General features: G+C 41.5%; 2 protein-coding genes across 2 annotated transcripts; both read left to right on the top strand.

Moving 5' to 3' along the window:
- Positions 1 to 21,066: 21,066 nt before the first annotated feature.
- LOC113081296 (deleted in malignant brain tumors 1 protein-like) lies at positions 21,067 to 48,023 on the top strand. The gene is made up of 6 exons (XM_026253370.1): positions 21,067 to 21,195; positions 21,336 to 21,650; positions 24,526 to 24,822; positions 36,894 to 37,208; positions 42,916 to 43,284; positions 47,995 to 48,023. The coding sequence occupies exons 1-6, from the start codon at positions 21,078 to 21,080 to the stop codon at positions 48,021 to 48,023; spliced, it is 1,443 nt and encodes a 480-aa protein (XP_026109155.1). The 5' UTR covers positions 21,067 to 21,077.
- A 1,573-nt stretch (positions 48,024 to 49,596) lies between these two features.
- Positions 49,597 to 59,700, top strand: LOC113081288 (antigen WC1.1-like). Its single transcript, XM_026253365.1, has 10 exons — positions 49,597 to 49,733; positions 49,930 to 50,232; positions 50,375 to 50,440; positions 50,565 to 50,879; positions 50,980 to 51,174; positions 51,273 to 51,368; positions 54,868 to 54,927; positions 58,714 to 58,782; positions 58,881 to 58,943; positions 59,472 to 59,700. Exons 2-10 carry the CDS (start codon positions 50,019 to 50,021, stop codon positions 59,519 to 59,521), a joined length of 1,128 nt encoding a protein of 375 aa, XP_026109150.1. The 5' UTR covers positions 49,597 to 49,733; positions 49,930 to 50,018; the 3' UTR covers positions 59,522 to 59,700.
- The last annotated feature ends 12,389 nt before the right edge of the window (positions 59,701 to 72,089 follow it).

Genomic DNA, 72,089 nt, shown 5'->3' with positions numbered 1-72,089 from the left:
ACGAGAGCTCGCCTTGAAAAAGCAGGGAGTCTGCATTCGTGTAAGTGATTGCAAAAGGATGAGGAATTTTTTGAGGATGAGAGGATCAAGGAAGGCCATTTTTCATCATCCATGATCTCTGTCAGCATGAGCCAGATGTGGCGCTCCAACACCACCAGGCTGGCACCGTTCGCTTGAGCTGTGGCCTTTATAGTGCGCAGAGCTAGATCTGTTGCTGTGCGCAGCTCTTCCCAGATAAGTTTTGTGTATGGCTTCAGCCTCTGCACCTGAGGAGGAATTCTTCTGTTTCTGATGCCACCAAGGACACAGAGTCATTGGCGGTGATGTCATCAATGATGATGTACTCCTAGGACATGCCGAGACCAGTCCGCTTGCAGCTGAAAAGGGGCTCTGGTCCTCATTCGCAAAGCACACCAGCTTAAGAGGACACTTACAATTTATTTACTCAAACATTGACTGAACTGCTGTGAAGAAAGAAATGAAGATGAACTCAGAGCCGAGCCAGATAATGAACAAAAGATTGACTCGTTCTCGAGTCAAGAACCGGTTGCATCGATTTTCAATAAATCAGACATAGTGAGTCAAGTTAACAATAAACAACTGTGCATTATAATGAAGGCTTTGTAAAACTGCACTATACTATACTATACTACACTACACTACATCAACTATACACACATTTCCTATCATGTATACAAATCAGGGGCGCGTTTCCCGTACAACTACGTAACTCACAGGCCACCATAGTACGATGCATCATTATGGAAACAAACTAGCTAGTCACGACTGTTTCCAAAAAAACCTTGGTACCTGTGTTGCAGACATAGGAATCCATCTTTCAAACTATGTTGGTTTAAGCCAGGGGGCAGGGTTTCATATTTTATTGAAGCTTCCCCGGGCACCGCCATTGCCACCCACCTGCTGTTAGCATTCCTTTGACTCCCATTCATTTTGCCAACACTTTGACAGCAAATAACTTTACATCTGAGGCATTTAAAGACTCCATTTGTCCATTAATTATTTCTAAAGAAACACGAAAATGTATAAAAGGCTCCATTACCTTGCATCTTACGTTATGGCCCTGCAGAAGCAGATTTTGTAAAAATAGGCCAATAATTGAGTCATAAACTCTGTCGCACAGTATAGAAATTACCGTATGGACAGGATGAAAAGCTCGCAGGCAATATTTACTGTCTATGAGGCTATTGGGGGGACATAGAGGCATAAAGTCAAGGGAGAAGCCCATAGAGATTCCATAAAAGCAACGGGACAAAATTGTTCAATGTTTTGAGGAATTGGAAATAAATCGGTATGTGGCAAGTATGAAGGCTTCTCTACATATGAAGTAACATTTATCCACGAACTTTAAATAATTTATCTACTTCATTAAATAATGAAGTATGGATTAAAGGGTATCTATATTAATGGGGTATGGGGAAATTATCATGAAATTATACATTATACATATAGGGGTGACAGACCTGGGTTCGAATCCACAGTGAGACACCAATGTGTCCCTGAGCAAGATACTTAACCCCTGGTTGGTCCAGAGGCATGCAACCTCTGACATATTTAGCAAGTGTAAGTCGCTTTGGATAAAAGTGTCAGATAAATGTAAACATCAGTTTTAGGGGTGGTGATGGCTGGCGCAGTGGATAAGACACATACCTTTGGTGTGAGAGACCCGGGTTTGAATCCACTGTGAGACACCAATGTGTCCCTGAGCAAGACACTTAACCCCTGGTTGGTCCAGAGGCATGCAACCTCTGACATATATAGCAAGTGTAAGTCGCTTTGGATAAAAGTGTCAGATAAATGTAAACATCGGTTTTAGGGGTGGTGTTGGTATCTTCATAAATGTCCACTTTTCAATTGTGCATATAGTTTGATTCATCATTATTTTCACAACATATTTTAATATTTTACATTTACATTTAATCATTTAGCAGACGCTTTTATCCAAAGCGACTTACAAATGAGAACAATAGAAGCAGTCAGGTCAACAAGAGAACAACAACAGAATACAAGTGCCATGACAAGTCTCAGTTAGTCTAGTATAGAACGTATAGCCAGGTGTATATAAATTTTTTTATACAAGAAAAGGAAAAGTACTGGTGTTAGTAGGTTAAGTGCAGGCGAAAAAGATGAGTCTTTAGATGTTTCTTGAAAGTGAGTAAAGACTCCGCTGTACGAATTGAAATTGGGAGGTCATTCCACCAGCTGGGCACAGTCCAGGAAAAGGTCCGTGAGAGTGATTTTGAATTTCTTTGGGATGGCACCACAAGGCGTTGTTCACTTGCAGAGCGCAAGCTTCTGGAGGGCACATAGGATTTAACCAGTGAGTTTAGGTAAGTTGGTGCCGTGCCAGTGGTTGTCTTGTAGGCAAGCATCAGTACCTTGAATTTGATGCGAGCAGCTACTGGTAGCCAGTGTAACCTGATGAGGAGGGGATCAACATGAGCTTTTTTTGGCTCATTGAAGACAACCCTCGCTGCTGCATTCTGGATCATTTGCAGAGGCTTGACAGTACATGCAGGAAGGCCCGCCAGGAGAGCATTACAATAGTCCAGTCTGGAGAGAACAAGAGCTTGGACAAGAAGTTGGGTTGCTTGCTCTGACAGGAAGGGTCTAATCTTCCTAATGTTGTATAAGGCAAACCTGCAGGACCGGGTCGTTGTAGCAATGTGGTCAGTGAAGCTTAACTGATGATCCATCACAACTCCTAGGTTTCTGGCTGTCCTCGAAGGAGTTATGGTTGACGAGCCCAGCTGTATAGAGAAGTTGTGATGAATCAATGGGTTAGCTGGAATCACCAGTAGTTCAGTCTTTGTAAGGTTAAGCTGAAGGTGATGTTCATTCATCCAGCGGGAAATGTCACTCAGACAGGCTGAAATGCGAGCAGCTACCGTCGGGTCATCAGGCTGGAATGAGAAGTAGAGTTGGGTGTCATCAGCATAGCAGTGATAAGAAAAGCCATGCTTCTGAATGACAGATCCTAAAGATGTCATGTAGATGGAGTAGAGAAGTGGTCCAAGTACTGATCCCTGAGGAACCCCAGTAGCAAGGTGGTGTGACTTTGAAACATCACCCCTCCAAGACACACTGAAGGATCTGTCAGAGAGGTAGGACTTAACCCACAGGAGAGTAGTTCCAGAGATCCCCATCTTTCTGAGGGTGGACAGGAGAATCTGGTGATTAATAGTATCAAAAGCAGCAGACAGGTCCAGTAAGATGAGTACCGAGGATTTTGAAGCTGCTCTTGCTAGTCGCAGGGCTTCAGTAACCGAGAGCAGAGCAGTCTCAGTTGAGTGGCCACTTTTGAAGCCAGATTGGTTGCTGTCCAGGAGGTTGTTCTGTCCAAGGAACATAGAAAGCTGGTTGAACACAGCCCGCTCAAGTGTCTTTGCAATGAATGGAAGAAGGGATACCGGTCTGTAGTTTTCAAGAAGCGCTGGATTTAGAGATGGTTTCTTGAGCAGTGGGCTTACCCGAGCCTGTTTGAATGCTAAGGGAAATGTTCCAGATTGAAGAGAGGAGTTGATAATGTGAGTAAGTGAAGGTATGACTGAAGAAGAGATCGCTTGAAGGAGGTGAGTGGGGATAGGATCAAGTGGACAAGTAGTAGGATGATTGGACAGGAGAATTTTGGAGACGTCCATCTCTGAGAGTGGGGAGAAGGAGGATAAAGAGTGTGCATCAGTCATTGTGAAGTTTTCCTCAGTCTGTGGTGTGGAGAATTGTTCACTGATGGATCTCGTCTTATTTGTGAAGAAAGTTGCAAAGTCGTCCGCTGTAAGAGTCGATGGAGGAGGTGGAGGCGGCGGATTTAGAAGAGAAGAGAAAGTCTTGAATAGCGTCCGAGCGTCACAGCAGCTGTTAATTTTGTTGTGGTAGTAGGATGTTTTAGCTGTTAAGACCTTTGCAGAGAAGGAAGAGAGGAGTGATTGATACACACTGAGGTCCATAGAGTTTTTTGATTTCTGCCATTTCCTCTCTGCAGCCCTGAGTTTAGAGCGATGTTCACGGAGAACCTCGGACAGCCAGGGGGCAGATGGGGCAGTGCGTGCTGGTCTAGACAACAGTGGGCAAAAGTTGTCCAAGCAAGATGTTAAAGTGGAGCAAAGAGTGTCCGTAGCACTGTTCGTGTCCAGAGCAGAAAACTGAGAGAATGGTGGAAGAGAGGATGAAACCACAGCAGATAGGCGAGATGGAGAGAGTGAGCGTAAGTTCTGTCGAAAGGTGACCTGCGTTGGAGTGTGTGCCACTTCAGGAGTAAGTGCTAGGTTAGCAGTAATGAGGAAGTGATCAGAGGTGTGCAGTGGAGCAACTGAAGAGGTGTCCACAGAGCAACCACGCGTGTAGATGAGGTCAAGTTGGTTGCCCGATTTGTGAGTCGCTGTAGTGGACATTAGCTTGAGATCAAATGAGGTGAGCAGAGTTTTGAAGTCAGCAGCCTGGGGTTTATCTAAGTAGATGTTGAAGTCGCCAAGCAGTACCAGAGGAGTACCATCTTCAGGAAAGCTTGATAGCAGCACATCCAACTCCTCCAAGAAGTTTCCCAGTTGACCTGGAGGACGATAAATGACCACAAAGTGGATTTTAACAGGGTGGGTTACAGTAATGGCATGTGATTCAAATGAACCAGTACCTGTAGGTGATGGCTGAAGTTCAAATTTCCATTCTTTGGATATAAGGAGACCCGTACCTCTACCCCTCCCAGTTGTACGAGATGTGTGGGAACAAGTGAAATTAGTAGAGAGGGCTGCAGGGGTGGCAGTATCTTCAGGTTTGATCCAAGTCTCTGTCAGTGCCATGAGGTTGAGACCGGAATGGGTAGCAATAGAGGAAATGAAGTCTGCTTTGTTAACTGCAGACTGGCAGTTCCAGAGACCAACTGGAATAGAGAGCATAGTAGTAGAGGTCAGAGGGACATGGCGTAGGTTTGTCAGACAGGCCTTCCTGCGACGTACATAGCGTGCTCTCCGAGTGTTAGTAGTGATAGTAGAGATCTGAAAGCACATAGTGACTACAAGTGTAAGATATATTTGAGAACAAACTATACAAAGAGTGCAAAAACAGAGAAAAGCAATACTCAGGTGCCCTGTCGGTGTCCTTGCTCGGTGGAGTCGCGCAGGTAGAGTCGATTGTCTTTACACTCGTCGGTCTTCACACGAGGAGGGTTCACACGAGGGTTGCCGCGACCGCTGCCGCGGTGAAACCTAGTGCTTTGTATTAGCCTGATTACCTGTGATAGAAGTCAGCTGGACACGCCTCACTATTTAGCAGATCGAAACCAGGCAGTCCCGCGATAGGCAAACGCAAAACCAAGCGCCACTTTCAGCTCGTATTAACCACGGTAAGACACACACAATTTAAACCAAAACAAAAACTTTCCTAGCAATGATGATCGCACACTAGTCTGATGAGAAAAACAAGACAAAACACTCACAAGCTGCTGTCCTTCTATGTTGCTCGACTGTTTCTTCTGACAAGTGCTTTCCAAACAGCTAATTAAGTACTTTCACTGGCTTTGGCCACGCCTCACTATTTAGCAGATCGAAACCAGGCAGTCCCGCGATAGGCAAACGCAAAACCAAGCGCCACTTTCAGCACGTATTAACCACGGTAAGACACACAATTTAAACCAAAACAAAAACTTTCCTAGCAATGATGATCGCACACTAGTCTGATGAGAAAAACAAGACAAAACACTCACAAGCTGCTGTCCTTCTATGTTGCTCGACTGTTTCTTCTGACAAGTGCTTTCCAAACAGCTAATTAAGTACTTTCACTGGCTTTGGCCACGCCTCACTATTTAGCAGATCGAAACCAGGCAGTCCCGCGATAGGCAAACGCAAAACCAAGCGCCACTTTCAGCACGTATTAACCACGGTAAGACACACAATTTAAACCAAAACAAAAACTTTCCTAGCAATGATGATCGCACACTAGTCTGATGAGAAAAACAAGACAAAACACTCACAAGCTGCTGTCCTTCTATGTTGCTCGACTGTTTTTTACACAGTTAAATTGGCATCAAGCATATTTTTTAAATGAGAAAAAATGGAAAAGAAAAGTGTAAAAATATACATGCGCTGCTTATAGAGAGATAATGATTTATGCAGCAGATCTTTCACAAAACAGATAAATATTGATAAAAACACATGAACACAAACACAGATCTTTTAATTAATGTAAACATACCATAATTAAATTATGTTAAATTGTACAGTTAAAGTTATAAGTTCTGTTATTAAAATAATAAAACTTACATGCTTTATCAGAAATCGGTCTTGTTTGACAGTCGGAAACCTTATGATCTTATAGATAACAGTCAGAACAAAATCAGCTTTCCGAAAATGTAAATTATTGCGATTTGAGTAGTCTGTGTTTTAATGAAAAGATCCCAGTGGACTGATTAACCTGACGCGGACTCTGATCCACATAATCAACAGAAGAAAGAATAAAACAATCTCCATGTAGACTCTTGATGAATTTCCACACAGAGCTATGCAACAATGTAGGGGGATGTTTTATTATGTCCTTTATATATATCACTATCCGCTGTTTAATTTGAAAACATTAATTATATACATCTAGCAAAGTTTTGTATGTATTTTTCCCTCACAGTAAATGCGTGTCGCAAGACCGGAAGTAAATTCGCACACACCATGACACTAAAAGAAATGGACACAGTGGATTCAACGGAGAAAAGTTAAGTTAAAACTTATTTCGGTCACTTGTAGTCACTATGTGCTTTCAGATCTCTACGATCACTACTAACACTCAATGTATGTCGCAGAGTGCACGCAATGTACGTCGCAGGAAGGCCTATCCAACAAATCTACGGCCTGTCCCTCTGACATCTACTGCTACGCTCTCTATTCCAGTTGGTCTCTGGAACTGCCAGTCAGCTGTTAACAAGGCAGACTTCATTTCTTCTATTGCTACTCATTCCGGTCTCAACCTCATGGCACTGACTTAGACTTGGATCAAACCATAAGACACTGCCACTCTTTCAACCCTCTCTACTAATTTCACTTGTTCCCACACTCCTCGTACCGCTGGGAGGGATGGAGGTGCTGGTCTCCTTATATCAAAATAATGGAAATTTGCTCTTCAGCCATCACCTACAGGTAACAGTTCATTTGAATCACATGCCATTACTGTAACCCACCCTGTTAAAATCCACTTTGTGGTCATTTATCGTCCCCCAGGTGAATTGGGAAACTTCTTGGAGGCGTTGGATGTGCTGCTATCAAACTTTGCTGAACATGTTACTCCTTGGTGACTGCTTGGTGATTTCAACATCCACCTAGAGAAACCCCAGGCTGCTGACTTCAAAACTCTGCTTTCCTCATTTGATCTCAAATGAGTGTCAACTACAGTGACTCATCAGGCAACCAACTGGACCTCATCTACATGTGCTGTTGCTCCATAGACAACTCTTCAGTTGCTCCACTGCACACCTCAGACCACTTCCTCATTACTGCTAACCTAGCACTTACTCCTGAGGTGGCACACGCTCCAACACCGGTCACCTTTAGATTGAACCTACGCTCACACTCTCCATCTCACCTATGTTCTGTGGTTTCATCCTCGCTTCCTGCACTCTCTCAGTTTTCAGCTCTGGACACGAACAGTGCTAAGGACACTCTTTGCTCCACTTTAACCTCTTGCTTGGACAACTTTTGCCCACTGTCGTCTAGACCCTGGATGTCCGAGGTTCTCCGTGAACATCGCTCTAAACTCAGGGCTGCAGAGAGGAAATGGCATAAATCAAGAAACTCTACTGACCCCAGTGTGTATCAGTCTCTTCTTTCTTCCTTCTCTGCAAATGTTTTCACTGCTAAAACATCCTACTACCACAACAAAATTAACAGCTGTTGTGACGCTCGGACACTCTTCAAAACTTTCTCTTCTCTTCTAAATCTGCCTCCACCACCTCCTCCATCGACTCTTACAGCAGAGACTTTGCAGTTTTCTTCACAAATAAGACAAGATCCATCTGTAACCAATTCTCCACACTGCAGACTGAGGATATTCACAATGACCGATGCACACTCATTCTCCTCCTTCTCCCCACTCTCAGAGATGGATGTTTCCAAACTTATAATGTCCAATCATCCTACTACTTGTCCACCTGATCTGATCCCCACTCACCTCCTTCAAGCGATCTCTTCTTCAGTCATACCGTCACTTACTCACATTATCAACTCCTCTCTTCACATTTCCCTCAGCATTTAAGCAGGCTTGGGTAAGCCAACTGCTTAAGAAACCATCTCTAAATCCAGCGCTTCTAGAAAACTACAGACAGTTATCCCTTCTGCCATTCATTGCAAAGAGCGAGCTGTGTTCATCCAGCTTTCTATGTTCCTTATACAGCAACTAATCTGGCTTCAAAAGTGGCCACTCAATTGAAACTGCCCTGCTCTCGGTTACTGAAGCCCTGCGACTGGCAAGAGCAGCTTCAAAATCCTCAGTACTCATCTTACTGGACCTGTCCGCTGCTTTTGACACTGTTAATCACCAGATTCTCCTGTCCACCCTCAGAAAGATGGGCATCTCTGGAACCGCACTCCTATGCTGTTGACACCCAACTCTACTCCTCATTCCAACCAGATGACCCAATGGTAGCAGCTCGCTTTTCAGCCTGTCTGAGTGACATTTCTAGCTGGATGAATGACCATCACTTTCAGCTCAACCTTACAAAGACAGAACTCCTGGTGATTCCAGTTAACCAATGGTTTCATCACAACTTCACTATACAGCTGGTTTCGTCAATCATAACTCCTTCCAGGACAGCCAGAAATCTAGGAGTTGTGATGGATCATCAGTTAAGCTTCACAGACCACATTGCTACAACGACCCGATCCTGCAGATTTGCCCTATACAACATTAGGAAGATTAGACCCTTCATGTCAGAGCAAGCCACCCAACTTCTTGTCTAAGCTCTTGTTCCCTCCAGACTGGACTATTGTAATGCTCTCCTGGCGGGCCTTCCTGCATGTACTATCAAGCCTCTGCAATTGATCCAGAATGCAGCAGCGTTCATACATACCTAAACTCACTGGTTAAATCTTATGTGCCCTCCAGAAGTTTGCGCTCTGCTAGTGAACAACGCTTTGTTTTGCCATCCCAAAAGTTCCAAATCACTCTCACGGAACTTTTCCTGGACTGTGCCCAGCTGGTGGAATGATCTCCCAATCTCAATTCGTACAGTCGAGTCTTTTCATGGTCTTTCATATTTAAAAAAAAAGAGAACCTAGCTATTCGTGCTGTACTAAGAAGACTTAACTGAGACTGGTCATGGCACTTGTATACTGTTGTTGTTCTCTTGTTGACCTGACTGCTTCTATTGTTCTCATTTGTAAGTCGCTTTGGATAAAAGCGTCTGCTAAATGATTAAATGGAAAATATAATGTAATGTAGGTCAATTAGAAGCACGCACTTCCTGGGGGTCAGATGTACTGTGCAGACTCAATCTGAGCTTAATGACATAGAGATCACTTGAGAAACCTGTCTGACAATTGTAAGTCTTCTAAATTGCTGTGCCAAGAGAAATCTGAATCACCCACCGAATCTTGCAGACGTTGTTGAACAAATTTGTCCCGTTGCTTTTGTGGATTCTCTATGTGTCAGGACAGATAAGGACCCAAGAGTGGATGAGGCTGAAAATGGTTCTTTATTGACAGAAGGAACGTCCAAACGTCCAAAAAACCCAACTTGGAAAAAAAAAGGCTCAGTTCTAACTTCCAACTGCACAGTGGGCAGGTCGTCCGCTCAGCCTCCATGAGCGCCAGGAGAGGAGGGGCAACAAATCCAAAACGGTAGGCAGGAGAGTGGTCAAACAGACAAGGGGTCAAGCGAGGTGCAGGCAGGCTGAGAACGGCGGGCAGCAACAAGGTCAAAAACAGTCCAGTTGGAGAACCAGAAGAGCAGTCCAAAATCCTCTGAGGGCAAAGCACACGTTATACCAACCGGGCAGACAAACCAACGAGCGTATTTACGAGGGAACAGGTGCGTCAGACAAGCTGCAGCCTTGATTGCTGAGCGAGATCAGCTGGCGCTAGAGCAAAGGGAAGAAAAAAAAAACTGAGAAAATATATTAAAAGTCAAAGAGAGAGAAAAAATGGAAACAAAATGAATACAAGGGTAGAAAACTGAGTAGAAATGAAAACAATATATAAAAAAATTAAAAAAAAGGAAGAAAAAAGGACAGATCATTCCCTAGTCCTGACACTATGGGCTTCTCCCTTGACTTTATGCCTCCACGTCCCCCCTGATAGCCTCATAGACAGTAAAAGATTGTCTGCGAGCTTCTCCTCCTGTCCATATGGTAATTTATCTACTGTGCGACAGAGAGTCACAGGTTATAATGGAATCGTTAGCCTATTTTTACAAAACCGCTTCTACAGGGCCATAACGTAAGATTTTTTTCTTTTTTCTTTTTTCTTTAGAAACAATAAATTGACAAATGGAGTCTTTAAATGCCTCAGATGTAAAGTTCTTTGCTGTCAAAGTGACGGCAAAATGAATGAGAGTCAATGGAATGCTAACAGCAGGTGGGGGTCTGTTTATCAATGGAGGCCCAGGGAAGCTTCAATAAAATTAATAACCCTGCCCCCTGGTTTGTAAATGGAATGCTAACAGCCACTATTCAATGGTGGCGGCCGGGGAAGCTTCAATATAATATGAAACCCTGCCCCCCTGGCATACTCTTGCGTTGCCAAAGGTCACCGGCTCCCTCTTGTGCACCAAGCCCATGGGGTTGCTGTGTCCATTTCTTTTACTGTCTATGGTTTGAGCTGTCATTCTTCTTCTTCGATCTAATGGCTGACTGGAGCCATGAGCACATACTGCCACCTACAGTAATTTAATAATAATAATTAATAATAATTCCTTACATTTATATAATGCTTTTATAGGCACTCAAAGTGCTTTACATAATCAGGGGGTATCTCCTCATCCACGACCAGTGTGCAGCATCCACCTGGATGATGCGACGGCAGCCATATTGCGCCAGAACGGCCACCACACACCAGCTTACTGGTGGAGAGGAGACAGAGTGATGAAGCCAATCAGCGGATATGGGGATTGTTAGAAGGCCATGATGGTCAGAGTCCAATGGGCTAATTTAGCCAGGATGCCAATGTCACTCCTCTACTCTTTTTGAAAGACATCCTGGGATTTTTAATTACTAGAGAGTCAGGACCTCGGTTTAACGTTTCGTCCAAAGGATGGTGCTTATTGACAGTATAGTGTCCCCATCACTACACTGGGGTGCTAGGATCCACACAGACCACAGGGTGAGCACCCCCTGCTGGCCTCACTAGCACCTCTTTCAGCAGCAACCTTGTTTTCCCATGAGGTCTCCCATCCAAGTATTGATCAGGCTCAGCCCTGCTTGGCTTCAGTGGGCAACCGGTCTTGGGCATGGTGATATGAATGCTGGCAATATTGGTTTTATTTTCTCTTTTCTTCGACTGAAATTATGCTTTTGAAATAACGTTACGTAGGAGTCAAGTAAGAACAAATCATTAAAGCTCCAATATGGAGGAAAATAACTTGCACAGTGTGATATATTTCCTCCAGTTGTGTACTTACAATATCTCAAAAGTCTCCAAAGATTATTTATTTCAGAGAAATTCAGATTTTAAATAACTGGCCGTCCCGGAAAAGAAATGTAGCCTCTCAGTGAAGCAACGTCCGCTCTATACGTTGTTTCCGGTGTAGACCATGTGATGTTCCACCACACGAGAATATCACATGGTCAAATGCGGAAGTGGTGGTTATGTTATAGCCACGCGTATGGTTTGGTTGTCATTGTTATGGATCACGATTACTCTTTGGCGAGTATTGAAGTGCCCGTAAAACGTAAGCATCCATATTCGGATACACGCAGACTGTGTGACAAATGGAGGAATAAAACCAGGATAAATATCGGCCAGGCGTTTACGAGATGGAGAGAGCTGCGCGAAAATCTTGGACTTGACAGAGACTCTGCTCTAGCGAGTGTATTGATAGACAGGTAAGCAAATAAATTATTTATTTTGTTATTGTACAAGTAACATAATAGTTACAGTAAAGATGATTTTAATAGATATGAATTACACCACATGCCTGTACATTCTGTCACTGTATCATTTTTTTTATCAATAACGTTACCTGTGAGAAAATAACATAACGTGGCAAATGGACTGTTTCAGTTTCAATAATAGCACTTATAAACAAAGTTATATTGCTCTTTGTACTAAGGTAAGGATTTTTATCACGTGTGGTGACCAAGATTGTGGCAGTACAATTAAATACAGTCTGATATGTGTTGTTAAAAATTTATTTAGCCATTACGTTAAACAACACTGCATTAACCATAAACACGTAGCCATTTAGCCTCGTTGTTAGTGCGTCTGCCTCCCATGCTGAAGACCCGGGTTCGAGCCCCACTTGGAGCGAGTGCGAGGAGCGTCAGAGAGGACCCGGGAGAGAGGGGTTTAACATAAATAATATGATCAGATATACAGGTAATACGAAAGCAAATAAATTACCTCATCCGTGATCATGATTCGTTTTTCCAATTTAGATACATTGCTATGGGGAAAACGCATTAAAAACGACATCTCCCATCGTCACCTGCTTCATAGCGTCATCAAGCTTCGCCTTTGTTATTGTTGGAAATGCGCCCTCTTGTGGTCAATTACAAAAATCAGCTTTAATTTGTTCTGCAATACTCTCTCTATATATATACACACACACAGAGTTAAAAATGTGCTCTTTTCTGATCCCAATGTCTAGAATTTCAAAATTTTATATAAATACCTTTTCTTATTATTTATATTTTTTTACAATCGCTATGACAGTTTTTCAATACATTTAACATGAACACACCTAAAACACACAATTGGCAAAACGGTTAATTTCATTCTCAAAATCACACATTGTAAACTAAACCCCAAAACTAATTTGCAAAATACAATAATAAACTAACACAATACACTATGTCTAACAAAACACTGCAGATATGTTTTAAAATCAAATTATTCAAAACACTAACACACGTTCTCTTTCAACAGGAACATTTAGTCAATCATAACACAATGACAAAAAACATTATCATCAGCTGAAATTACAGAAACTGCATTATTTTATGTGTCAGGTCTGTCCTTATACAATAGACAGTATATTGTATTGATCATAGATTGTGTTTTGCGCTGTAGTTTCTTTTGAAGCCTCTCTACATTTTTGTTTTGTTGGGTTTAGTAAATGCCTGCATTTTGTTTCTTTTGCTGCAGAAATTCAATACAAAAAATTAATAACCATTTCAGAGTAACTTTATAAAATGTACAGTTTACGTAAACTGCAAGATATAAAAACAGAAAAAGCATCGGAATTATCCTTAAAAAAACAACATTCATTTTAATCTGCCTGGTCTTCTGCATTTGGCCACATGTTCTCATCCACAACACACCTGGTATCTTCTCTGGCAAGGCATCATGGGAAGAATCTTTTGGCATGCCTTATCCACCCTGGCAGTATTCAGCTGTGATGACTTGGCAAGCAGCATCCATTGCATCCAGGAGGGACATTTGATCATTTGGGCGATTGTCAAAAACCTTCCATGTACACGCTGAGAAAAACTCCTCAGTGGGGTTCAGGAAAGGGGAGTAAGGGGCAAGGAAATGGGACATCATCCTTGGATGAGCATTAAACCAGGCAGTGACTGCACAGGAATGGTGGAATGCCACATTGTCCCATGTGATAACATATATTGGCAATTGGTCTCCTACCTGTCCCCTTTGTACCTCTGGGACCAGTCTTTCGTGCAAGCCTTCTGAAAACAAGAGAAGGAGGTCAATCTCACATTCATGCAGGAGTGCACCGTTGTTGGAGATTGTGGCGCACATAGTGATGTTGGCTCCTCTCTGACCCAGCCCAGTTACTGTGGCCCTTTTGCCAATTATGTTTCTCCCAAGGCGATGCCTTTTCATCGTTGACTGATGGGGGTATCAATTCAGTTCCTCCTCTCCCTACAGAAGAAGAGAAAGTTTTGGCCATCCTGGGGCCTGTTGCACGGAAGGATCCAAAGTTCAGCCCTCCAACACCAGGCCCTTTCCATCCTGGGACTCTAACATCAGGCCCTCTCCAGTCTGGCCCTTTAACATCAGGCCCTTGTACATTTACAGGAAGGGATATCAGTCACAAATGTTCAAATAGTGTGTGGTCACAAGGGGATGTTCAATATCATTGTAGCAAAATGCCTTGGAAGCACACATGACTTTTGAGTGTGGCACTTCTGCAGTTTGCAGGTGGCTGAAGAGGGTGGCTTTGGTGATAGCTGGCTGCTGGGAGACAGAAGATATACTCTTTGCCCATACCTCCTGCCACATGTGCAGCATCCAGTCAGCATTGCAGTTTAAACCATTTGTTTAATCTGTTAAATATTTTGTTTATTTGCCAGTATGCCCCCTGCACCGCAGATTTAAATGCACACCTAAAAAAAAAAAAAAAAAAAAAAAACTTTTGCAAACGTTGTATTTACTGTGTGTAAGTGTGTGTATGTACAGTATGTATGTGTGTGTGTGTATATATACATATACATACATACATACATACAGTATAATTTACATTCATGCCAATAAAGCCATTTTGAATTGAATATATATATATATATATATATATATATATATATATATATATATATATATATATATATATATATATATATTAGGGGTGTAACGGTTCACAAAATTCACGGTTCGGTTCGATGCGATACACTGTTGTCACGGTTCGGTTCGGTACATTTTAGATACAGCAAAATGTAAAAACATCTCAACTTTTCAGAAAGCCGCAAGCGCACTGCGGGTCATGTGACAAGAACTAACCAATCAGCTTCATCCTTTCCCGTAACAACGTTGAAAGCTCAGCCAAGATGAAGGAACAGCTGATCATAGCTGTATATGGATTGCAATTTTGAAATAAATTTAGTAGCAGAGCTACTGCAAGCGATTTTTAGAGCTGCAAATCCATTTATCCTTTGCTGAAATTTCCGCGTCTCATGGAGAGAGCACATCATTGTTGCTTAGCAAAGACAGACGCCTCATGAGCGCTTCTGCCCGAGCGCTTTGGAAAGGAGGAGAAAGCGGCGCGACTAGCGTTTTCCACGCCTTTTTAGGCGCGATATGTAGCAGATGCGACATACCGTTGTTTTTTTTATCCACCACTCTCTTGCCATCACCATTATAGCTTACAGGGAATCCAAAGTGCACCCAAACACCAGACCTGTTGGTTATTGGAGGATCTTCTATTTCTGGTCTGTTAAACGCATTGGCCACCGCGTACCGTGCATGAACTGCTCGCTCACTCAGCGCCAGAGTATGTGAGTGGAGTGGAGTGGCAACAATTTCCCCTCCGTGCTCAGCCCCTCTGTGCTGTAACTGTTTAAATCATGCTTCGACCCGAAAATATTCAGTAAAAGGAACAGACAAACTCCTTGAGAACTAACCTATAACTTCCCACTCGGCTATTGTCGTCATTGTAACCTTCTGATTTGAGAGATCCATCTGTATCAAGCTATAGTTAAATATGTTTAACGTGAATACTTGCTAAATATGCAGTTATATTATGGGCCATTGGCATGAATTGTACTCGTGATGGAGTGGTGGTGGAGCGCTCTTGGAGGGAGTGAAAACCACAACGCTCCGACTTTTAAAAAATCTGCTCCTCGCTCCTGTCAAAATCACACCGCTCCACTCCATGCTCCGCTCCCACTCCGCTCCGCTCACATACTCTGCTCAGCGCGTACTGAGTGAGCGAGCGCCTGACTGAGTAGCCTAACATAAACATATAAGTTGGTGTTTTTTTTCTTCTTCGGGAGTGTCAGGGGCGTTGCCTGTTACGTCGTTTGGGTTATTGGGCTACCTTGTTGAACGCATATCATTATAGTTCTATTTTTTTTTCTTTTTTTTTTTTCTCAAATATAATTAATTAGTCCAACGAACCTTTCGGTATACATAATGCATACCGCGTACCGAACTGAAAGCCTCGTACCGAACGGTTCAATACGAATACGTGTATCGTTACACCCCTAATATATATATATATATATATATATATATATATATATATATATATATATATATATATATATATATATATATTATATTAGTGTTGCACGGTGCACCGATACTTCAAAACTATCGCGATTCTCGGAAATTAAAAAACGTTACTATTCCTAAATTTATTAGTATCGATACTTCAAAGAATGACTGCGTTCCAGATTTGTAAGAGACTATTTCATATTGGTGTGTGCAACGCACGCTTAGTGCCTCCCTATGGACGTCTGTGTTTTTTCTACTCATGCAAGCAGCAAAAAAGCACTACAGTGATTTGTTTGGTCAGATAGTTCATATATAATATTCACATTAATCGGGGATTAAACGTGGAGTTATGTTCTGTATGCTAAATATGAGCGTATCTGCACAGCACCTATAACCAGGGGCGTGTCTAGAGCATTTTCAGTGGGGGGGGGGGCCATGCTGGGGCACTGCCTCCTAATGGGGTGGCCGCCAGTGCCCAAAAAATAATAATTCTACAGTGTATTACGTATATCCTATTGATTATATTATTATTTTTAACTTGAATAAGTTACTTGTAAACAAATGCAGTAATAAAGCACATTTTTGATTAATTTAGTTTTTGTCATCCCTGTATATATCCATTAAGTTAAATTTGAGAATACATATATTTATTTATTTATTTTTTTCATTGCAAGAAACTCCCTATATCTTTACTTCTTTTCATGGCTTGCCACTGCTTTCTTCCCTGCCTTCAAAAGAAACACTTATGTGTGTCTGTTTTTCTCAATCTCAAAAAAAAAAAAAAAAAAAAAATCAAATTGTAAATGAAATGCACAGAATGCATCCACAACATTTCATGTGTAAATGGCTAAGTTAGCCCTGACAATTTAACTGACTCTCTATGCATTAACAAGTAACGTGTCACCAGACAATTATTATTATGGAACATTCTGTGCATATTGTCATTTGGTGCAATCTTGCTATATGTGGTCACTGTCACAAAATAAACTGATACAAAATATGCAAATCAACATGACTGTTTATTGTTTGAAAGCCCCCAGCGTATTTTACTTTTATTGTGTTTTATTAAACGTTGACTGAACGTTCGATTGAAATCAACCACGACCAACGCGAGCAGAGCCTGACGGGGTAAAAACATTGATCTGAGAAAACCATACAAACATTTTAAACCATACATAAAGGTTACCTACCAGCTCTTTGTTTGGTGTCTTGTGATGTGTCGTTCTTGAATGACGAATCTTTAATGTGACTAGGGAAGAACGAGTCGTCTTTCTGACGGCGACATCACTTTTTCTTTCTTTTTATTCTTTTCTCTTTTTTTTTTACAGTGGATTCTAATCTTCAAAAATGACCGTGTTGTATGATTTATGTCTTTTGAGTTCACCCTTCAGATTAGACTATAGAACTGTAGTGTTACTTGTTTAGGATTCAAAATGTTGTTTGCTTTTAATTTATGTTATTAAGTCCTTTTTGAGCAAGCATCTAATACATGTATTATTAAAAAATGGATAAAAAATTAAACTAGGCTATAAATACTTGGATTATTATATTATTATATAGCCTAGTGTTTATTTACTGATAGACAGTCAAAAAGACAAATTAATCAATATTTTATTTATAAAAAGGTTTTATTTATTTATAAAATAATAGCACCACAGATCCTCAAGAAACAGTAACAAAAACACAGTGACAGAAATGTCAGAAATAGCGCATGGGTCTGTCAAGTGATTAAGGAATTATTTGAACCCGAAGACTTGTCAGACACGAGGTGAGTTAATCACAGACTGAAGTCCCAGTTCAAGAATTAATTAATTAAGTCCAAGATCGCGACGAGCGTTGTTTCTCTAAAGACGCTGCACTTCTTTGAATCGCGAACTTCAGTAGAGTCTATAGACTGATTTGCCATAAAATGAACCAATCACAAGACATCTTATAGGGGGGGGGGGGGGCACCTGGGGTGGCCAATCGAATTGCGTAGACCCGCCCCTGCCTATAACTGCGCTTTGTGTCTGCTGATTGCTGATCGAGATTTATGCTTGGCTCACTGACACTGTATACTAATTCATTTAATTCACAAACGAGATGTATCAGTTCATTCACTCTCACGAATGAGAAGATCTCTCGATCTCGTTCAGTGAAGGGCTTATACTTCATTCAACAAATCACATGCTCCGTCACATCTTGAGTAACTCTTTGACAGGATGAAACAGTTTACAGAGCTGTTCACGAGCTGCGCATGCGCCACTAATAGCGCCTTGCTCGAGCGCTACTGTGGAGGGAAGAACTTCAGTGAACGAGAAATATGAGTCTAGTAGCAACGTATCTTCCGTGATGTCCCCGATGCGCAGGTCAGGGTGGGTAGAGAAATGTTACTTTATTTGCGGGACTCACGGGTTGGAAAAAAACCAGACCCGCGCATCACTAGGCTGCATGTGCGAGCACAAGTGATACTGTGGCCGCCGGTCCACGACTGGTAGAAAAAGACGACGCTAATTAAAGCTCACTGGCTTTCTTTGAGTTTTCTCCTCTGAAAGAAAAGGTTGCACAACTGACAGAATAAGTTACAATATCTGAGATATTGCTGAGATTTTTATTTATTTATTTGAATGCCATTGCTTAAATTTATATTATTTATCTTTTGACATTTAATCTTCTGACTCCAGAAACATTGTTTAATATAATTGCTGTTCATATTTTTATTCAAAGTTCAGAATCAAGATAAATTTATTACTCTTATGTTTCTTATGATAACTAAATTTATTCTTTCTTTACCCTGAATATCATTGCTTTATTTTATTTTGTATATTTTGATATTTCATATTTTGTTCAAATGTTTAATATATCTGCTGTTCATATGTTCATTTATTAGTGTGTTATATGATTAGGATGTCCCAGTTTTAAAATAAAGCACAGCAATGATATTTGATTGTATTTTCCCTTTTGAGGAAAAGTATCGAAATTGCAATTTTTGACTAGGTATCGGTATCGAAACAATAATTTTAGTATCGTGACAACACTAATATATATATATATATATATATATATATATATATATATATATATATATAAACATAAATACACATAAACACTCATTTGTTGAGAATATTATATATTCCAATTCTGTAAAAACAACAAAATCCCTCACTTTTTTATAGGTACATTTTTGTTACTTTATTTGGGTACATTTATTTAAAATATTGTGATTTGAGTGTTAACATTTAATATAAGTGAAAACCTCTAACATACTCTTTTACCAATATTGTTATATGGGAAATATGCCTTTATGGGGGTTATTGCTGCAGTGCCTGCTCATTCATTATAGGCTGCATGGATGGGGGCAGGGATTTAATACCCAATACAGTACCATACCACCAATCTAAACTGTATTCCAAGTGTCAATCCTTTTGACGATAGTGGTCCTGACAGACCTATATAATTATTAATTAATTATGGGAAGTTGTGGCCTAACGGTTAGTGACTTGGACTTGCAATTGAAAGGTTGTGAGATCGAGTCTTGGGCTGGCAGGAATTGTAGGTGGGGGGAGTGCATGTACAGTTCTCTCTCCACCTTCAATACCACAACTTAGGTGCCCTTGAGCAAGGCATTGAACCCCCAGCTGCTCCCTGGGGGCCGCAGCATAAATGGCTGCCCACTGCTCTGGGTGTATGTTCACAGTGTGTGTGTGTGTGTGTTCACTGCTCTGTGTGTGTGTGCACTTTGGATGGGTTAAATGCAGCGCACAAATTCTGAGTATGGGTCACCATACTTGGCTGAATGTCACTTTCACTTCACTTTTCACTTTTTCACTTTTAATGTTCTTTCAGAAGTCCGGCTGGTTGGAGGTTCTCGCTGCTCTGGGAGGTTAGAGATCCTTCATAATCAGACGTGGATGTCGGTGTGTGACGCTGTCTTTGACCAGCTGGATGCAGAGGTTGTGTGTAGAGAGCTGGACTGTGGGGCTCCTGTACAGGTGCTGGGAGCAGCTGCTTTTGACAAAGGAGATGCTCAGATGTGGACACAAGAGATTCAGTGCAGAGGAAATGAATCTCAGATTCATATGTGTCAAACGTCAAATTCTTTCAAATTCACGCGCAAATACAACTGTTCTCACAAAAATAATGTTGGACTGCTTTGTAGAGGTATGTATTGACCATTTCAACAGGAAACATTTTATTTAATTTTGATAGATCTCTTCATATTTCTTTCTTTTACTGTGCACAGAAATAATAAATGTGCGTTTGGTTAATGGTAACAGTCCCTGCAGTGGGACAGTGGAGGTTCTTCATAGAGGTCAGTGGGGAACAGTGTGTGGTGATGGTTGGGATATGGCTGATGCTGCAGTGGTGTGTAGAGAGGTGGATTGTGGAGAACCTGTAGATGCTCTGAGCGATGCTCAGGTTGGACTCGGATCAGGACCAATCTGGATGAATAATGCAATGTGTATTGGATCTGAGTCCACACTGAAAAGGTGTGGATCTGTAATATGGGGTTTCCAAGGTGTATGTCAAAGCAAGAATGCTGGAGTCATCTGCTCAGGTAACCTCACAACTACATTTAGTTAAAACAGAGGTGTCCAAACTTGTTCCTTAAGGGCCACTGTCCTGCAGAGTTTAGCTCCAACCCTAGTTAAACACACCTGAACCTGCTAAGCAAGGTCTTCAGACTCAAAGAACTTCCAGGCAAGCAAGTTGGTGCTGGTTGGAACTAAAATCTGCAGACTGTTGGCCTTCCAGGAGCAGGATTGGACACCCCTGTCTTTAAAGAAAAACAAGAGTAGAATTTTTTTTTTTTCAGGAGTCAGGCTGGTTGGAGGTTCTCGCTGCTCTGGGAGGTTAGAGATACTTCATAATCAGACGTGGATGTCAGTGTGTGACACTGTCTTTGACCAGCAGGATGCAGAGGTTGTGTGTAGAGAGCTGGACTGTGGGGCTCCTGTACAGGTGCTGGGAGCAGCTGTTTTTGGCAAAGGATACACTCAGATGTGGACACAAGAGATTAAGTGCAGAGGAAATGAATCTCAGATGCACTTATGTCCAACATCACTGCCACACAAATACAACTGTTCACATGATAATGATGTTGGACTGGTGTGTGCAGGTGTGAGCAGATTTATTTTACTTCAATTAAATCTTATGTCAAATCTTCAAACTCTGTGTTTGAAATATTTTTTTCTCTCTATTTATGAGATTCTTCTTACTGTCTTGTTTGCTCTCTTGTTTTCTGTGTTCAATATACAGACAGTGTGAATGTGAGACTGGTAAATGGTAGCAGTCGCTGTGCTGGTAGAGTGGAGGTGTTTCACAGAGGTCAGTGGGGAACAGTGTGTGATGACAGCTGGGATATGGCTGATGCTGCAGTTGTGTGTAGAGAGCTGGACTGCGGAAAACCTGTAGATGCTCTGGGTAATGCTCATTTTGGACCAGGATCAGGACCAATCTGGACAAACTGTATGTTATGTACTGGATCAGAGACTACACTGAAAAACTGTGGATCGGCTGAGTTCTTTAATTATAACTGTAATCATGATACTGATGCTGGAGTCATCTGCTCAGGTAAGCTGTTCTTAAAATTAACATAGTACATCACTGTTGATCCACACATCTTTTATTTTAGTTCAAGTTTTATATTATTTATTTTTTTTACAACAAATTGTTTGCAACACCTAGATCATAGGGTCAAATTCTTAGGGAATGCATTAACTGATAAAATGTTCAACTTGAATGCATCTGTAAGTACTTTTTCTGTGCACTGTAAACCCTAATGTTGCCTTAACTTAAAAAATCAAGTAATGTCGACTAAACATTACTTAAAATTTTGCATTTTGGCCCTGTCACTTAAAAATATGAGTTAATTTAACTAATTTACCTTCAAAATGCATAAACTTAAGATTTCAAGTGTTGTGAGCTCAAAATCATGAGTAATCCTTTCGAAAAACTCAACGTCACTCTGTTCTTCCTTTAATGTGATTGGCCATGGGAGAAATTCTGCCTAGCAACAAGAGAACAAAAGCACTGATTGGTGGATTACAAAATTCGTCCTTTTGGTCTGTTTGGTTGCTGAACTACAATTCAAGAGGAAGTTTTTCTTTGTGTACTATGTTCGGTGACTAAAATTATGTAGACATAAAGTTGTTTTGCATGATTTCTACTGGTGAAATATGTTAATTTAAATCCTTGTGGTACGTGATTTTGAGATGATTATTGAAACGACAACTTAAGTATTTGATGAAGTGGCCCAATCGTTTTCCTTTGAGCGAAAGAACATGGCAGCCAAAGTTACTGCTTAACTCGTTAGATCGAAAACCCTAATAAGTTGAATGAACTAAATTGATTGAGTAAACTCATTGCCTCAATTTAATTGAGTAATGGAGTCTCCCAAAACTTACATTTTTAAGTTTATTTAACTTGACGGTTTTGTAGATTGTACTTAAATCACTCAGTTCACCAAACTTGATGCTTATTTAATGTACTTAAACAATTATGTTCACTTAACTTGGTACTAATTTCAAGTGTACTTATATATTTAAGTTAACTCAACATGTAAATTTAACTGAAAATGATGTTCTTATTTTTGACAGCACACTGAAGTAAAACAAATAACAGCATATTTAAACTTTGACCTTTTGACAAACTGTCACAATATTTATGAAAATACAGTAAACCCTATACTGCACTGTAAAAAAAAAAAGTATTTTTATGTCTTTGCAGACATTGAAAAGACATCCACTGAGGAGAGAATGTTTTTATGACGTCTTTTTTTTATGTTTTTTATGTCTTCTGTACATCCGATATAGATGTTCACATATCCTCCTTACAAGGTTCTGTGACTTTATTTCTGTCAGACACCTAGAGAAGCTCTTATTGAGAATTAACAGAGGTTTAAATGTGCATACTTGATTCATTTGAAGTCACCATTGTGGTGGAAAATGTTTGGTTTAGTTGGGATCTTGGTCCAGATACTTCTTATGTTCACTTGTCTCTTGCTGCTATAACAGTATATTTTAAAATGCTGTTTTTGTGGCGAAGAAAGACAAAGTTTAAAAGAGCTCAGGTGTTATCAGCTCTTTGTTGGTGTTAGCTTGTCTCTTGCTGCTGTAACTTGTGTGTTGTAAAACACTGTTACTGTGGCAAAGAGAGTTGAGATCTAACATACACATATCTTGCTTGTAATGGTGACTAATTATAGTAAAATAAAATGTATTGCTGCAACTATGGATATACTTTTATGGATATAAACTTTGTAGATAAAACAATGTACTTACTTTTAGAAAACCGATCATGTCGTCACAAACAGACATCAAGATTTTGGATATGCATCACATCAATGGTGACAATCAGAACAAAAAAGGCTGGAAAATAAGGAGGAGTTTGTGCTATGGAGCTCTTTTGTTTGTCACCATTATTGTGATGCATATGCTAAATCTAGAAGTCTGTGTGTGTGAGTACTTGATTGATTCTTTTACTCAAATTATTTCAAACACATTAATTTCGTCCATCTTTAAAATAAGTATTTTACTCCTGGTGCCTGTTAAAAATATCAAACAAAACTTATTTTATCTCAAATACGTATTATGTGATGACTTTCTCATCAACAAAAAACATCAAATAACACCTGAGCTCATTTAAATTTGTCTTTTTTCACCACAAAACAGCGTTTTAAAATACACCAATACAGCAGCAAGAGACAAATTAACACAAGAAGTAACTGGACCAAGATCCCAACTAAACCAAACACTTTCCACCACAATGGTGACTTCAAATGAATCATGTATCATGTATCATCATGTAAACATTTAAACCTCTGAGGGATTTAGGTAGTCTACAAAACCGTCAAGTTAAATAAACTTAAATATGTAAGTTTTGGGAGACTCCATTACTCAATGAAATTGAGGCAACAAGTTTACTCAAGAAATTTAGTTCAGTCAACTTATTAGGCTTTTCAGTGTGTGCATAAATGTCTGCCAAATGCATAAATGTACAATGTAAATGTAAATCCTAATTATGCAATGATCAGTTTTCCTCAGAAAATATTATTGTACCAGCACAGTGTATCATAAACACTTCTTAAAGCCAGCCAATCAGAAATGAGCTTACAGTCAAGTGTTTTCCAAGTGTTTGTTTCCTTCCAAAAAAGGCATTAAGTGAACCATCTGTGTTCCCCTGTGATATCTGAGGCTAAGACTAATGACAGTATTGGATAGTTCATGTGCATTCAAAAAACGAAATATATGTATCAGATTCATAACATTTGTAACAATTTGAATGTACATACAATAATAATCTGTCAACATTATCAAATAATTTGTACATTTTATTGCCAAAGTTATTATAAAGTCTTTTTTTTATAATAGATAAATGTGGATGTTTAGAAATCTATGATAACAAAGGTCATGTAACTTTTCTTAAGTTTATTTCCTCTCACTACTAGGAGTCCGGCTGGTTGGAGATTCTCACTGCTCTGGGAGATTGGAGATATATCATAATCAGACATGGATGTCAGTGTGTGATGCTGTCTTTGACCCGCAGGATGCAGAGGTTGTGTGTAGAGAGCTGGACTGTGGGGCTCCTGTACAGGTGCTGGGAGCAGCTGCTTTTCACAAAGGAGACGCTCAGATGTGGACAAAAGAGATTCAGTGCAGAGGAGATGAATCTCAGATTCAAATGTGTCCAGCATCACAGAAACACAACTGTTCTCATGATGATCACCAGGCGCTTCTGTGTGCTGGTAAGAAGATTATGAGAGCAATTAGTAGCATATGCGCCCCAGTGCTGTTATTTTATATTTTTACAATTGTAGCAAATTGATCATTTCCAATTTTGTCATTCAATAATAAATCTGTAGGGTCAGAAATGATAAACAATTATCAAATCACTTCTGTTTTCCTGTCCCAAACCTATCTTGAATAAAAAAAGGGCCATTTTGCATCCCAGAAGTGCTGATATAGATCAATGCTTTAGGCCAAAATGTGTATACATCGGGGGTCTGCTAATTGTCACCCCTTTTGCCCAGTGGGTGAAGCTGTAATCTGCTGATTGGTCTCTTTGCTCCCTTTTTTCTTTGCTGGCACTCTCTTTTTGGGGCTCTGCCCTCTCTCTCTCTCTCTCTCTCTATTTAAATTAAGTTCAATTTAGGTGAGCTTTATTAGCATTACAAAAACTGTACATTTGTATTGCCAAAGCAATTGCAGCTGGGCTGCTTAAAAATGATGCACATTCACTCTAAAAACTGCTGGGTTGAAAACAACCCAATTACCGGAGAAACCCTTACCTCTCCCGCTCTTAAGAGCCTCCTGCTGGCAGAAAATAAACTTGCGGAGTGCCGCCACCAATTGAGTGTAAGGCTGTGGGAAACACTGGAATGCTAGGCTAAATTGAACCCAAATTGAGCAAGGCATTAAACCTACAACTCTTGTTCATTTTAAAAATCACTGTTACATACAAATAATAACTATCAAAAGGTAAATATTTATATAAAAAAGAGAAAAGTCAAAGAGTAACATGTAAGAAGAAATGCAGAAAATTTATATTATATTATAACATTTAACAGACGCATGTTTGTGTGAAAGAATGTGAGCAGGTGTATGACAGAGTGTAAACTCTTCTATTAAACAACACCGAACAAGCATTTAACATTGTTTTTACAAATTTTACACTTACAGTTTGTTTCATAGTCCATGAATACAGATCATGCATCAATATCAACTCTCATGATCTCTTTAGCATTGTTGATGTAGTCATGAAGAAGCCCCATCAGCCCAGCATGTGACATTTTTTACATTATCCAGGACAGCATCCTCCTTTAAAACCACTGTTGAATCAGATTAGAGGAAAGGATGTTCTCTTCTTTGACCACCATTCATCCCATTCCCAGTCACCACCTTTTCTTCATCAGTGGCCTAAAAAGAGAAACACTTGTAAAAAAATAAAACATTTAATTAAACTATCCATTTTCAGATAGAGGTGTATTCACATCAATAAGGATAATAATCTGTTCCCTTTCGAAGGGAACTTCGACAATACGTCATCGACGCTATGGGGAACGCCTCAGGTGTGACAGGTGTCTGAAATCAAATATCAACTCACAGCAATCATGCTGACCGGCGACAGCCGTGAATCATCAGCTTGAATGATGAGCGTGCGACCTGGATATACAAAGGGCGCCTTGAAACCATGACAATATCCTTTTCGTCTTCAGGGACTGTTTTGTCTGATTTAAATGTCTGCTTACAGCGAAAATGAAACACACATCTAAGGCAAGCCCTAATTATTTTGTGAAATGTGCTGACCCGTGCCCAAGATATTTGTCGCCGGGTGACACTCACGATGTGTGTGTACTGTTTGGGTGAAGAGCACACACAGGATGCTCTTGAGGGAGCGTCCTGTGCAAATTGTGAGTGTTTTTCTATGAGAACGCTCCGCTCTCGTCGGGCTCTCTTCTCGAGGGAAGAGAGTTCAGCATCTGGTCCTCGCGGATCGGGTCCCGCTCGTGCCGAGGCAGAGTGGCGACGCGCTTCATGGGGCTCTCAGATGGAGCTCGCTGACAGTCTCGAGAGGGGCGTTAACCTCTCGGACGCGTCATCGGCTGACGAGAGTGAGCTGCAGGTGGATGACGGAGACTTTTCTCCTACTGATACTGCAGCGAGTGCTCTTCGGGCTGGGCAAGAGATGGCTGAGGAGGATGTTTTATTTCCTCAACCTCGTCAGCCATCCTGCCCCGTGTACGCAGAGTTGGTGGAAGTTATGGAGCGCGCCACTGACAAACTTCAGTTGCCATGGCGGCGCGCTCAGGGAGAGATCGTTCGCGGTCGTTTTGACGATCGTTTTTTCCCTGAACATAGACCACCAGCTCAGCAGAGCCTTGCATTCCTTCCTGATCTCCATTCAGAGATCGAGAGGGCATGGAAGAAACCATACTCTGTCCGCATTCATCGACATCAGCGGGGTAATTTCGCTGATGTTTAGGGGATCGGGGAGTATGGTTATGTGTCGATGCCGCCCATTGACGAGATGTTTGCGAACTATCTCGTATCTGGGCAGGTGTCAACACTAAAAGCTCCGATTCTGCCATCCAAGCCCCTTAAAACCACGGCTAGCTTGAATGGCAGAGCGTACACGGCAGCAGGTCAGGCTGGTGCTGCCCTTCATACCTTGGCAGTGCTCCAAGCCTACCAAGCTGACTTTCTGCAGGATTTCGACCAGGGGGCAGGGCTGTCCCCTGAGGCGGTCGCTGAGTTGCACCGGACCACAGATTTATCTCTCCGGGCCACTAAACAGACTGCTGCCGCGATCGGCGATTGATGGCGGCGATGGTGGCCACGGAAAGACATCTGTGGCTCAACTTGGCTGATATCGGGGAGAAAGAAAAAACCCTTCTCCTTAATTCACCAGTTTCGCCTGCTAAACTTTTTGGCACCTCCGTCGAGGCGGTGGTTGGAAAGTTTAGGGAAGCGAAGGCGTGCTCAGCCGCATTCAAGACCTGTATACCGCTGAGATCCAGGCCCCAGGAGGAGTAGGACAAAGAGGAGGCGAGCCTCCCGCAAGAAGAGGGATTTAAGGGAGGTCATTCAGCACAAGCGCAGCAACGCTCAGCGGAAGTAGGGTTTGATCTCCCTGGAGGGCCTTTTCTACCAGCCCTCTCCCTCTTCTTGACTCCCCAGGCGTTTACGTTACACCAGCCCTGGGGATGGGCCTTATAATGAGAACTATGTTCTGATGGCCCACCGTAGCAACTGGTTAATGTGAGCGCCTCTTTTAGGCATGTAAAAGTGGTGGACCCCAGATTCATTGAGAACTCTCTGGCGAGTCTTCACTCCGCACGCCGCAGGTGAACTTTTTGGTTTGTAAAATTCTGTGTATATAACTAACACTGATTTGTATTTCTCTACAGACCTTGTTCCCTGTATAGACCTAGGGGGTCATTCTTAGAGGAGCAATTAAAGTATGGACTTCAGGGCCCTGAAGCCTCCCCCAGTTGGTGGCTAGAACGAATTAGGAAGGAGCTCAAAGAAGATTTGGCTTCTGTGCTGAGTATGTGATGGCCTTCCTGTCATAACATTTTATATGCGTGCTGGGCCACTGCTCATTTCTGTTTAGCCTCAGGGCTATTAGCCACCCAGGGGTAGAGTAGTTGGTCTTCCTAAAAAAAAAAACTTTTTTGCTTTAGGTTTAGACTGACGCTGGCGCTTCAGATAGGTCTTCAGATAGATGTCCTGCCTATCAGTTTGTGACATTGGTATCCTGAGTACTCGCTCCCCTGAGCTCTGTAAGGTTTCAGTAGGTTGAGTGTTTCACAGCCTCTCAATCAAGTAGGCTGTGGCTCCTCCGAGCCCTTTTACTGGAGTAATTTTTTACTATACGTATCTGTACTTTTACTCAAGTACTTGATTTGTGTACTTCGTCCACCACTGATTAACATAAAGAAAAAGAATAATAGTAATAATAATAATAACAATATATAAAAAGTATTAAGCATGCAGTGCAACATGAGTTAGTGCATGTAAGTGTATAAGTTTGAAATAAAATAAAATAAAATTTACAGAGGCAAAATTTACATCCAAGTAATATGATAGAGTAATGTGGCATAACATAATCTACATGCGCTGGAAACATCAGATCAGGATAGGTTGAGTGTTTTCTCTTTCATGGTGTCAGACAGACACATATTGAGAAGCAAACGCAGCAGTTCTTGTGTTCTTCTAACAGATACTGCAATTTCTCCTGGTTTGAAAGAGTTTTAAATGTCTGATGGATCTGCTGTATTTTATCACAGAACACTGTTCGTATATCCGTGTATTTGGGGCATTCTGTTAGGAAGAGCAGTTCTGTTTCCATCTGATTCTGATCACAGTGTGAACACAATCTCTGCTCTGGTGGCAGCCATTTGTTTCTGTGTCTGCCCGTCTCTATCATCAGCTTGTGTCCAGTCTGTATCTGGTCAACGTGCTTCTCAGTTTCTTATCTGACACTGTATAGATTCCCTGCCATACTGTACTCTCTCTTTAGGGTCAAATAGCATTGCATTTGACTCTATTGTTGTGTTTGGGTATGCCAGTGAGTTCTCTTTGATTTGTGCAGTAATCTGATTCTGATGTTGTGATTCAGAGCATCAGTAGATGTTAGTGAAGCATCAGGACTGAAGCTCTGGATCAGCTGAGGAAGGGGCTTGCTTTATTTGCTCATCTCTTGGTATTGAAGGTCTTTATAATGATGTGATTGGGGTCACTGAGTTTCAGATGTTCCCAGAATTGAATTGCCCATTTTGTATCTTTATGATTAGAGGATATTTTCCTAATTCTGCTCTGCATGCATTATTTGTTGTGTGCCGATGCACAAGTAATATATTTTTACAGAGTTCTGCATGCAGGGTCTCAATTGGATGTTTTCCCATAATGAAATATTGATTTGGATTTGTCAGTGGACCTCACACCTCACTGTCATTCAAGTTTATTTGTATAGCGCTTTTTACAATACAAATCGTTACAAAGCAACTTTACAGAAAATTATGTTTCTACAATATTTAGTAGTAGCTAGTAGTTTGTGCACGTTTTACAGGATTTAAAAAAAAAATAAAAAATAAAAATAATAATACAAGACGTAGTCAGCTAGACGATGAACTATCAATATTATTAATTAATAGTTATTATATGATGCAGTCACACATGTAGCAATAATTGTTAGTTCTGTTTGTTGATTCAAGGTTAGCATCATCTGGGGTCCTCTGAGGGTCAGCATCATCTCTTCTCAGGTGTTCTGGATCCAGACTGGAGCTTGTGTAAATCCTAGTTACATCCCGTGGCAAAACATAGAAACAAAATAGAGACATCATTAGCATAGCTGCTGATCCAACAAAGTAAAATTAGTTTAACCCAAGCTAATGAATAAAAATGCACATTTGATCAGATGCAACTACACTCACAATTTAAAAGATACATTATTCGTATGCTTATGTATGGACTTAATTACTGATTCTAATATCTTCAGCCAAATTCTGATAGGGATTTATATAGGACATTGCTGTTTTATGGCATAGAAGGCCCTGCATGGTGCTTTATCTCTCAGTTCATTCACAGAATTATTCAAGTTTCATGTGAATGTGATTTTCAAACCCAGGTATTTGTTGTGTAATGTGTGCATTAGTGCCTAATGTAAATGTGTGTTGTGTTCCCTGGGATCTGGATCTTTTGTGAAAGATTATAATTTTGGTTGACTGTCAGGGCCCAGGTCTGGCAATATTGTTCTAGCAGCTCCAGGTTCTGCTGTAAACCATGTTGAATGGGATACAGTAGAACCAGATCGTTTGCATACTGAAGGCATTTGATCTGTGAGTTGTGTAGAGTGAAGCCAGGGGCTGCAGATTGCTCCAGACTGCTCGCCAGTTCATTGATGTAAATGTTAAATAATGTTGGGCTTAAGCAGCAGCCCTGTCTCATTCCACAGTTCTTGGGAAAGATACCTTGTACGTTTGGTACAGATTTTTATGCCACATTTACTTTCAGTGTAAAAAAAATTTTTTTGATAAGGTCATAGGTTTTACCTCCTATGCCTATTTCAATAAGTTTGTAAAAAAAAGTCCATTGTGCAAATTGAGTCAGATGCTTTTTTTTTAAGTCAATAAAGCATGCATATATTTTACCTTTATCTTGGTTAACATGTTTTTCAATTATAGTATGTAATGTGTAGATGTGGTCAGATGTACCGTAATTTGGTTTGACTTCTGCTAAGTACATTGTGTGTGGTGATAAAGTCTAATAGTCAAGCATTTATTATGCTACAGAATAACTTTCCCAGGTTGCTAGATGCCTCTGTAGTTGTTAGAGTCAAATTTATCTCAGTTTTTAAAGACAGTGTTATCAAGCCTAGATTTCAGATGTCAGGAAAGTAACCTACACTCAAAATCACATTGTATAGTTTTAGAATAGCTAATTGGAAGTTTCTGCTTGTGATTTATAATTTAATTTAATATCCCATCAGGTCCTGATTTTGGTTGTTTTGAGTTGGAAGTTTTAGACTTTTTCTTTAAGTTCTTTATCAGTCATTGGGAAATTGAATGGGTCTTGGTTATCTTTGACTGCTATTTATAGTTTTACAAATTGGTTGATCGTTTGACTTTGTTTACAGTTGTGTCTGTTTGTCTTTGCATTATTTGGATCTCTGTGTTTCTGATTTGACAATGTTCTCAGTTTTTTTGCAAATAGTTTTGCAGTCCTGATCAAATCATTTTTGGGTGTTTTATTATATATATATTTTTTTTTTCTTTTTCTTTTTTTCATTTGGATTGTTTTGGTGATTTTTCAAATATGGATATTTTTATCTTTGACCACAAGATTGACACCTTCATTACTGTGAGAATAGGTTTTATTTTGAAAGTTATCTATCAGTCCATCTGTATGGTTTTCTTACAGTATGTTGTACACCTTACTGGGCTTTGTGTTAATGTTATTTTCTGTCTTTTTGAGATAGACAGTGATTTGTCTGTGATCAGACAGAGGGGTTAGTTCTCTAACAGTGAATGATCTGAGAGATGAAGGATCTATGTCTGTTATCATATAATCAACTGTGCTATTCCCCAGAGATCAGCAAAATGTGAATCTCCTTGTAACTTACTGTTGATGATATACAGACCTGCAGGAGGTCTTTCCCATTCTTAATTTAATATATGATCATGGTTGTTTCTGTGGATATGGAATAATGTGTTATTAATAACAGTCAGTTTGTTGTTGATGTATTTGCTCCCTGTGTCTGTGAAGTCCGGCTGCAGTCCTGTTTTTTTGTTCAGGTGTCCACAGATGAGCACATTTTCCTAGAAGTGGGTTGTCTCTTCCTCTAATGTGGATAACATTTTTTCGCTGTAGTAGGGGGATTCTGATGCCGGGATGTATATGGCACACAGGTATATTTATTTTCTGGATTGGAGCAGTTCCTTCTGAAATGTAAGTGTGACGGTTGGGTTTGGGAAAACACAAGGAGAGGGTAGGATCCAATTGCAAGTATGGGTTTTATTTACAGAAGGGTAAAAATACAAAATAAACAGTCATGAGAGACAAACCAAACAAAAGAGGGAACCGGATGAAACGGATAGGAAACTCGGAGGAACAAGAAGGTAAAGGGAAAACTCGGGAGACGAGCACAACTCACACATAGGGTAAGGACTCCATACAGATGACAGAGAAAGACAGCTATACATAGGGAGACTAATGACAGAGGATTTCAGCACCTGTGCGATTCTAATTGGAGTGCAATTACTGTGAAGACAGAACCAGACTAGAGGAATTAAAGTGCCTATGGTGAAGTGCCTGAGGAGAAGTGAGCTCACTAGGGAACACCCAGGAAAACAGAGACTGACAGCGTGACATTACCCCCTCCCCTACGGAGCAGCTCCCAGATGCTCCACCTGAAACCCCGGAAAACCCCAACAGAAAAAGAGGTAGGAGGGAGGTGAAGCGGCGGCGGACTAGGGGGGGGGGGACGGAGGGTCAGAAAACAGGGACAGGAGAACCAGATAGAATGGACAGAAACAAACAACCAGGTGGAATGGAGAGACAAAGACAGGACAACTAGGTACAATGGAAAAAACAGAGACGGAACAACCATATGGGATGGAAAGGCAGAGACAGGAAAGTGTAACACAAAACAAGGAGTCCAGGAGGGTGGTGGACCGGCGGAGGGAAAAAGGGGAGGGACGGAGGGCCAGGTCCAAAGGAGGAAAATAGACAAACAAATGCAAACAAAAACATGGGTAGTTGAGGACATTAGGTGATTACCACCCGGGCGGAACAGAGGGCCATCACACCCATGTGGTCAAGGCAGAAGCCCCCCCAGGGCAGAGCGGAAGACCACCACATCCTCGTAGTCAAGGCCAGAGTCCCCCAGGGCGGAGCGGAAGACCACCATATCCTCGTAGTCAAGGCTAGAGTCCCCCAGGGCGGAGCGGAAGACCACCACATCCTCGTAGTCAAGGCCAGAGTCCCCCAGGGCGGAGCGGAAGACCACCACGTCCTCGCGGTCGAGGCCGGAGTCCCCCAGGGCGGAGCAGAAGACCACCACATTCTTGTGGCCGACCCCATGGGAGGACGAAGATCACCGGTGACTAGCCTTGTCTCTGGAGAGTTCATGGGAACCTGACTTGACTCTGAAAGGTCAATAGTGACAAGCCCTGACTCTGGAAGGCCATAGGTAACTAGCCCTGACTCTGGAAAGCCATCTGTGACTAGCCCTGACTCTGGAAGGCCATCTGTGACTAGCCCTGACTCTGGAAGGCCATCTGTGACTAGCCCTGACTCTGGAAGGTCATCGGTGACTAACCCTAGCTCTGGAAGGTCGACGGTGACTAACCCTGACTCTGGAGGGTCCACGAACACCTGACTCGACTCCGGAGGGCACCGCTTCGGCACCTCGAACAGCATCACGCACCGCCTCGGCAACAGCATCGGGCGCCTCCTCGGGAACTGCATCGGGCACCGCCTCGGGAACGTCCTCCTGGACGGCAGCGGCCCGCTCGGGAACGTCCTCCTGGACGGCAACGGCCCGCTCGGGAACGTTCTCCGGACCTTGAGGAACGGCAGACGCCTGTCTCCTCCTCCGTCCTTTATGATGGCGAGTCGGTGGCACCTTGTCAGGAGACTCAGGCGTTGAATTGGCCATCTTGTGCTGTGGTGCTAGGCTGGCGGCCATCATGGGTTGTGGCGCTGGACTGGCGGCCATCTTGTACTGTGGCGCTGGACTGGCGGCCATCTTGTACTGTGGCGCTGGACTGGCGGCCATCTTGTACTGTGGCGCTGGGTTAGCAGCCATCTTGTGCTGTGGCGCTGGGTTAGCGGCCATCTTGTGCTGTGGCTCTGAGCGGGCGGTCATCTTGTGCTGTGACAATGGGCTGGCGGCCATCTTGTGCTGTGGTGCTGGGTTGGCGGCCATTTTGTGCAGCAGCACAGGACTGGCGGCCATCTTGTACTGTGGCGCTGGAATGGCGGCCATCTTGTACTGTGGCGCTGGACTGGCGACCATTTTGTGCAGCAGCACAGGACTGGCGGCCATCTTGTACTGTGGCGCTGGACTGGCGGCCATCTTGTACTGTAGCGCTGGGTTGGCGGCCATTTTGTGCCGATGCACAGGACTGGCGGTCATCTGGTTCCACGGCGCTGGCTCGGCCGATCTGCGTTTCCCCTCTCCTCTCGGGACATACTGGGGAACTGGCAGCCCCCAACCGAATCCCGGGTCGATGGGCGCCCACAGTGAAGATCGCTGCCGGACCTCCTCCCGGCTGTTTGTTCCGGAGCGACCTCCCCTGGTTCCCCGGAACACCACTAGGCGAGAGCCCTCGAAGCCACCTTTCTCCTGCTTGCTGGCTGGGGAGAACATGGCAGCAGACATACTGCTGGATCCAAGTTGATGGAGTCCTTCTGTGACGGTTGGGTTTGGGAAAACACAAGGAGAGGGTAGGATCCAATTGCAAGTATGGGTTTTATTTACAGAAGGGTAAAAATACAAAATAAACAGTCATGAGAGACAAACCAAACAAAAGAGGGAACCGGATGAAATGGATAGGAAACTCGGAGGAACAAGAAGGTAAAGGGAAAACTTGGGAGACGAGCACAACTCACACATAGGGTAAGGACTCCATACAGATGACAGAGAAAGACAGCTATACATAGGGAGACTAATGACAGAGGATTGTCAGCACCTGTGCGATTCTAATTGGAGTGCAATTACTGTGAAGACAGAACCAGACTAGAGGAATTAAAGTGCCTATGGTGAAGTGCCTAAGGAGAAGTGAGCTCACTAGGGAACACCCAGGAAAACAGAGACTGACAGCGTGACAGTAAGCCAGGTGTAGTATTTGCATTGCTTTACTGTGTTGATGTGGTTGTGGAATTTTTATTTGTACTAGATTATTTGTCCTCCTGAGTCTCTTCCCTGTCGGACTGTTAAGTTTTTGTGATGGTAGGATGATTTCATAAGAGCCTACCCCCTTACCCGCCACCCGACCGCCACGTTGATGGTGCTCAAAATACATTTCCAATGTTGGCAGGTCTAGGTCTCTATCATTCTCTACTACTCTGCAGATCAGCTGCCCAACTCTCTCCTGTTCCCTTCTCAGGTTGTTGGTGCCTGTGCGTATGATGATATATGTAGGTGTGCCAAAACTGGAGTCAGAAAGTATTCTCCTGTTTTTGGGCACCAAAGTTTTGGCCCTTTACGGCCTTGTAGGAACTTCCCATTGGATTCCATGAGAATGGCAATGTCAGCCTCTGTTTTCAAAAGCTGTTTCTCAGCTGGAGTTGTATTTGTAGTGTTTCCACTCATTCTCTACTATAGGAGAGGAAGAATTGTATAAACTTGTTTAAATCATATAAACCAAAAACATGTATGTTAGACCCTATACCATCTAAGCTCCTAAAACAAGTGCTTCCAGAAGTCATAGATCCTCTTCTGACTATTATTAATTCATCATTGTCATTAGGATATGTCCCCAAAACCTTCAAACTGGCTGTTATTAAGCCTCTTATAAAAAAAACACAACTTGACCCCAAAGAACTAGTTAATTATAGACCAATCTCGAATCTCCCTTTTCTGTCTAAGATACTAGAAAAGGTGGTATCCTCATAATTATATTCTTTCTTAGAGAAAATGGTATATGTGAGGATTTCCAGTCAGGATTTAGACCGTATCATAGTACTAAGACTGCTCTCCTTGGAGTTACAAATGATCTGCTCTTATCATCTGATCGTGGTTGTATCGCTCTATTAGTTTTACTGGATCTCAGTGCTGCGTTTGACACAATTGACTACAACCTTCTTTTGCATAGACTTGAACACTTTGTTGGCATTAATGGAAGTGCATTAGCATGGTTTAAATCATACTTATATGACCGCCATCAGTTCGTAGCAGTGAATGAAGATGTATCATATTGATCACAAGTGCAGTATGGAGTACCTCAAGGCTCAGTACTAGGGTGGCTACTCTTCATGCTTTATATGTTACCCTTGGGAGATATCAGCAGGAAACATGGTGTTAGCTTTCACTGTTATCCTGATGATACTCAGCTTTATATTTCTTCGCGGCCCGGTGAAACACACCAATTTGAAAAACGAATGGAATGCATAGTTGATATAAAAAACTGGATGACGAGTAATTTCTTACTGCTAAATTCTGGAAAAAAACAGAGGTGTTAATTATAGGACCTAAAAACTCTGCAGGTAATAACCTAGAACACTGTCTAAGACTTGATGGTTGCTCTTTCAGTTCTTCGTCGTCTGTTAGGAACCTAGGTGTGCTATTTGATCGCAATCTTTCCTTAGAAAGCCACGTTTCTAGCATTTGTAAAACTGCATTTTTCCATCTCAAAAATATATCTAAATTACGGCCTATGCTCTCAATGTCAAATGCAGAAATGTTAATCCATGCATTTATGACCAAAAGGTTAGATTATTGTAATGCTTTATTGGGTGGTTGTTCTGCACGCTTAGTAAACAAACTACAGCTAGTCCAAAATGCAGCAGCAAGAGTTCTTACTAGAACCAGGAAGTATGACCATATTAGCCCGGTCCTGTCAACACTGCACTGGCTCCCTATCAAACATTGTATAGATGTGAATGTAGTCCATATTCTTCATGCTCTGTATTTCATGTCTTCTAAGAAGATAAAATGGCATTATTTTTGCTCACAGAACATATAGGACTCAAGTGCAACTACCAAATGTTTATACAACTTTTAATCACAATGACTCTTTTGACAATAATCTCTTTTCTGTAGATTTATTGATTGATTGATTGTATTTCTCTGTATTTCCCTCTCTCTTAGACGTAATGAATGTGAGACTGGTAAATGGAAACAGTCCTTGTGCTGGTCGAGTGGAGGTTCTTCATAGAGGTCAGTGGGGAACAGTGTGTGATGCTAGCTGGGATGTGCCTGATGCTGCAGTGTTGTGTAGAGAGCTGGACTGTGGAGAACCTGTAGATGCTTTAGGTGCTGCTTATTTTGGACAAGGATCAGGACCAATCTGGATGAGTGTTTTAACATGTACAGGAACAGAGTCTACACTGAAGAACTGTGGATCAGCAGGTTGGAATAAACCTCTCTGCACTCATAATAGTGATGCTGGAGTCATCTGCTCAGGTGAATAAAATTAAACCTCAAAGCATCCCACACTTTCTGATAATTTTTGTGTCGACTGTGTAAGAAAATAAATATATATATATTTGAATGTGATTATCTCTGCGTATGATTTAAACAAGCATGTCTTATTCTTAGAATTAATTACAACTTAAGAATTCGACAGCTTGAAAATAATGTAAATTTGCCATGACTATTTTACTGCATTTTCATATTGAATTAAATAAATCATTACAGTTCATCATCATTTGTCATCATATGTTTACCTTCATATTGTTTAAAACTTAGGAGTTTTAGCAGAGTATAGTAAGATATTCAACAGAATATGCAGGCTGCTCATTTCCAAATAGTTTAAAAGTTAAAATAATTTTAAAGATTTGAATGTTTTTTTTAAGGCAATGCAGTCAATCAGAAAAAAAACAGATAGGTATAAAACACATTGCAAGGGTACCTGGGGTGGTGGCTAGGCTGTTTCTAGCATGACTAGCATGTTTTTAGCATTATTAACATGCTGGTAGCATGATTAGCATGTTTTCAACATTATAAGCATGTTGCTAGCACAATTAACATGTCACTAGCATGTTGCTTGCATGTTTCTGTCATGATAAGCATGTTAATATAATGTTGCTAACATGATTAGCATGTTACTAGCATGTTGTTACCATGATTCTTGCATAATTAACAAGTTAATAACATGATGCTAGTGTGATTAGCATGTTAATAGCATATTGGTAACATGATTAAAATGTTACTAACAAGTTACTAGTGTGTTGCCTGCATGATTGGCATAATACTAGCATGATTAGTATGTTAATAGCATGTTACTAGCAAGATAAACATGTTACTGGAAAGTTACTAGCATGTTTTTAGCATATTTGTAGCATGATTGTCATCTTTTTTGCCTGTTTCTAGCATGATTAGCAAGTTATTTGAATCTCTGTTTGCTTGTTTCTAGCATGATTAGCATGTTACTAGCATGTTGTTAACATGATTCTAGCATAATTAACATCTTTTTTTTTTTTTTGCTTAATTTCCGTAACAAGACAGGGAACCAAGAATGTAAGACACTTTCATATAGACCAGCACAGAGTTTACATTAAAGAGAGAGAAAAAACAAACAAAAAAAAAACACAATAACAAGGAGCAAGGATGAAACCAAAATTGTAGTCAATGAAGTCATTCCAAAAATTTTTTTTTAAATAACAGATATTTTGACAAAGAGAGGCATAACTTTTCAGATTTTCGATTAAGTTTTTTGAGGCATTTTAAGCTCTGAAACATTTTAACAAACTCACATAAGAATATTTTTGAAGGAAGGTTTACATTTTTTCCATTTACAAGTATGTATATGATATTTACCCATCAACAAAACAAAATTCACAACATCAGAGAAGGATGAATTTAAATCACATTCAAAAAATAGCACATCTTGCTGGGTTATAGGAGAAACTGTCTCCATTTTTACTGACAACCAGCTGTGTATATCAAACCAAAATTTAGAAGAAACCTCACAGTAAAAGAAAAGGTGATCAAGTGTTTCAGGAAATGAAGACCAGAAACCACAAGGATCCACATCGAAATCAAATTGTTTTTGCATAAAGTCACTAACTGGATATATCCTATAATTAACATATTTCTAGCATGATTAAAAAGTTAATAACATGTTGCTTGCATTTTGCTAGCATGATTAGAAAGCTACTAGCATGTTGTTATCATGATTAGTATGTTACTAAAAAGTTACTATCGTGTTGCTAACATGTTTTTAGCATTATTAGAATGTTGCTAGCAGGTTCCCAGCATGATTAACAAGCTATTAGCATGATTCTAGCATAATTACCATGTCAATGGCATGTTGCTAGCATGTTTCTAGCATGACTAACAAGTTATTAGCATGTTTGCTAACTTGTTTCTAGTGTAAGGGAAACAGGTCAATTTAGCTCAAAAGGAATCATTTAAGGTTTTAAAGGGAATTTAAACAGAATCACTGTTTCACGGCTGATTACTGAGACGGCCAGCGAATCACTGAACGAGACGTTTAACATCAAATCTTCACTGGATATTAATATCCAAACTATAGTGAAAACACTATTAGCACAGTAACATGATCGGCAGTTTAAGACATTAACTTGTAATCACAAAACACAAGATAGGCCCACTTGTCGGGGTTGGCAAGGGAGGAACTCAAGTGCTGACAGGAATCGGGTTACACAGAGGATTTATTATATACAAAAAGGGGAAAAACAAAACCCACGAGGGGGAAAACAAGGGCTAGGGTAGACACTAAATAATTTAACAAAAACTGAGTAGACAAGGTAAACAAGGACTCTAAACAGGAGAACACGAACTACAAATAAACACTCACTGCTAGACAAAAGACTTCTTTGAGGGGTTTCAAGGACAAGATATCTCAGGAGGCTGACAGGTAGGAACACATAAGTTGAACATTCTCAGAGTGGAACAATGAACCGACGCAAGACAGAGCACACTAGGAGATCTAAATAGGGGAACTAATCAGGACACAACAGGTGGCACAGATAAGGCAATCACAACAAGACTAGGATAACAAGGGGGGCGGGGCAAGGGAACAAGACAACACAAGCACATGGCCCAAAGACAAGGCCATGTGCTTGTACACAAAACACGGGTCTGCCATGATCCTTTCTCAAGACTAGGAAAAATCAAGGACACGAGGGCAGAATCATGACACTACTTCTCTTTTCAATATGAATGAGGCTTTATTAGATAAATCTATGACATTTAAGCCAATCTAACACATAAGCAGACGCACACACTCATTCACATTCAAGTTGCAGGAAGATAGAACTTTAGGGAAGAATGAGTTTAAGAGAACAAAAATGTGGAATACCAAGTTTACAGCAATACGTGAAATTGCATATACATGAACATCACTATCAATTATATACATAATTATAACTATCAAGCACAAGGTTGGGGGGGTTCGATTCCCCGGGGAACACATGATAGGTAAAAATTGATAGCCTGAATTCACTGTAAGTCACTTTGGATAAAAGTGTCTGCTAAATGCATAAATTTAATTTAATTTAATTTTAATTTAATTAACCCTCGAATTGAGGTTAAAATTATATTAAATACACCGGTACAAATGTGAGTTTCCCGAGGTTGCTGATTGGCTGGAAGTTCAGTAGTCGCTGAAGTGACGTCTTGGGAAGCCCGTGGTTGGGCATTGGCTGACAATGCAGAGTTGTGGGCTGGTTGAAGTTAAACGGGCACTCGAGGTCAGACTCGGAGACACAGAGTTACAAAACTTAACTCAGAACACAAAACTCTCAATCGGAAAAGAGAAGAAACTAAAGTAAAAGAACAGAAGTAAAGTTTGAAGAGACTAGGTGGTGTTTCTTCTCATCGTGGCTAAGTATCAGCAGACGTGCAGGTTGACGCATGCTGAAAAGAATGTTTACAGTGATGACTAAAAGCATGACTAATAAGCAAATGCTAAAAGCAGAATTTGATGGTGCTTGAGAATTTAAACTGGCCTTTTGGCCACACTTCAAATTTTTCTTGACCAATAGGATATTGTCTTTGCTCAGGGTATCATAAATCATATGTTATCTTATTAAGCACGTGGTCCGAATTTTGCCACTTTTGCAGGGCATAATTTTGGACATGATTCCTATAAAAATAATATGATACATTTGACAAATAACTGATGGTCAGAAATATTTCAAGCAAGCAGACTGAAACACAAACATACTAAACATGAGATAAATATGAATCCTTAGGTTATCCAATAGTTATTAAAAGACATACACAAAAAGTGATTAAAAACATGATAATCAAATATGTGTGTTATATATAAATGAATATGGAGTTAAGCGATGGAATGATATTCTCTGGACTGATAATATACTGATAATCTCTTCTCCGAATTGAAATTGTCAATAATTGTTCTAATGGTGTTAATGTCGAAAGGTGTTCTGTGAAAGAGTTGGTTGATTGGTTATCTTGCTTCTGACTTGTGGCACTAGGAATGATTTACAACATCCTGTTGCCTTCCTGAGGAATTCGGCTCGTGTTTCAATGCTCCTGATCGACTTTTTAATTTGTGTGGTTCGGGTCTGATACGCTACACTAGCATTATTGGCAAGTTTCTAGCATGTTGCTAACATGTTTCTAACATGATTAACATGTTAATATCACGTTACTAGCATGTTCCTAACATTATTAGCATGTTACAAGCAAGTTACAAGCATGTTGACTTCCCACTAGCATGATAAGCAAGTTACAATCATGATTCTAGCATGTTTCTAACATAATGGGTAAGTTCTTAGCAAGATTAGCATGTTATTGGCATGTTGTTTGCATGATTATCAAGTTACTAGCATGATTTAGATAAATTAGAAATATTAGATTGGAAGTTTGAATGGGTTAGAAATAGTACATAAAAGCGCAGCTTAATTGAGTTTAAGTTTGAATTTTGACAGTTGGAGATTGAGGGCCCTATAATACACCCGGCACAATGCGACGTAAGGCGCATCGCAAGTGTGTTTGCTAGTTACAGTCCGGCACCAGATCGTTTAATTAGCGAATGCATTTGCACTCATTTGTGCTCGTCTAAAAAAGAGGTGTGTTCAAGCGCATTGCTATTTTAAGGAGCTGAAAATAGACTGTGCCATAGACCAACTCAAACCTGGTCTGGTGCAATGTTTTTTCTTTGTTATTTAAAGAGCGTGTTAATGTAGGCGGGTCCACAACAGTGCGTACACGCTGCTTATTAAACACAGGGACGCACAACACCACACAAACATGTAAAATATTACAAATTAAAGGTAATATTACAATATTACAATTAAAATATTAAAATAGGGCCCTGAAAGTGAAAGTCGGAGATCAGCATTTAACCCATCCAAGTGCACACACACCCAGAGCAGTGGGCAGCTATAGATCCAGCACCCAGGGACCAACTTGGGGGTTCAGTGCCTTGCTCAAAGGCACTCCAGCTATGGGTATTGAGGGTGGAAGAGAGCGCTGTTCCTTTACTCCTCCCCCACCTACAACTCCTGCCAGCACCGAGACTCAAACCTTTGATCTTCAGGTTACAAGTCCAAGTCTCTAACCATTAGGCCACAGCTGCCCGCCTGAATAGGCTTGGGTCATTTGAACATTCCATCAATGTAAGTCTATGGGCTTTTTGGTGGTTTTGATAGTCTGGTTTTCAAAAACCATATGTCGGATCAGTCTGAAAAGATATAGCAAACTGAGTCAGACCAATCTAAAGTTAGTGTTTAAATTTTGCCTAAGAATAACAATAATAAGTTTATATAGTATATAGTAAATAGATTTTTCAAGCCAACTTAATGATATATAGCGGTGGCGTAGGCAGAATTTTATTTTTGGGCGGACCTGGGCAAAAGTGAGCAGGCACTAATGGATGGAGTCAAACAGGTTGTTTCTTTTTTATATGATCTTATTGAAAAATAAACACAGTGGAAGACACGCATAGTAAAACTACCACATCTCTGTCATCGCCACGAATGTCAGTTATATTATATAAATATAAAACATAAAACACTGGACCATGTTTATACTAATGTGACTGATGCCTACAAAGTCACACCCCTCCCCCATCTGGGTCAGTCTGACCACCTCTCTTTGTTCCTGCTCCCCAAGTATACCCCGGTTATCAAATGTGTGAAACCTACACTAAGGACTGTTAAAATCTGTCTGGAAGGTGCAGATTCCACTCTTCAACATCAGTTCCAGCACACAGACTGGAGTGAGTTTGCTGCCCAGGCCACCACAAACTCTCGGATCAACATTGACAATTACACCAACTCTGTCCTGGAGCACATCAACACATGTGTGAGCAGAGTGACCACACCCAAAAAAATAAAAATGTTCCCTAATCAGAAGCCCTGGATGAACAGAGAGGTTCGCCTCCTGCTCAGAGCAAGAGATGCAGCCTTCAAGTCTGGTGACCAGGAGGCTTACAGCTCAGCCAGAGCCAACCTGAGGAAGGGTATCTGCCAGGCCAAACTCACACATAAACAGAGGATTGAAGAACACTTCAATTCTTCAGACCCCCGGCATATGTGGCAAGGCATACAATCTATCACAGATTACAAACTACCTAACTCTGTGCCCCCCTCCAGCTCTGCCTCCCTCCCAGATGAGCTCAATCACTTTTATGTTCGTTTTGATAAAAATAATAAGGAGATCTCACTCAAAACTGAGCATCAACCCAGTGAACTGCCTCTCACACTCTCCACATCAGATGTTTACTCCACTTTGCGTAAAGTGAATGGACGGAAAGCAGCTGGCCCTGACGGAATACCTGGTTGTGTGCTTAAAGCCTGTGCAGAGCAGCTGGCTGAGGTCTTCACGGACATTTTCAATCTGTCCCTGGCCCAAGCAACTGTCCCCACTTGCTTCAAAACCTCCACCATCGTGCCGGTACCGAAGCACTCCACTGCATCGGTCCCTAACGACTTCCGTCCTGTTGCACTCACCCCCATCATTGCCAAGTGCTTTGAGAAACTGGTCGCATCCCACTTAAAATCCTGTCTCCCTGCTACATTAGACCCATTCCAATTTGCCTATCGCAACAATAGGTCAACTGAGGACGCCATCTCAACGGCACTTCACTCTGCCCTCACCCACCTGGACAGTCAGAACACACATGTGAGAATGCTGTTCATAGACTTCAGTTCTGCATTTAATATGGTAATCCCCTCCAAGCTGATCTCCAAGCTCAGCCATCTTGGAATCAGCACACCCATCTGCAACTGGATTCTAGATTTTCTGACTAACAGACCTCAGTCTAAGTTAGATAACCTCTCCTCCTCCATCATCACCCTGAACACTGGAGTGCCACAAGGCTGCGTACTGAGCCCTCTCCTGTACTCCCTATTCACCCATGACTGTGTTCCTGTTTATGGCTCCAACACCATAATCAAATTTGCAGATGACACCACGGTGGTAGGTCTGATCAAGGATGACGACGAGTCAGCCTACAGGGATGAGGTGCAGCACCTGGCTGTGTGGTGTGCCACCAACAACCTGGAACTAAACACCCAGAAGACAAAGGAGATCATTGTGGACTTCAGGCGGACTAGGAATCATGCACACACACCCATCTACATCAACGGAGCTGTAGTGGAGCGTGTGTCAAGTTTCAAGTTCCTTGGCATCAACATCTCAGATGACCTCACCTGGTCCCTAAACACCTCCACCCTGGTCAAAAAGGCTCAGCAGCGCCTTCACTTCTTACGGAGCCTTAAAAAAGTTCACCTCAGTCCCAGGATCCTTGCTGAATTCTACCGCTGTACCATTGAGAGCATACGCACAAACTGCATCTCAGTGTGGTACAGCAATTGCTCCGCATCTGACCGCAAAGCACTCCAGCGGGTGGTGAAAACTGCTCAACGGATCACCGGCACCCAGTTAACATCCATCGAGAACATTTATCAGAAGCGCTGTCTGGGCAGGGCAAGAAACATCATCAAGGATGCCTCTCACCCTAACCATGGACTTTTCACCCTCCTTCCATCCGGCAGGCGTTACAGAAGCCTACGCTCTCGAACTAGTAGGCTCAGGAAGAGCTTCTTTCCTGAGGCTGTGACACTTCTGAATGCCGCACCACTTATCTAACCTGCACCTGCTCTTTTACTGCACTGGTCACAGTACTTTACATACATGTATTGCACTACTCATATTTTGCACAGACTGCACATGGTTAAATCCATTACACTATAAACTGTCTAAGTGGTTACTGTACAAGCACAGTAGACTATTTCTACAAAAAATCATTGCACTACTGTTATTTTGCATATAATAGATTGTTCAACAATACTTTGCACACTCATTCAACTGTATTTATTACCACTGTTCTCATGTTCCTGCTATTCATAATGTATATATAATCCTTCATTGCTCTGTTCATAATGTACATACAATATCTACATTGCATTCATATTTATACTCTGTATATACTCTGCTCAATACTGTATATAGCAACTCCACTGTACATTCTGTATATCATAGCTTTACTTACTCTGCACTTTTATGTATATAAAACACTATATTCTTGCACTTCTGGTTAGATGCTAACTGCATTTCATTAGCTCTGTACTTGTACTTGTACTCTGCATAATGACAATAAAGTTGAATCTAATCTAATCTAATCTAATCTAATATAACAAAAGTGTAGAAAATTGTTTTATTCAGAAATGTCAGGTTTGTTATTTTTATTTTATTTTTTATTAATTGTTTAAATAATAGACCAACATATTCTGAAACTGATACTCATAAACTATTCATAAATTAGTAATCCGAACACACCCCTGGCTCACACAGCGAGTGTGGAGGTGGGTTAAAAACGAGATAAGCGATTACGATTGGCTAAGGCAGTGTCATATGTTTCATGGTAGCCAATCAGAGCCAGTGTTTTTACACACATGCCGGCACACGCGGCAGCGCCAGCGGCGCCAAACACACACACACAAACAACAGCTACACAGATATTCGCAGCAGCAGAAATGGCGAGTCAGGAGCAATCCGATGAAAAGTTGGAATTTTCCAGGTGGAGATATAAGCGGTACTTCAAATTCATTGTGGTCAAAGCCAAGAACGTGCGTGTAATGTGTGATACACGCATCTACAAAGCTAGTGGCCAAAAACACTTTCCTTACAAAGATAGCACTTGAAATGCAGATTAAAACTCTTGCTGTCTGTTGACGTGCAATAAATATCGAAAGTTATGTACGAACACCTGTCTGTTCTACTCATTTCAACTGACTTGTGAAAACTGCTAAAAAAAAAAAAAAATTATTTGACATATAGCAACTTTTCTTTTTTTTTCTTTTTTTTGCAGTAACGCAAATAGTTACTTTCCCTGGTAACGAGTTCATTTTATTATAGAGTAATTCAGTTACTAACTCAGTTACTTTTTGGAACAAGTAGTGAGTAACTATAACTAATTACTTTTTTAAAGTAATGTTCCCAACAGTGGTGAACATGCACAAATTCACAGGCGCTACATGCATAGCCTGGATAACACCTAAATGCCTAACACAGCTGTCAGTCAAACTCATCAAGAATTAGGCAAAACACACACTTTATTTTAGTTATTTGAGATGTTATAATTGTTTTGTAATTGTGCTAAAAAAAAGATTAAACAACAATTATTTAATAAATGTTATATTTGTATTATAAACTGGGGTGGGCGGGCATGTGCCCGTAAGGACCATCCACTGCCTACACCCTCTATATATGTGCTATTGAAACTAAACTTCAAAAACAAGCTAATTCTGAAGTACTGCACATTTATACATCAACAACACATTCACCCAGTCTCAATGAGATAAAAAGGATAAAGAGGGATAGACAGTGTCAGACGTCTGTGGTTTCCCCTGATCGGCACCAGAGGGCACCATCATCTGAATACTAGTTTTCCTCTTGGACTTCATTTCCCATGAACCTGGCGCTGATTACAAGCGCACCTGTTGCTCATTCCCCGCACTATTTAAGATGCACACACACACTAGGTGCATTCCAATTGACAGGGTACCTAAGCAGTGTTCACAGCTCACGATGTCTGTTAAAGTAGACTTTGCAGAGAATAATCACTTCTTTGGAAAGTCGTCAAAAAAAGACTATGAAGAGGGCACGCAGGGAGAAGTTTGCGGTTACCCTAAGGTTGTGGGTTTGAGTCTAATACCGGCAGGGATTGTAGGTGGGGGAGTGAATGTACTGTGCTGTTTCCCACCTTAAATACAACGACTTAGCTGCCCTTGAGCAGGGCACTTAACCCCCAACTGCTGCCCGGGTGCCACATCAAAAATGTCTGCCCACTGTTCCGGGTGTGTGTTCTCGGTGTGTGTGCGTGTCCAGTGCTGTGTGTGTGCACTTTGGATGAGATAAATGCAAAGCACTAATTCCGAGTATGGGTCACCATAGTCTCAGCCTCAGACATCACGCCCACAGACCATTGGCTAAACATCTGATCCATATGGGACACAGAAATGGAAACACTTCAGGAGTGTCGAAGTCGTAATCGGATTGGTTGAATTATATATGATTTCTGTGAGACGTGTGTGTGTGGCGTTCTTTAAAGGGATAGTTCACCCAAAAATCTAAATTATGTCATTAATAACTTACCCTCATGTTGTTCCAAACCTGTAAGACCTCCTTTTATCTTTGGAACACAGTTTAAGATATTTTAGATTTAGTCCGAGAGCTCTCAGTCCCTTCATTAAAGCTGTGTGAACGGTATACTGTCCATGTCCAGAAAGGTAAGAAAAACATCAAAGTAGTTAGTTTTTATTATAATTTTTTAAAGCATCGAAAATACAATTTGGTCCAAAAATAGCAAAAACTATGACTTTATTCAGCATTGTCTTCTCTTACGTGTCTGTTGTGAGAAAGAGTTAAAAACAAAGCAGTTTGTGATAATCTGGTTCGCGGGATTCATTCTATGTAACCAGATCTTTTTGTACCAGTTCACCAAATCGAACTGAATAGTTTGAAACGGTTCACGTCTCCAATACGCATTAATCCACAAATGACTTAAGCTGTTAACTTTTTTAATGTGGCTGACACTCCCTCTGTGTTCAAACAAACCAATATCCCAGAGTAATTAATGTACTCAAACAGTACACTGACTGAACTGCTGTGAAGAGAGAATGAAGATGAACACCGAGCCGAGCCAGATAACAAACAACAGACTGACTCGTTCAGTCATATGTGTTTATATGAAACACTTTATTGAGTGTAAAAAAATTGAATTGCTTGTAAAACTTGACACATCCAGAACCCGTTAAACAAAACCAGCTCCCCTAATCCTCACTTTTATGCAATATAAACAGGTCATAAACACTCCAGACTTGCTGATGGAGCTCATCTTTGCTCTGGGAGGTTGGAGATATATCATAATCAGACGTGGATGTCAGTGTGTGACACTGCCTTTGACCAGCAGGATGCAGAGGTTGTGTGTAGAGAGCTGGACTGTGGGGCTCCTGTACAGGTGCTGGGAGCAGCTGCTTTTGGTAAAGGAGATGCTCAGATGTGGACACAAGAGATTCAGTGCAGAGGAAATGAATCTCAGATTTCATTCTGTTCAATATCATCATCACACAAACACAACTGCAGCAGTGACTACAATGTGGGACTGATCTGCTCTGGTAGAGTAATATATTTTACATCTCTTCATTTGTTTTTGATGCTCAGTCGTGTCTTTGATTTAAGATATAAAGTGATCAATCTAATGACAGCTTTAAGGGAAGACACGTTTTATGCATTGTTTTTTTTTTACTTTGCTTACTTTGCTCAGGTTACACTGATCTCAGACTGATAAATGGTTCAGACTCTTGTTCTGGAAGAGTGGAGCTTCAGTTCCTCAATGAGTGGGGCACAGTGTGCGATGCATGCTGGGATATGAGAGCTGCCAGTGTCCTCTGTAGACAGCTGAATTGTGGGATTGTTGTGTCTGTTGTGGGATCAGACTGGTTTGGAGAGGGAAACAATGAAATCTGGGCTGATGTGTTTGATTGTGACGGGAATGAAACAAAACTCTCAGAATGTTCCATCTCTTCATGGAGTCGAGCTGAACGTTCTCATAGTCGAGATGTTGGAGTCATCTGCTCTGGTGAGTTCATATTGCTCAAAGACTCAATAATAGAAATACAATATTTCATCTCACATTTGTTTCACCTTTATTTCAGACTGAAAGATTTATGCACTTTCATTTATTACTGAATTGATTTATTAATATATAAAATGTTTTATTCTCAAACTTGCAGCATTTTTGTAAAATGTCAGATCTTTCACTCAGATTCCTCTCTGGCTCTTCATGACGGTCTTGTGCGGTTGTCTGGAGAGAGACAGTGTGAGGGGGATGTGGAAGTTTTCATCCATCAGGTCTGGAGGAGAGTTCTGCTGGACTCCTGGAGTCTCACTGAATCCTCTGTGGTCTGCAGACAGCTGGGCTGTGGCTCTGTGCTGAACTTCTACAGCTCCTCTTCATCCAGTCCTGAACACAGTCATGAGTGTGTGACGGGCTTCCAGTGCTCTGGGAGTGAAGCTCATCTGGGGAACTGCAGCTCTCCACAAACTCTCAACTGCAGCTCCACACAACAGCTGTCAATCACCTGCATCGGTGAGAAGAACAACATCTGGGCAGATTATTCAATTGTTTCTTGATCAATAATGTGTTTTTCTTTCCCTGAATATCAGGTCGGGGGTCCATCAGGCTGGTGGGTTCTGGGGGAGACTGTGCAGGGAGGCTGGAGGTTTTTCACAGTGGCTCATGGGGGACAGTGTGTGATGACTCCTGGGATATTAAAGATGCTCATGTGGTGTGCAGACAGCTGCAGTGTGGAGTGGCCCTCAGTAACCAGCAGGTACCAGCCTGGTTTGGTCCTGGTTCTGGACACATATGGCTGGATGAGGTGGAGTGTGAGGGGAATGAGACGTCCCTGTGGAGCTGCTCTTCTCCAGGCTGGGGAAAACATGACTGCATACACAAGGAGGATGTAGGAGTAGTGTGCTCAGGTAAACAGTATACTAGAGGAAATTTTTATCAAAGAAACAGCCTACATTTAATACTGTAACATATTGGGTCCGGTAATATTTTTTAATTCTGTCAGTGTTTGCAGCATGCATTAGAATTGTCTTAAGTTATTTAAGTGGTATTTAAGGTTTAGCACAACCTGAATCCAATTGTATTAATTCACACTTTTCTATCTAGAGTTTAGAGAGGTCAGATTAACTGAGGGCTGTGAAGGGAATGTGGAGGTTTTCTACAATGGATCCTGGGGAAATATATGTTACAACAAGATGGATAGAGACACAGCAAGTCTGATCTGTCAAGAGCTGAACTGTGGAAGATCTAGCAGTGAACCAAGATATTCAGTGGGACTGAGATCTGCTCCTTATTGGTTAGATCATCTTAGTTGTCGAAAACACGATGGGACATTGTGGCAGTGTCCATCCTTACCCTGGGGCCAGAACAACTGTTATGATAATGAGGTGGCCAATATCAATTGCTTTGGTAATAATAATTTAATTTCTTGATTTTTGATTGATTTTATTTCAGCAAACCAAGCACAGTATTGTTTGTTGTTGAATTTTCATAAAAGTTTAGTTTCCATCTAAATCAGAGGTTTGTTGAGTCTTGCATGCTATAATCACAGAGAAAAAGAATCTTCCTCAGAGTCATCTGACATGTTCAGCATATCCTCACCAGAGACAGTGTTCAAGTGAGTAGGTTTTGTTTTTGTAATAAGAGCAATAATAAATAAATGGCTATTTGCTTTTTGTTCACCATATAGTTGTGAATTGTCTAGCTGGTAAGTGAGAACTGATGAGTCACATTTATTTCAGACCATCTTCCTCTCAGACTGCGTGGAAGGGACCGCCGGTGCTCTGGGAGGCTGGAGGTGTATCATAACGCTGTGTGGGGCTCAGTCTGTGATGATCAGTGGGACATCAGCGATGCTCAGGTGGTCTGCAGGCAGCTGGGTTGTGGAGCAGCACTGAGGGCTGATGGGAATTCAACCTTTGGTGCTGGTGAAGGTGTTGTGTGGATGAACAAAGTCGAATGCAGAGGGAATGAGATTCACCTGTGGGACTGTCCCCTCTCCCTGAATAACCACACTGACTGCTTCCGCAAGAAGCTTGTTACACTCACCTGTGCAGGTCACAACAAATACTAAAGAATAACATTCATTTGATCATTTTAGAGTGAATATTTGTGTATTTGCATGGTTTTTAATGTGTTTTGTGTCTGTTTTGACAGATTTGTCAGATTTGTCAGTGTCCACTACTCCTGCCACGACATCATCAGTTTCTCCTTCAGTGAAATCATTCTCTCCTTCACAAACTCCTCCACCAGAGTCTCTCCCAGTGCTTGTGATCGTTCTGGGAGTTTTCCTCTTACTGCTCTCAGTGCCACTGCTTATACTGATTCATCAGAACACAGTGATGAGGAGAGGTATGAGAGATCCAGAGACTGTCATATTGTGTCTTATTCAGTGTGTGATCAGTCATGTGTTGTGAACTGACAGCAGGTTTGTCTGTCTACACTCACAGCTCTCTCAAAGAGAAAACACAGGATGACGAATGAGGCCCTTTATGAGGAGATTCAGCACAGACCCACAAATAGACACAGTCTCTTCACTCAGAGGGGTGAGTGTCATCGTGTCAAATTTGTTTAGTTCAAGAGTGTAATCATTTAGTACTGAGGGATGAGTAGAACAAACAGGGTATCCGCGGGGTCATAAAAAGTCATAAAATGTCATAAATTTAACAATAAGAATTTAAGGCCATAAAAAATCATAAAAACGTCTGGTTTTTCCATACAAGGTTATAAAAAACATTTAGCCACTTCTTAAATTGATATGCCAGTCCATTAATTTGTTTTCTATCAAAATGCGCTCGCAGCGGCAACGGCATTCATTTGTTTTGCCTGTTGTAGTTCTGTATGAGGAATCTGGGTGGTATTACACTGGTATCACAGTGCTCCAGAACTACTAGGTCCATGCGCCAGCATACAGACTTGTCAGAAGGACTTTCACAGAAACCTGCGCGAACTCTGAACATACTGTATCATACTGAGTCACTGCTTAGCTTAATTTAAATCATCCTGGCTATCACAATGGGAAAATGTACCTTTAACGATCTATGGCTCGAAGATGGTGCGTTTAGTAGCTGGCTCAAGCCCGTCGCTAACAATCGGTATCAGGCATCCAAACACAAGACGCGGAAAAGCTGAACTGAGTAACGTTAGCTGGTTACTCGCACGCTCTGTGTTCGGTGCGGAGAGAGAGCCGCGTGTCACGGACAGTCCCTCCTGCACATGAACGAACAAATACTAATCGCAGTTTTGAACAAACAAAAGGATGTGAAAGAGCCCAATTCATTACCACGGTGTTCAGGTGTTCAGGGCTCACGCTGAGAAAGGCGTCTCAAAACGCTTGTACACCGAATTTGCTTCTTTTTGCTCTTGTGCCGACAAATACATACAAAATATGTCAAAATACCCGCCTTGGAAAGTATGCTCGAAAAAACATATTTATTTGTCAGTTATTTCTTAAGTGAAAGTAAACAGTTGAGGAAAAAGATGCGTTCATCGTCTCTTAATAAAGTGACCGCGCCTAATTTAGCTACTGGCTGCTGTAATGTTAATCCAAGAAAATGAAAGAAAAATCACTCACTGCTCTTGACTCCATTACTTTGTAGTTTTAACAAGAATTTATGCACAGTCAAACCAAAAATTATCCAGACTCCAGATATAATTTTTGATATACATATTTTACTAGTAGGTAAAGGACACTAATACATTTATGTAAGTGAGTATTAGCAAACTGTGACATATTATATCCAAAGAATCTTCATACAGTGAACTATTAGTGAAATAGATAGATATAAATGTTTTATCTATTTATCTATATATAAAATTGGGAACAAAAATTATTCAGCACCTTATAAAGCACCATGCATTGCTTATGTGTTTTTTTTTCTGAATTGCTAATGAAAGCTTTTCACACCACAGTCTGAACAAAATGAAGCATTGCTTGGTAATTGGTCAACAAAGTATTGATAGTTGTGTAAATATTGTCATAATAACAGTTGTCTGTAGTATTGGTTGATTACGTAGATTTCTATCAAAGTTATGACATTATCAAGACGAATTTCTGACAGAGTTTAACTCTAAGTTCGTGTCATATTTTATAACCATTTTAGAAGCAATAGCAAATAAACTAATAATGTGAGAAATGTTCAAGGTGTCCGATTTGATTGTATGTTTCATTTTTACATTGAAGACTATCCAGTGCTATTTTACATTTAATTATTCAGTTGCTGTACCTTGACACCCACTTCAACAAAAAAAAACTTCAACATTGTGTAAATAGCACAAATAAATAAAAATGAACGAACATACAAATTAAACAATTTCAAACAGGCCACTGGAACCACCTTCACCGGGTCCCCGCTGACCCCAGCTACGTCCAGTGGGTGTTGAATACTGTGACTAAACACCAATAACACTTGTTATTTTGGAAAGTAATGCCATAAAATAATTTTTACTTTACAATGTTACAATTGTTAAGTGTTCCTGTGTTCTTGATACTCAAGAAAAAGAAGGCGAACGTGGCGAAGGCTTCAGTTTCTTAATCTTAAGAAATAATAGAATAACTCTTTTAATAATAAAACTTGTTACTTTCAATGAAAGTCAATAATTTAAAAAAAAGATTTTTGAAAGGAATTTTAATGACTGAAGTTATTTATCGTAATTCGTGTAGGTCATAAATTCAAATCCTAATGGTCATAAAAAGGTCTTAAAAAGTCTTAAATTTGACTGATTAAACCCTGCAGAAACCCTGAACAAAACACATTGATTCATTTTGGGCAGTGTTGGGAGTAACGCGTTACAAAAGTAATGCATTACAGTAACATATAACTTTTTGATGTAACGCAGTAGTGTAAGGCATTACTAATCAAATTTCAGTAATATTTTACTCGGTACATGTTCAGTAATGTTTGCGTTACAATGCACTTTTAGCCCAAAATTTAATTTTTCAAAGAAAAGAAGAAAAAAAAATAACTAAAGACCGCAAGACATTAAAGAATCGAAATATGAAGCAAATAAGTCATATTTCCTGTTCGTGGTCAGTCAATAGCTGCTTGTGGTGTTTGTTTTGCATTTAAATCATTTCTGCGTTTTATTTCTTTCCTAGTAGCCTATAGTTTATAGTTTCAGTTCAAAGCGGCTCGCGCTCGCCCCGTTAGAAGCTCTGACAAGAAAGGCTGCGTGTGAGGCTGACAGAGACAGCGAGACGTGTTTGAGATGTGCTGTTTTCCTTAATGCATAACTTACATTGCACAGGTATATTCTCCATCTGTAAATGTTAAAAAAAACAATGGAAATATTTCCATTTTGCTGTCAGAAGTGCATGAGCTTTTGCTTCAGCGATTCTCCGCTAGTCGAGCGCATCCGCGCATGCGCGCCAAACAGATGAGCTCAATGAAACAGGAGAGCAATAATTCTAATGTATACATTTTGCTGAAGTATTTATATTTGGACATTAAATGTGACATGTAGAATTTTAAATCTATAAGTAAGTGTATTTGTATGACAGCACTAACTGTAAAGTGTAATGGGGTAATCAAAATAGCCTTTTTACTCAGGCAGTGCTTTTTAATAATTTTCATTTTTAACTTTAACTTCTGCTTTAATATATATATATATATATATATATATATATATATATATATATATATATATATATATATATATATATATATATATATATATATATACACACACACACATTATTTGTTTAATCCAACCCCCCCCTCCAAAACACCTCCTGCCACGCTGATGGTACTCAAAAAAACTTTACAAGGTTGGTTCTGCTGAAAGTAACTCAAAAGTAATACAGGGGTAATGCAACGTATTACAATTCTGAGACAGTAATATTGTAATGTAGGGAATTACTTTTAAATGACAGTAACAAGTAATATATAATGTATTACAGTTTGGAAGTAACTTGCACAACACTGTTTGTGGGACCTTGAGTGTTACTTGAAAATATATAGTATTAGTTTTGAACGATCTAAAGGAAGTAGGGTTTTTGCTTGATTTGTGATTATGGATGTGCCTAATGGTTCTACTCCATAACAGGAAGTTTCCTTTCTGAAGAACAGCAGCCTGGATATGAAGATGCTGATGAGTTTCTTTCAGGTTAGATGACTTAAAGGTGTAGTTCACCCAAAAATGAATCTGTGATTAATTACTCACCCTCATGTCGTTCCAAACCCGTAAGACCTTTGTTCATCTTCAGAACATAAATTAAGATATTTTTTATTAAATCCAAGAGCTTTCTGACCCTGCGTAGACAGCAATGCAACTGAAATGTTCCCAGGCCTAGAAACGTAGTGAGGACATCGGTAAAATAGTCCATGTGACAGAATTAATGACAGAATTTTCATTAGTGAACTATCCCTTTAAATATAGTGATATTACTGACTACATACAAGCCTATGTATGTTGTGTAATGCATACGTAATTAATTAAAAACATTTACTTAGCAAGCACTTTACTTAGTAAACATTTTTATGGAGATAAAAATGAGGCTATGAGGGACTGACTTACAGTCTTACCAGTGGCATGCACTGTACAAGAGTCCTAGATCACATCGTTTAATAAAGTTTTTGTTTACTTAAAGGAACACTCCGACTTTTTGGGACTTTAGCTTATTCACAGTATCCCCCAGAGTTAGATAAGTCCATACATACCTTTTTCATTTCTGTGCGTTCTGTAAGAGTTATCTGACACACCCACCGCTAGCCTAGCTTAGCACAAAGACTGGATGTAAATAGATAATGGTAGCATAGTAATCCCAATAAGTGACAAAATAATGCAAACATTTTCCTATTTACATGTTGTGATCTGTATAGTCACAGCGTGTACAAATAACAAGGCTATATAAGACAGAGACCATTTTTAATCGTATAAATACTGGGAACTATATTCTCACTAGGCGTAGGAGCAAAGCTAACGTTACTTGGGCGGAGTGGCTGGGCGGAGTGATTTGCGCAGCACACCAGACGCCTGTTGATGGTTCCGTAAACAAAACAAACGTGACCATCTAGCTAGACGTGACTCGTGATCATGGCTGACTTTGAGGAATTGTCAGACTCATAGAGGAATTTTACTCTGTATCAAACCAAGATCCAGAACCATATAGTTTTGAGCCAGAATACACAGACGAGGAGTTACAAACTTTGGAAGCTGTAAGACAAGATGCCGAACAGATTGATGTCGAAGGGAGAATCAGAACGAACACGGAAATAGTTTTTGCACAATGAACCCACAGACAGTAATGTTAGCCTACTATTTCACAAACATTTTCTCAAAAAATAAAACTGCCCATCTCCCTCCAATTCATTAGCAAGTTGAATGTATTAGTCCTGAGAGTTACATTTAGCGCTGCTTATTTGTTATTGAGCGATACAGTGTGTTCATGACAACACAAAAATAAGAATAAAGAGGATACACGGAGCCCCTATTCACGTAATAGTGTCACTACTAAGGTTATATTACATTAGCATTGCACTGTTACAGTATGGCTAATGTTAGTCATCTCAAAACATAACGGAACACTTACCGCAGCAACAGGTGATCCAATTTGTCCTATCTTTATTATCGATGGGATGGCTGTATCCTTTAGCACACGTTTCATGGTTTTTCAAAATAGTCGTCTACAGTAAAATGTTCAGAGCAAACGAAATACTTTGTGATGGTGTTTACAGGTGTGTTTGGAACTATACCCAGTAGTGATGGGAAGTTCGATTCTTTTCCGCGAACTGGTTCTTTCGGGTGGTTCGATTCAATAAACCGGTTGAAAAAACCGGTTCAGCGATTATTTTACGCTCGACGTAATGACGTCATTGGCGATGACGTAATGGCGTCACGTCTATCAAACGTTCAAATATATAAAGTCAGTAATCATAACTTTAGTCAGTTAAAAACCTCATAATCATGAAAAGTTTACATTTGAATTTTGCAACAACACCCAAATACAGTAACAGCAATAATGTGCATATGAGGATTTAAGTCTTGAAGATATAAAGTAAATAAATTAGGTGTCATCAGCGCAGAAACCATGATCCACTTACTAAACATAATCCATTGCGATGTATTTGTTATTAAATGAACTTACATTTCGCCAGATTGCCCTTCATCCAAGCCCTCGAAATACCCGCGCTCATAACATTAGTACAGAATCAAAATCAATCACCAAAAGAATCACTTTGGTTCAGACATGCTGTGAGTCAGTTGGCTTCACGCTTAATCGCGCATGCACAGTATCATCAGTTCATCGGTTCTCATTTCGGACGCGTCCGACAGAAACGATTCTCGGTTGAGTGTACTGATGATCCGAAAACCGATGCAACCGGTTCTTGACTCGAGAACGAGAATCGCTCTAACCGGCACGTGCTGCAGTTCAGTTTCATCAGCTGCTCTACTCGTGTTCATTTTCTGTTTACTACAAACTCAATTTGTGAATGTGTCATCATTAACTATAAATACAGTACAGATATCTCAGAAATCATCCCTTATTCCTATTAAAAATAAGAGTCTTAGAGTCTTAATTATTGTCCAACTTCCCTGAAAACCCATTTGGCCTATACATTATATACAATATACAGATTGGAAACATTCATCTAAAAAAAAAAAAAAAAAAAAAAGGTCAAAATAAAATATAGTTATTTTATCACACTTTCCGATGTTTAACAAAATACTTACAAAATTACACGCATGCGCAGTATCATCAGTTCATCGGGTCTCAATTCGGACGCGTCCGACAGAAACGATTCTCGGTTGAGTGTACTGGTGATCCGAAAACTGAAGCAACCGGTTCTTGACTCGAGAACGAGAACTGCTCCAGCAGTGGGCGTGTTAGTTCATTATCTGGCTCGGCTCGGTGTTCATCTTCAGTTCGGTCTTCACAGCATTTCATTCAGTGTACTGTTTGAGTAAATGGATTACCCCGGGATATTGGTTTATTCTGACTCAGAGGGAGTGTCAGTCACGTTAAAAAAAAGTTAACTGCTTAAGTAATTTGTGGATTAATGCTTATTGGAGACGTGAACCGTTTCAAACAATTCAGTTCGATTTGGTGAACTGGTTCAACCGGTTCACTATGAAGAACCGGTTAAATTGAACGATTCGTTCATGAATCGGCCATCACTAATACCCAGAACAAGTAGCCATTGATTCATCAGGTCAGCGTTTTTGGTTGGAATTCTATGAAACATCATAGTATTACCTAGTCTCCCCTGTTTATTGTCACAGCTCTTTACAATAAAGTGAACACCCATGATTGTACACTATAAATTTACTACCTAGTAATTGCTGACTCTATTACTCCAACTCTGAGCGAACTCTATGCTCCTCACCATGGCGCGTCTCGGGTGCTGCGCTAATCACTCCGCCCAAGTAGCCACTCTGCCCAAGTAACGTTAGCTGTACTCTGACACCTAGTGAGAATATAGTTCCCAGTATTGATTAAAAATGGTCTCTGTCTCATATAGCCTTGTTATTTGTACACGCTGTGACTATACAGACCACAACATGTAAATAGGAAAATGTTTGCATTATTTTGTCACTTATTGGGACTACTATGCTACCATTATCCATTTACATCCAGTCTTTTTGCTAAGCTAGGCTAGCGGTGGGAGCGTCAAATAGCACTTACAGAATGCACAGAAATGAAAAAGGTATGTATGGACTTATCTAACTCTGGGGGATACTGTGAATAAGCTAAAGTCCCAAAAAGTCGGAGTGTTCCTTTAAAGTCTTTTGGAAAGATGTTTTGTCAGTTGAACAATTTTTGTTAAACAACAGTACAATCAATTGAAGATCCTGTACTTGTATCGCTCACAGCCTCATTTTCATTCTTGTCAAATAATAAATATTTTTCTGCACTAAGGTCAGTTCTCTCTTTGTTTTTAACTCATTTAGAAGAGCAACAAATCACACCAGAGAACTATGATGATGTAATCACTGCTGGAGTGAGACATCATGCTACAGGTTTATGACTTATAATTATTTTATCATCTTTTAACACAATAAATATACATGTATTTTAATTGAGAGATGCATTTCATTTTTCTTTGTTTTTGTTTTAGGTGCCTTACCAGAAAACTATGATGATGTTGTCATTGTACCGCAGTTTTCCAGTGATAAACCAGGTGTGGAATTAAATTTACACCCTTCTAGATTGGAACAGGTTTTTTTTTTTTTTTTCACGTTTTCATGCCATGTAAAGCATGTAGTCCAGTGATGACCAAACCTGCTCCTGGAGGGCCAGTTTCCAGCAGAATTTAGCTCCATCTTGTCCTAAAACACCTATCTGGAAATTTCTAACCCTGAAGACCTTGATCAAATGGTTCAGGTGTGTTTGATTGTGGTTAGGACTGTGGGCCTCCAGGAGCAGGATTGGACACTCCTGATATAGTTTTCATGTAATTAATAATAGCCACATTTATTTCAGAGTGTTTTCATGAGGAGTATGATGATGTGAAGAATCTCTCAGAGTATATGAGTGACATGTTTTTTTATGTTTTAAACACCTTCGTTTAGTCTTTATAATCACTTTAAATTATCAGTTTCTTTTATCATGAAATCTCATTTAAATATACTGCTAATATGAATTTTTATTATAATGCATTTTAATGTATGTATTGATAAATTAATTCGCTCTTATTTTCCAATAATAGACTATGATGATGTCGAGGAGGTACCAGGAAAACAGGAAGAAACTGAATAGCTCAAACCACACAAACTGCCTCAAATACTTTTTAAGCTATTAAAGTTTTAGGCTTACTATATAAGTTTCATTTGCAAGTCAACAGTGTTTTGGTTACATTCTGTATTGAAATACACAGTTGCAATTTTTGTTGAAAAAATATGCTTTGCTTTCTTGACCTTTTCGAAATGTGTTTGACATTTTCCAGGTGCTTTTAAAAATCTTTTCTATTGTGTAACCTTTGAAATTTGAGAGAAAATAAAACTTACATTCTGACATTTTCTGACATTTATTTAATTTGTAAAAACATAATTGTGTTGAGTTCAGATCATTCACCATAACAGTTTTTACGATCACTATGACAATTTTTGCAATACTTCAAACAATATTCCTAAACTCTTAACGCACCAACACACAACTGACAAAACAGTTAATGTTCAATATCACATATTGCAAAATAAACCAACACTAATTTTCAAATCACAATAGTACAATAACACTATAAACTACCAAAATCTACCAAAACACCAGAGTATGTGAGCGGAGTGGGAGCGGAGCGTGGAGTGGAGCGGTATGATTTTGACAGGAGCGAGGAGCGGATTTTTTAAAAGTCGGAGCGTTGTGGTTTTCACTAGCTCCAAGAGCGCTCCACCACCGCTCCATCACGAGTACAATTCATGCCAACGGCCCATAATATAACTGCATATTTAGCAAGTATTCACATTAAACATATTTAACTATAGCTTGATACAGATGGATCTCTTAAATCAGAAGGTTACAATGACGACAATAGCAGAGCGGGAAGTTATAGGTTAGTTCTCAAAGAGTTTGTCTGTTCCTTTTACTTAATATTTTCGGGTCGAAGCATGATTTAAACAGTTACAGCACATTCACACGCAATTGCTTTTGCAATAATGCATTCAAACAATGGTAATCTTACAGTGTTACTTAATCTGTATCTGATTTTGAATGAGCAGAAATCTGTAAGAAATGCATTGATCTGTAGATAAAATAAAAATGTACTGTTATTTTCAACACAAACAAAATTTGCACAGCAGAATACAGTAATTATACCTTTTAATGCTGACATCCATGTTATTAGTTTGGCATGTGGTAATAAAAAAAGTTTGCACACAATAGCCTAAGCAACTTTGAAACTCTCCTGTTATTTTATTTTTTATTTTAATATAGGCTATGTTATGAACATAACATTTCAAACATACTGAAATACTTTAGCCACGGAGCGAAGGCGGAGTGGTGTTTCTGGTATCACTGAGCGCGGAGTGGAGCGGGAGCGGGAAATTGTGAACCCGGAGCGGAGCGGGAGCGGAGTGATTATTAAATGCTCTGAGCGCGGAGGGGAAATTGTTGCCGCTCCACTCCACTCACATACTCTGCAAAACACTGAAAACATGTCTCAAAATCAAATTTTTATTCCTAAAAAACATTTAAATCACATGGAATTACAGAAATTGCATTATTTTAGGTGTCTGACCTTACTGTAATAGATAGTATTGTATTGATCACAGATTGTGTTTTACACTACAGTTTTTTATTTTATTTTTGGGTTTATTAAATGCATGCACTGGAAAACTTCCGCAGTCTCTCCAATTGGCAAAAATGCTCTGTTCGACTTTCCTGAGATCATCTACTCTTCCCTGAGGATGACCTGTGACCTACTTTCTGTAAGATCTGAATTGTTATTGTTATTAACTGAACGCTTCTCATGCAAAGAAACGTTTCAGGTTACGAATGTAACCATGGTTCCCTGAGAGGGAATGAGACACTGCGTCCTCTGAGGGGACACTATGGGGAACACCTCGTCGTTACCCATGTCTGAAGCATACTTAGAAAAACGCCAACGTGTTGGCCGGCGACAGCCTCTGACGTCACTACCAGCGCGACTATAAATACGTGCCCGTAGGACCCGTCACTTATCTTATTCGTTAAGCTTGCGTCTGAAGCATTGCAGGGAGCTAGAGAACGCAGTGTCTTGTTCCCTCTCAGGGAACCATGGTTACATCCGTAACCTGAGACGAACTTCGAACTGTGTCCTCTGAGGGGACACTATGGGGAACAGTATACCCACGCCGCCATGCTGAGGGGAGTGCAGGCCAGAATCATGGCAAACACTAAATACCAACTCTACCATTTCACCGGGAGTCCCCCCTGGGACGGTTCAACGGCTGTCCATGACATTATCCCTTATGGCCAAAGGCCTAAGCTACATACCCAACTTACCTGTAGGGACTCGCTAAAGTCTTGGAATCACTAAAGATTCCTTTAAAGGGATACGGCTAAGAACCTAGCACTGTCTACTACCAAGTCTTGCCTGTCACACCAGGGCTACCGCTAGCTTTCGCAAAAACTTGCCGAAAGAGCTGTCCCAACAGTACTCTAGTAGCAACGCTCTGTTCTAGATAGGTATCGGAGGATACCTGGGTGGAGTGGCGCCCAGGATGAACGGGGCATGAACCGACTCAAGAAAGGGCACGAAGCAGCCGCACAAAGCCCTCCTTTTTTAGAAAGAACGCAGAGTACTAGCATGCAAACTTACCACAGTGTGGATTTGAGAAAGTGTGCAAAGACTTCATGTGCACACTTACCATAGCATGGATTTACAAATACTGTTCTAAGGAGGGGCTCTCGTGGCACTCTGATAGAGCAGCTCGTAGATGGAATGGCCCAGGAGCAGAGCAATTGGAGGACGGAACGTACAGATGAAGCCTCGGCCACGCCTGTACCATGGCGTCCAGCCCCAATGGAGCTGGATGAGTCAGAGGAAGCCAGAGGGGATAGTGCGATGCTCTCTCGATCCGCAAAACCGGTCCACCCAAGTCTGGCCAACCTCTCCAACTCTGCTTCATCCAAGTCTGCTTCAACACCTTGGTGCGAAGGCGCCACTCCCCGAGCCTCAGCCCCTGCCTCAGCAGGATGTCTGCTCTCACAGTGCGTCTCAAAACAGTATGTAGCACTGGAGCGCTCTGATGAAAAAAACGAGAATTCAGTTTCCCTTGAGAGGAGGACTCTGAGCTCTGAGCAGCATGCTCATAGGCGACCCTTTTAGAAAAGGGGAGCACTGCTAACCTAAGATGAGAATTGCCCACACAGCCCCTCACGTTGAGTGGCGGTGCTTAAGGTGTATAACAAATACACACTGGTTGAATGAAGCCCAAGGAACCCCGGGGCTAATCATCTTAAGAAAGGGAACGAAGCGGAGCGCGTAACCCCTACCATATAGGATTTCAGAAAGTGTGCAGAATCTTGCAAAGTGTTCACGTGCACACTGACCACCATGTGGTTTTGAGAAAGTACACAGGCTTAGCGTGTGTACTGAAAAGTTACCTGACAACCACAGTATGTGGGAGCTCACCTTCAGAGAGGCCAGGTGAAGCCTACTACCTGATAACCACAATATGTGGGAGTTCACCTACAGAGAGGCCTAGATAGGCCTAATAACTGTTACCAGATAACCACCTTAGGTGGAAACTGCAAGTAATTTGGAACTCAACTCCAGGGAGACCTGGTGAGGCCTACTACCTGACAACCACAAACTATGGGAGCTCACTTTTTAGTGGAAATGCACAGTATGTGGGAGCTAAACCTCCAGGGAGGCCTGGTGAGGCCTACTAGCTGAGTCTATTCTGCTACTTTAACTAACACTGCTGGAACCATACTATTAAAAAACTTTTCCTATAATTTTGTGCTAGTGTATGTTCCACAATGTTGTGACCCACCTCCGAGGAGGCCTGTTAAGGCCTACTAATCGGCAGTGAGACTTCTGCCCGAACTACCAGGGCCAACCACCGAAGGTGAGCTGGCCTAGGAGCCCTATTGGGGGCTATTCGGTCAAGGAGGCCTGCTGGGGCCTACTACCAAACCATGCAGCCTTCGCGGCAGAAAGCTGTTGCTACAGCATCCTGGTACCTAATCACATTGCCAGAGGCAGTGTACTCAGCAAAAGGCAATACCCTTATAGCAGGGGAGTACAACATACGCCATTCTGCCTAGTGGAGGATATATTGTTATATTGTTTATATTGTTTATAATAATAAACAATACCTACTAAATGCATAGGCATCAGCCCATGGCAATGCTCTGGCTTCAAAGGGAGCGGAGTTCAAAAACCGGGGGCGGGCCTTGGCCATAAACTCTCATTTAAGGGAGGAGGCTGAAATCTAGGGGAGGAAGCATAACACATAATGAATGCTGCAGCTATACTTAGCAACACGCCTCCAATATCCCTAGCATAGCCTAGGCCAGCTACAGAGGCGGCCCGGATGAGGGCCGACCTACAACCATAGATCTACCTGAGGGCTCGGAGGAGCCACAGCCTACTTGATTGAGAGGCTGTGAAACACTCAACCTACTGAAACCTTACACAGCTCAGGGGAGCGAGTACTCAGGATACCAATGTCACAAACCGATAGGCAGGACATCTATCTGAAGATCTATCTGAAGCCCCAGCGTCAGTCTAAACCTAAAGTAAAAAAGTTTTTTTTTTTAGGAAGACCAACTACTCTACCCCTGGGTGGCTAATAGCCCTGAGGCTAAACATAAATGAGCGGTGGCCCACCACGCATATAAAATGTTATGACAGGAAGGCCATCACATACTCAGCACAGAAGCCAAATCTTCTTTGAGCTCCTTCCTAATTCGTTCTAGCCACCAACTGGTGGAGGCTTCAGGGCCCTAAAGTCCATACTTTAATTGCTCTTCTAAGAATGCCCCTATAGGTTTATACAGGGAACAAGGTCTGTAGAGAAATACAAATCAGTGTTAGTTATATACACAGAATTTTACAAACCAAAAAGTTCACCTGTGCCGTGCAGAGTGAAGACTCGCCAGAGAGTTCTCAATGAATCTGGGGTCCACCACTTTTACATGCCTAAAAGAGGCGCTAACATTAACCAGTTGCTATGGCGGGCCATCAGAAGATAGTTCTCATTATAAGGCCCATCCCCAGGGCTGGTGTAACGTAAACGCCTGGGGAGTCAAGAGGGAGAGGGCTGGTAGAAAAGGCCCTCCAGGGAGATCAAACCCTACTTCCGCTGAGCGTTGCTGCGCTTGTGCTGAATGACCTCTCTTAAGTCCCTCTTCTTGCGGGAGGCTCGCCTCCTCTGTGTCCTACTCCTCCATGGAGGGGGCGCACGAGAGGCAACACTAGACCTCTGGTCCTGTCTACGGTCCTCAGACCAAGACGGACCCGGTCCTCCCGCCTGCCTGGGCTGGGTCCTGGATCTCAGCGTTATACAGGTCTTAAATGCGGCTGAGCGCGCCTTCCTTCCCTAAACTTTCCAACCCCCATCTCAACGGAGGTGCCAAAAAGTTTAGCAGGCGAAACTGGTGAATCAAGGAGAAGGGATTTTTCTTTCTCCCCGATATCAGCCAATCGGCGATCGCGGCAGCAGTCTGTTTAGTGGCTCGGAGGGATAAATCTGTGGTGCGGCACAACTCAGCGACCGCCTCAGGGGACAGTCCCCGATCCCCTAAACATCAGCGAAATTACCCCGCTGATGTCGATGAATGCGGACAGAGTATGGTTTCTTCCATGCCCTCTCGATCTCTGAATGGAGATCTGGAAGGAATGGAAGGCTCTGCTGAGCTGGTGGTCTATGTTCAGGGAAAAAACGATCGTCAAAACGACCGCGAACGATCTCTCCCTGATCGCGCCGCCATGGCAACTGACGTTTGTCAGTGGTGCGCTCCATAACTTCCACCAACTCTGCGTCCACGGGGCAGGATGGCTGACGAGGTTGAGGATCTAAATCATCCTCCTCAGCCATCTCTTGCCCAGCCCGAAGAGCACTCGCTGCAGTATCAGTAGGAGAAAAGTCTCCGTCATCCACCTGCAGCTCACTCTCGTCAGCCGATGATGCGTCCGAGAGGTTAACGCCTCTCTCGAGACTGTCAGCGAGCTCCATCTGAGAGCCCCATGAAGCCCGTCGCCGCTCTGGCTCCACACGAGCTGGACCCGATCCGCGAGGACCAGATGCTGAACTCTCTTCCCTCGAGAAGAGAGCCCGACGAGAGCGGAGCGTTCTAATAGAAAAACGCTCACAATTTGTAAACAGGACGCTCCCTCAAGAGCATCCTGTGCGTGCTCTTCACCCAAACAGTACACACACATCTCGTGAGTGTCACCCAGCGACAAATATCTTGGGCACGGGTCAGCACATTTTACAAAATTTTTAGGACTTGCCTTAGATGTGTGTTTCATTTTCGCTGTAAGCAGACATTTAAATCAGACAAAACAGTCCCTGAAGACGAAAAGGATATTGTCATGGTTTCAATGTGCCCTTTTTATATCCAGGTCGCACGCTCATCGTTCAAGCTGGTGATTCACGGCTGTCGCCGGTCAGCATGATTGCTGTGAGTTGATATTTGATTTCAGACACCTCTCACACCTGAGGCGTTCCCCTATAGCGTCGATGACGTATTGTCAAAGTTCCCTTCGAAAGGGAACAATTGGACAATTAGTAGATTACAGTATTTCACAATTGCTAAAACACTAAACCCCATTCTCTGAACCCAATGCTCAGTTGCCTAAACCCATTTGTCGAATCAGTCACTTTGTAGGCAAAATCTTAAACTAGTTTCAGGTAGTTAAGACACTGTTTGCAAATCTCATCCACTCTTTTTGCAAAACTTTAAACACATTCTTACTCACTAAACACATATTGCACTGTGTTTTGCAAAATGGTAAATATATGTGGCAAAAGTTAAACACAACTACAACACAACTGTCATCGTTTATACACAACAACTCACTTGTTTCTAATGATTTGACCAAATCAGTTGTCTAGAATAAGCCAGTACAGGTGGCCCAGGTACGTTGAGTGTTGATACCACAATGGATGGAAACAATGTGAGAGGAAGAGGAGGAAGAGTTTGTGTAAGAGGTGGTGGACGAGGAGGAAGAGTACAAGGACAACTGTGGCCACCATAATCAGGACATTCAGAAAAGAGAACAGGTAAATGTATTGTTTTTCTAATTTTACATTTGATATAGCACATCAGTTTGTCAATAGAAAGGGGAGTGTGGAAAAAAGAAAAAAAGATTTAGAATACAATTTACATATGAATGTGATGTCCATTACTATTGTTTCTATATGTATACATTTGTAAGAGCATTTTCCCTTTTGTAGAATTGCAAGACTACCAAATGAGGGTGGAAGGACTCCTTCATTCTCCCAACAGCAAGAGGCTCTCATTGTTGATATGGTCCATCAAAACAATGTCATCCGACTGCGTGAAATACAGCAAAGACTTATAGAAGACAATGTAAACTTTGAAGCTATCAACAGTGTCAGCCTTTGATTTTGCATTTGCACAATGTTTTGTGTAATACATGTAATTATCAATGAAGATTCGGGAGGAGCGCGTCAGATACTTAGCCTAATCATCACAGGTGGACCACAATCAAGTAATCAATCCCACAGTATAAATATCGCTGACTTACCTCTATCCATTGACGGTTTATCAGCATGCTGGTTCGCTTCGTCAGTCACCTTATCACAGACCCAATTTTCGTACCAACGAAGAGTGCTACACAGGGGATTTATAAAATCTGCTGCTTTTGCCGGACCCGAGATCATTTCTACCCAGCCAAACACGGCCGTTGAGCAGCATTAAGCGTCATCGCGACAGCTGCTATCCTCGCCAAGCCACACATCGTGGCCAATAGACCGTGCAACTCCGAGCTCGCCTTGCTCGATACACGATCGTGTCGCCCAAGACCGAGCTCTCGTCGAGCGCTGGATTTCAGCAGAAAGAATCCAACCACGGCTCAGTCTTTCACCACGGCGTTCCGGCCGAGTGGCAGTTTGAGGCCGCTTCATCTAGCGGCGCAGACTAATACATTTCCAGGCAAAGACGCTAAAAAAACAGGTTCTTCTTTTTCTTCATAGGATTTTTACGGCAGTTTGCATTCAAAGTGTTGCATCTAAAAGCAGTTTTGCGGCTAAAGTTTTGTTAAACTACGTCTTGACGTAGTTCCGTCTCCTTCTACTAGTGTTTTATGGCGGTTTTGGCAAACCAACGTAAAGGTGCATTACCGCCACCCGCTGATCCGGGGTGAGGATCCCGCATAGATTTGGACTACAGATACACCGTTCCGTCGGATGATGATGCCACTTTTTAACCACGAAGCCAAGGCATTAGGTTAGATTATTGTAATGCCTCGTTCTCAGGCCTTCCAGCTAAATCGTTGAGCAAGCTTCAGTATATAAAAATTCTGCCGCACGCTTGTACTTCTCCTCGCGAACACATTACACCGGTTCTTTCACAATTACACAGGCTTCCCGTAAACGTGAGAATTGATTTTAAAATTCTTATCTTAACATACTAGGCACTTCATGGGACTGCACCTGAGTATCTTTGTGAACTCATCAGTCCTGATATTCCAACACGCTCTATTCGCTCTACTAACTCTCTTTCACTTCACCAGCCATAATGTGAGCTAAAGACCATGGGGGAAAGAGCCTTTTCATATAAAGCCCCTAAGCTATGGAATGTACTTCTTCTGTACGTCAGATATGCACCTATGTTGGGCGATTTTAAAAAGTTGATTAAGTCACATTTATTCAAGACTGTCTGTCTTTAATGAATCGTTGTATTGCTTTTGCCGTTTGTTCCTACAAATAAAATGCATAATTATTATTATTATTATTATTATTATTATTATTATTATTATTATTGTTACATTCGCCTTACCGCGCACGTTTAAACCTCGCCGAAATGATACAGGCATAATTTCCAAAAGGCTTCCAAAAAAAAAAAAAAAAAATAAAAAAAAAACTTAAGTCTCTGGATAAAAGCGCCTGCTAAATGCTTAATTTAATTTAACATTTTAATTTCCATGTAAGTCTTCTGGTAGGACCAAATCATTTAGGGACCTATTTTGCCATTCACTGGCGTGATCACTCAAAATTAATCTAAAACGCATCTGCCCTCGTGTTTTGATGCTGGATAGCAAGTGTGAGTAAAATTACCATCGCCTTTTAAGGACCATATTACGGAAAAACCGGAAAGTAAATCTCTTTAGAAACCACTTGGAAGCGAATAGCACATAACTGCTGTTAACCCATTTGCTGCAAGCATCGCCAACGGCCCCAGTCTACGTTTCATTTTCACAGCACGTTAAACATCACTCTCTTACTTGATCTGGATAAACAGCGCATCAATTGAAGTCCAAAGACTTTGGCTTTTATATTTGACCAATATTTCGATAAAACATAATTCCAGTGATTAATTTTCCATCATGTCAGGAAAACTATTCCTATTCCTGAACGGTAAAGGTCAAAGTGTTAGCTCGTGGACAAATGTTGATCATGGATCTAGTCAGAAAGAATCATGAACAGAAACATCTTTATTTTGGGTATATAATTTCTGCCTCCATGCCAAAAATGGGGGGTGTCTGGTAAGGGGTTAACGTTACTGCTATAATCATGTCTTTCGGTACAATGCCTTACAAGACTAAACATGCTCAATCGTTTCCAAAAGCCTCTGTTTCCACAGTCCATAATACAACGTGAAAACAGCGTTCCAAACGTATCTGCTCGGGAGTCCGTCTAAAGAGCCCGGAGGCCAAATGAGAGGAAAGATGCTTTTCCAACAGGAACATAATAAGGTGGACAAGGCCTGAGGAATTGTCAAATCAGGCAGCAAATTGCTAAGCTGGTAACACAGTAGGCTACCCATCCATTTTTAGCTTGCCCCATCAAAAATTACTAACACTTTTTACTCTTCCCACAGCCAACATCTACAGCAGCCGAAGCAAGTAGCCTTTCATGTACCTCCTCACTGCCGCAGCAGTGTCTGCTCCCGCAGGAGCCTTTCCTGTATCCCCCCACTGCCGCTGCAGTGTCTGCTCCCGCAAGAGCCTTTCCTGTATCTCCCCACTGCCGCAGCAGTGTCTGCTCCCGCAGGAGCCTTTCCCGTTCTCCCCACTGCCGCAGCAGTGTCTGCTCCCGCAGGAGCCTTTCCTATACCTCCTCACTGCCGCGCAGTGTCTGCTCCCGCAGGAGCCTTCCTACACCTCCTCACTGCCGCGCAGTGTCTGCTCCCGCAGGAGCCTTTCCTGTACCTCCACACTGCCGCAGCAGTGTCTGCTCCCGCAGGAGCCTTTCCTATACCTCCTCACTGCCGCGCAGTGTCTGCTCCCGCAGGAGCCTTTCCCATTCTCCCCACTGCCGCAGCAGTGTCTGCTCCCGCAGGAGCCTTTCCTATACTTCCTCACTGCCGCGCAGTGTCTGCTCCCGCAGGAGCCTTCCTACACCTCCTCACTGCCGCGCAGTGTCTGCTCCCGCAGGAGCCTTTCCTGTACCTCCACACTGCCGTAGCAGTGTCTGCTCCCGCAGGAGCCTTTCCCGTTCTCCCCACTGCCGTAGCAGCGTCTGCTCCCGCAGGAGCCTTTCCTACACCTAAATATATATATAAAAAAATAAAAATACCACACATCACCTCCGCCTATAGGCATGCCATGCATCCGAGGTTGCATTGATAGCATCATGTATCGACAATAGCCAAGACGATATTAGGCCCATTCTCCAACCAACGTTTTTTATAATAATCATTAGGCGGCCTACCATAATTCGGCTATCAAACCGCTCCGTTATCCCATCTCAGCACTGCATTTCCCGCTCGCCCGTGCTCTCAAAGGATGATGTGAGCCTGTAGGTTAAAAAAATAAAAAATAAATAAAAAATTTCACTGGACAAGCGAGATGACCGTAGTGCCGACTACATGAACTAGCAGTATTTAAATATAGTATTTATACTTAACACCAGTGTATCAGTACGTCCGGAAGTATATTTTTTGATTATTGGTGATTCCATAGGCTCTTTTCGTGCACCTGCATGGACAAAATGGTAAATAGTAAGCTCAGACAGTATAAAGAATCTTTCTCTTACTCCACCCATGCACGATTACATCGTCGATATGTACCATCGATCTCACGTGCTGACAATGACCACATCGCCGATACATGGCACCTATTTGGGGTACACTGGCACAGGAAATCCAATTTATTTTTGCACGCTTAATTTCGGATACTATGACTGCACTCATTATCGGAAGCAGCTCATTGGATTTGCTAAACAATTATTCAAGTAAGCCTCACAGCGTCTACCCTCATAGACAAATAAATCATCCTTAGTATCGAACTCCCTGCCAGGTGCTGCAAGAAGGCTCCCGGTTGAACCAACCTTTGCCTTCTCCATTCAACTATCAGCAAAGCTTACTCGTTTGACATCGCAAGTATTAAAATCCTGCCAGATGCTTTCCCACTTAATCAATCTTGGACTTTCCATCCGACCACCAGCGAAGCTTACCCGATTAAAAAGGCCGATTAACCAAAAAAAAAAGCGACATTTACCTATCGAACACCAATGAGTACATTGCAGCCCAGACAAATTTTCCCTCCGATGGCAAGATGTACCCATCCAATACCGCAAGTTACGCTTTCGCCGAACACTAACGGGCTCTTCGCAGATAAAACAATCTCAATTTTCCCTCCGATGGCTGGAGAGACTACCCATCTGGTGTCGCAAATTTTAATAAATATAATAAATAAAAATAAAAATAAATATAGAAAATAAATAAATAAATAATAAATAAAAAGACACCTGATGCTGGCCATAGCCTCCCGGCCAGATAACCTTACCTTTTTCAATCCTATGGCCGGCAAGGCTTCTCTCTTCGATGCCAAGAGCTTGAGCTCCCATCGGATGCTGACGAGAGCCTCCTGGCCAGACAACCTCACCTTTTCCATTCTGCGGCCAGCAAGGCTTACACGTTCGTTGCCAGGAGCTCACACTCCCTTCGGACGTAGGTGAAAGCCCCTGGCTACCTGCTTTGCCATTCTGTCTTACGTACGGAGAGGTTTACCCATCCAATGCACGGAGTCAGGGCTCCCATTGAATGTAGGTGAGAGCTTCCCGGCTAGACAACCTTACCTTTTCCGTCCTTTGGCCAGCGAGGCTTAACCGTTCTATCCGGGAGCTAAACTCCTGTCGGACGAAGGTAAGAGCCTCCCGGCCGGACAACCTTTTCCGTCCTTCAGCCAGAGAGGTTTACCCGTTCGATTCCTGGAGCTAAGTTCCTATCGGACGTCGGTCCGAGCCTCCCGGCTAGACAACCTGACCTTTTCCACCCTTGGCCAGCGAGGCTTACCCGTCCGATGCGAGTGCTCCCATCGGACGCTGGCGACAGCCTCCTGGCCAGCCAACCACGACCTTACCACGTGGTTTAGGTTACAAACCTACAAGCAAGCTGTTCAAATACTGCAAGTACCAAACACACAAATAAACCCTCCTTCCTTCCTACGGTCGCCAAGGCTAACCCGTCTCTTGCCGGGAGTAGCAAACTCCCTTAAAACGCTGACGACAGCCTAACGACCACACAAACTTACCTTTTCCATCCTACGGCCTGCGAGGCTCACCCAGTTTTGTCCACGCCGGACGCTGGCAAGAGCCTCCTGGCCACCTATCGTTACCTTTTCTGTCCGCCATCCGGAGAGGCTTACCCGTTCGATGCGTGTGCTCCCTTCGGACGCCGGCGAGAGCCTCCCGGTTAGACAACCTTACCT

Source organism: Carassius auratus, unplaced genomic scaffold (genome assembly GCF_003368295.1).
Source record: "Carassius auratus strain Wakin unplaced genomic scaffold, ASM336829v1 scaf_tig00033656, whole genome shotgun sequence".
NCBI lineage: Eukaryota > Metazoa > Chordata > Actinopteri > Cypriniformes > Cyprinidae > Carassius > Carassius auratus.
The sequence above is the reverse complement of the archived record's forward strand: the minus strand, read 5'-3'. Positions and strand labels throughout refer to the sequence as shown.

Coding starts and splice junctions, on each gene's coding strand:
- LOC113081296 (XM_026253370.1), top strand. CDS start 21,078: ATGTGGACACAAGAGATTAAGTGCAGAGGAAATGAATCTCAGATGCAC. Junction 21,651..24,525: donor TGCTGGAGTCATCTGCTCAG/GTAAGCTGTTCT, acceptor TCTCACTACTAG/GAGTCCGGCTGGTTGGAGAT. Junction 37,209..42,915: donor TGCTGGAGTCATCTGCTCAG/GTGAATAAAATT, acceptor TCTGTCTGGAAG/GTGCAGATTCCACTCTTCAA.
- LOC113081288 (XM_026253365.1), top strand. CDS start 50,019: ATGGATAGAGACACAGCAAGTCTGATCTGTCAAGAGCTGAACTGTGGA. Junction 51,175..51,272: donor GAACACAGTGATGAGGAGAG/GTATGAGAGATC, acceptor CTACACTCACAG/CTCTCTCAAAGAGAAAACAC. Junction 58,783..58,880: donor AGTGAGACATCATGCTACAG/GTTTATGACTTA, acceptor TTTTTGTTTTAG/GTGCCTTACCAGAAAACTAT.